Genomic DNA, 72,089 nt, shown 5'->3' on the forward strand with positions numbered 1-72,089 from the left:
AATGCTACAGTGCAGGTTAGGCACTAGGAACGCAAGTCTGCACTCAACATTCAGGATTTAAACACCTATAGATGACACTGAATATACAGCTTCCAAGAATAACGACACACACAACTCACAGCAGGCTGGACTGAAGTTGAACACTGAACCGAACTGCAGCTTTTAAACCTGCCCTGACATGCAGCCATGGAAAGAAATGAGTTTCCCGCCTGGCATTTTCCCACACTCTGGCCGTATTATTACACTCAACATGCAATATTGCAGTCAATTGGACTGCTAATGAGCTCAAATACCCATTAATTGGCTACTTGAATATGGTGGGTGAGCTCCCGATTCCTAGGGCCAGCCACCAACTGCATTATTGCTTTCCGGTGTGATGATGTCAGGATCGTGATCCAACATCATTGCACCAGATATTACCTTGCTCCGGGCACAGAGCTGTCCTGTTTTCAGAGTATACTATTCAGCTCCTGAAGTGGGGAAAAGTGCTACCATTAAAGTTTTGGTAATTACCATCTGACCAACACCTCCCAATAGCATGACTGGTACAGTGAATTTGCTATGTACAAAATTACTGCCATGCACTTCCAAATAACTGTATCAATGGCATGGATGAGTTGGATCATCAGTCCATTTAAATGAGACAGTAATCACATTTGACAAGTTAAAAATGTTACAAATGTGGGGTTTTAAGATAATTATGTTTTGGGATTGTCCCTTTAATTAAAAAGTAGAATCAAGTGTTATGATCCCAGCTGAGGGTACCTCTGGACAAGCCTGATTCCAAAGTGGAAACCAGCTTGATAGGTGCTAACTTTTAATTTGTTTTTTTTAAAGATACGTGGAGTGGCTACTGAACAGAGTCACCAGAGTCAGATAATGAACTTTTAACAAAAGAATAAAATATTTATTAAACAACGAAGGATGAGCTAGATTACAAAACTCCTTCACCCACAACTGTACATTTACAGATGTATACAGATTTGTAAGGATAATATAAGTTACAAACACTATCTTATACTTTAATGTTCAAAGTAAGTACACAGTCTATGTGCACCTATGGCACCCTGTGGTCAGACACACCGCACTCCGAAACCAAGTAACAGATGTCACCTCAACTATCTGTTTGATAATATAAAGGGTTAATAGTGCATTTAGCACTGTACAGACCAGGTGGAAGTCCACATTTATTCACAGTCAAAAAAGATTTTTGAACCTCTCCATTTATACAATCGATTGCTTTAGAGTAAAATTGCCAATTCTTCCCTGGTGTAAGTTTTGTTTTGCACATTCTATTGGTTTTGGAGGGAAGTTATGATAAATAATTTCCTAGATTACAACAGTAGACTAAAATTTAAAATTACTTCATTGTCTGTAAAGTGCCTTCAGACAACCAAAGGCTTTGAAAGATGTTACGTAAATGCAAGTCTTTCTCTCTAGTGTTTGTAGGGAGTTCTAGGATTTTGACCCAGCAAGAGTGAAAGATTGGCAATATATTTCCAGGTGGTGGTGTTCCCATGTATCTGCTGCCCTTGCCCTTCTAGATGGTAGTGTTCATGGGTTTGGAAGGTGTCTTGTAGATGGTACACACTGCTGCCACTGTGCGTCGGTGGTGGGAGGGAGTGAATATTTGTAGATAGGGTGCAAATCAAGTGGGCTGCTTTGACCTGGATGGTGTCGAGCTTCTTGTGTTGTTGGAGCGGCACTCATCCAGGCAAGTGCAGAATATTCCATCACACTCATGACTTGAGCCTTGTCGATGGTGGACAGGCATTGGGGAGTCAGGAGGTGAGTTACTCGTCACACAATTCCTAGCCTTTGACCTGCTCTTGTAGCTACAATATTTATATGGCTAGACAATTTCAGTTTCATGTTGACAGTGGGGGAATTCATGATTGTAGTATTATTGAATGGCAAGGGGCAATGATTAGATTCTCTGATTGGAGATGCTTATTGCCTTGCACTTCTGTGGCACAAATGTTACTTGCCACTTATCAGCCCAAGCCTGGATATTATCCAGGTCTTGCTGTATTTGGACATGGACTGGTGATGTATGTAAAGGGTTACAAATGGTGCTGCATATTCTGCAATAACCCGTAAACATCTCCACTTCTACCCTTATGATGGAAGGAAGGTAATTGATGAAGCAGCTGAAGATGGTTAGGTCTAGTACACTAACCCAAGGAACTCCTGCAGTGATGTCCTGAGACGATTGACCTCGAACAACCACAACCATCTTCCTTTGTGCTAGGTATGACGCCAGCCAGCAGAGTTTTTCCCCTGATTCCCAATGCCTATAGTTTTGCTAGGACACGATGCTACACATTCAAATGCTACCTTGATGTCAAAGGCATTCACTCTCACCTTGCATCTGGAGTTCAGCTTGTATGTCCATGTTTGAACCAAGGCTATGATGTGGTCAAGAGCTGAGTGACCCTAGCAGAGCTCAAACAGAGTCAGTGAGCATATAAACATACGAAATAGGAGAAGTAGACCATGCGGCTGGCTGAGCCTGCTCCACCATTTAATAAGATCATGGCTGATCTGTTTGTATAACTAATTCCACATTTCCATCTACACCCGATAACCTTTGATTCCCTTGCCTAACAACAATCTAGCTACCTTTGTCTTAAAGATATTCAATGACCTCGCTTCCACCACGTCCTGAGGCAGAATTCCAAAGTTGCATAAAACCCTTCATTGTGTTGTGTGGCACTACCATTGTGCTAAATGGGATAGATTTCAAACATATATAGCAACTCAAGACTGGGCATCCAAGAGGCACTGTGGGCCATCAGCAGCAGCAGAATTGTACTCAAACACAATCTGTGCCCGGCGTACCCCCCAATCTACCATTACCATCAAGCCAGGGATCAACTCTGGTTCAATGAAGAGTGCAGGAGGGCAGGCCAGGATCAGCACTAGGCATGCCCAAAAATGAGGTATCAACCTGGTGAAGCCATAACACAGGACTACTTGTGTGTCAAACAGCATAAATCAGCACAATAGACAGAGCTGAGCGATCCCACAATTAACGGCTCAGATCTAAGCTCTGCAGTCTTGCCACATCCAGTTGTGAATGGTGGTGGACAATTAAACTCACTGAAGATGCTCCACAAATATCCCCATACTCAATGATGGAGGAGCCCAGCACATCAATGCAGAAGATAAGGCTGAAGTATTCACAACAATCTTCAGTCAGAAGTGCCAAGTGGATGATCCATCTCTGCCTCCTCCAAAGGTCCCCAGCATCACAGATGCCAGTCTTCAGCCAATTTGATTCACTCCAAGTGATATCAAGAAATGGCTGAAGGAACTGGATAGTGCAAATGCTATGGGCCCTGACAATATTCCAGCAATTGTACTGAAGACTTGTGCTCCAAAACTTGCCGCACCCCTAGCCAATGTGTTCTAGTACAGGTACAACACTGGCATCTGCTCGGCTATGTGGAAAATTGCCCAGGTATGTCCTGTACACAAAAAAGGTCAAAACCAATTACCGCCCCATCAGTCCACTCTCGATCATCGGTAAAGTAATGGAAGGGGTCATCAACAGTGTTATCAAGCAGCACTTGCTTAGCAATAATCTGCTCATTGACGCCCAGTTTGGGTTCTGCCATGGACACTCAGCTCCTGACCTCATTACAGCCTTGGTTCAAACAAGGACAAAAGTGCTGAACTCCTGTGAGGTGAGAGCGACCGCCTTTGACATCAAAGCAACGTTTGACTCAGTGTAGCATCAAGGAGCCCTAGCAAAACTGGAGTCAATGGGAATCAGGGGGAAAACTCTTCGCTGGTTGGAGTCATAACTAGGAGAAAGGAAGATGGTTGTGGTTGTTGGAGGTCAGTCATCTCAGCTCCAGGACAACACTGTAGGAGTTCCTCAGGGTAGTATCCTCAGCTCATCAATCTTCAGCTGCTTCATCAATGAACTTCCTTCCATTATAAGGTCAGAAGTGTGGATGTTCACTGATGATTGCACAATGCTCAGCACCATTGATGACAACTCAGATACTGAAGCAGTCCATGTCCAAATGCAGCAAGACCTGGATGAAATCCAGGCTTGGGCTGACAAGTAACATTTGCACCACACAAGGGTCAGGCAATGACCATATCCAGCAAGAGAGAATCCAACCATCGCCCCTCGATGTTCGATGGCATTACCATCACTGAATCCTCCACTATCAACATCCTGGAGTTACCATTGACCAGAAACTAAACTGGACAAGCCATATAAATACTGTGGCTACAATAGCAGGTCAGTGGCTAGGAATCATGCTCACCTCCTGACTCCCCAAAGCCTGTCCATAATCTACAAGGCAAAAGTCAGGAGTGTGATGGAATACCCCCACTTGCCTGGATGAGTGCAGCTCCCATAACACTCAAGAAGCCTTACATCATCCAGGACAAAGCAGCCTGCTTGATTGGCACCGTATCCACAAACATTCACGCCCTCCATCACCAACTCACAGTAGCAACATGTGTACCACCTACAAGATGCACTACAGGAATTCACCAAGGCCCCTTCGACAGCACCTTCCAAGCCCACAACCACTCCAATCTAGAGGGACAAGGGCAGCAGATAGATGGGAACACCACTACCTGGAAGTTCCCCTCCAAGTCACCCAGCATCCTTGACTTGGAAATATGTTGCAGTTCCTTCACTGTCGCTGGGTCAAAATTCTGGAACTCCCTTCCTAACAGTGGTTGTACCTACACCACATGGACTGTAGCGGCTCAAGAAGGCAGCTCATCACCACATTCTCAATGGCAACTAGGGATGGGCAATAAATGCTGGTCTAGCCAGCAAAGCCCACATCCAGTGGATCAATTAAGAAAAAAAACTGTCCTAATAGGGCAACCCCTAACTTTAAAACAGCGCCTCCTGGTTCTGGATTCACGCACAAAGGGAAACGTCCTTTCCACGACCATCTTGTCAAAGCCATTTAAGATCTTATATACTTCAATCAAGTCACCTCTCTCTTCTAAACTCCAGTGGAAATGAGCCCAGTCTGACTAACCTTTCCTCATAAGACAACCCACTCATTCCAGGTATCAATCTAGTAAACCTCCTCTAATGCATCAACATCCTTCTATTAAATAAACATTCAATTCCTCTTGTAATGAAGGATAGAATTCCATTAGCCTTCTTGGTTACTTGTTGTACCTGCATACTAACTTTTTATAACTCATGCATGAGAACACCTAGATTCTTCTGCACCTCAGAGTTCTGCAGCTGTTCTCCATTTAAGTAATACTCTTTTTAAATTCTGCCAAAGTGAACAATTTCACATTTTTCCACATTGTACTCTATCTGCCAGATTTTTGCCCACTCACTCAACCTATCTATATCCGTCTGCAACCTCATGTGCTCTTCACAACATATTTTCCTACCCATCTTTGTGTCACCTGCAAATTTAGCAACCTTGTCATTGCTCCCCTCATCTAAGTCATTGATATTAATTGTAAAAATTTGTGGCCCCAGCACAGACCCCTCTGGGGTTCCTCGTTACACCCTGCCAATCAGAAAATGACCCATTTATGCATACATTTATACAGGTTATTGTTAAGCAAGTGCAGGTTGATAGCACTGTTGATGACCCCTTCCTACACTTTACTGATGATCAAGAGTAGGTCAATGGGACAGTAATTGGCTGGTTTTGTCCTACTTTTTTGTATACAGGACATCTCTAGGCAATTTCCCACATTGCTGGGTAGACGCCAATGTTGTAGCTGTACTGGAACAGCTTGAATACGTACGCAGCGAGTTCTGAAGCACAAGTCTTCAGTACTATTGCCAAAATTTGTCAGGGCCCATAGCCTTTGCAGTATCCGGTGCCTTTAGCTGTTTCTTGAAGACTGGCATCTGTGATGCTGGGGTCTCTGGCAGAGGACGTGTGCCTGGACAAGCTCCTTCTGCTTGCAGATGACAAGGACCTGCATAAAAACATTTTATAGAAGCTACATATACAGATGAGCTACATTGTGAGGCTAACGGATAATCTCAAATTATTTGTTACATATCCTGGTAATGGTATAAGTAGAAACAGGATAGATAAGTGAACTCTCTTAAAAGATAAACACTGAAGACCACTTACCAGAATGACCAATCAGACTAAAACCCAAGAAAGTAGTTACAGCTGAACCAAATTTATACTAGTGGTGCAGGAGATCTGTTCCACATGTTAGCTCTGGTGTGAGATCCAAAAGACTTCATTCACTGCTAAAGGAGCAGAATGTGTCCAAAGGGCTGGACTTGACTAGCTGGTCAGTGTGCTTGTTACTGTTTTTAGAAATTAATCTAGTAATTAATTTGGAACATGCAATGAACTCTCATCGTGTGACAAGATTCTGGACTGCTGAGGATCAAGTCTAATCATGGAAAGTACAGAAAGACTGCTACTAAAGGAGAGAATGCTTCATCATAATACTCCAAACATTATCACATCAGTCCATTATCTGCTATTTTCACATTGCGAAGCAATTGCAGGTGTGTTTCCAGGTAAAGATTCTAAATGCAATAATGGGGATTCATGAGATCACTACTCTTTCAATAGGTAGTGTCACAGTGTTTAGGCTTCTCACAAGCAGTATATCTCCAGACCAAATAAAAACAAGCTGTAATGCTACACTGTACCAATTGGAAACTTCATTTTCAATGCAATTTGCCTCCACACTTCAGTTAACTCTGCCATTGAAGTTTGAACAGGGAGTGTCCAGAGTTTTACAGGTACATATTCTGATGTTGCCAGGCAAAACGTCATGTGCTATCAACACAATAACTCACCTATGCTAGCCGAACATTGCATTTATACAAGTTGAGAGCAGAACATACCCATACTTTAAAAAAAACCTGGCTAGTCTAAAACAGTAGAGTATGAAGCACATTGTAACAAGAGCAACGTGGGAAGTGAAATAGATGGAAGAGAGAATTCGCAATAGAATACAATAGGTTCTTACTTCAATTTTTTTTTAAACAATTAAATTGTTTAAGGTGTCATTTCAGGTTAAAAGAAAAATACACGCATTTATATAGCACTTTTCACACAATGAAGTACTTTTTGAAGTGCGATCATTGTGGTCAGATCAGAAACTTGGCAGCTAATTTGCACTCAGCAAACTTGCACAACCAGATGTGAGATAATGACCAGATCTTGTTTTTTGTAATATTGTTTGGGGGATAATTATCAAATAGGACACTGGGGATAACTTCCCTGCTCTTCTTCAAAATAGTGTAATGGGATGTTTTACATCCACCCAAGTAGATGGGATCTCAGTTTAGTGTGTCATCTGAAGGACACCTCTGACAGTGCAATGCCCCCTCAGTACTGCACTGGAGTGTCAGCCATGATTTTTCTGCTCAAGCCCCGGATAACTTGTATTTATATAGTGCTTTAAATGTGGAAAAACCAGTGTGTTTCAAAGTGCAATTAAGAAATACAAATCTGTTGAAGATATTGGGATGGGTAATGAGGAGTTTGGTTAAAAGAGATGACCTGTAAGGAGGGTTTGAAAAAGGTAAAAGATGGAGAGGCAGAGAGTTTTAGCTTAGAGGCATTGCTATCAATGTTGGAGTTGAAGGGGGCACTCAAAAGAGATGGATTCAGAGGAACAGAGAAAGGTGAGGCTAGTGGATATTACAGAAATAAGAAACCAAGACCGAGAGAGGGTTTATACTTATGAAAATTTAAATAAAGAGGCATTAGAGGTTGGGGCTGAGGTAGGCCAGTTTTTTTTGTTTTGGGGGGACCGGGCAGCTAATAAGCAAGTAGAATTTAATCCACATAAGATAGAGGCAGCAAAGTTTTGGAGAGGTTGACCAGGAGAGAGCATTGCAGTAGTCATGTCTGGAGGTAAAGAAGATATACTTTCAGTAGAAAGCGGAGCTATGCACTGTTATATGTTGATGTTGGCAATTTTTGCAAGAGTTGAAAGCTCACAGGCTGAATGAGATTCATGCAAACAATATGGTTCAATCTGGGACAGGAGCCAGGGATGGACAGTACAGAGGTAATTACAAGGGTAAAAAATTACTATTGTCTTGTCACTGTTTAGCTGCAAGAAACCAGTGTTTATCCAAAACTGGATGTTATACTAGCAGTCTGACTATAGAGGTAGTGGTGAGGTCAAATTTTAAAAAAGCTGAGATAGAGCTGGGTGTTATCAGCATATGTGGAAGTCGATGTGGATTGTGTTGCCAAAAAGTAGCACATAGGTGAAGAACAGAAGGGAACCATTGATGGAGATGAAGTTCTGATGAAGGGTCATCGCCCTGAAACGTTTACTGTTTCTATCACTGCAGATGCTGCCAGACCTGTTAAGTATTTCCAGCATTTTCTGTTTTTATTTCAGATTTCCAGTATCTGCAATATTTTGCTTTTCCACTGATGGAGATGCTCTGGCTACCATTAGGTAGGCAAGAGTAGAGCTAAGCAATAGCAGTAGCACTAACGCAAACTATAGAGAAAACAGCTATTATAGTTTGGTATGAAAAACATGTTTACAGTAGGAAAATATATTTATGCATATTATAGCTTTTCTCTCCTTTCCTTGTACTCTTTGGTGTAAAAGCATTCAGGGAAATTGCTCCAAAAACTTCACACCTCTTTAAAGGAAACAATGGATCCAACATCAAAATGCAAAAATTATTCAAGAGAATTATAAGAATAGTAAAACTTAAAAGAACCATTGCAGCTTTGAGAAAAGCAAATGTGAAATTTTCAGACCCCAGAAGAGGGCAGTATCAGGAGAGCATAGTTTTAGGTATGCAATGACAAAAAGTGATGGTGAATCCCTGGAATATAAAATGAAATTGGCAACTGGCACCCACACAAGTGTATAATATAAAAGCAAAATACTGCAGATGCTGGAAATCAGACAAAAAACAGAAAATGGAGAAACTCAGCAGGTCTAACAGCATCTGTGGGAAGAAAGACAGAAACGTTAACTGTCTTTCTCTCCATAGATACTGTTAGACCCGCTGAGTTTCTCCAGAATTTTGTTTGATTTCCATCATCCGCAGTATTTTGCTTTTATCTTATTGATTAATTCACTGCCACTTCTCTTCCAAGAATGCCTACATTGTAGAAGCACTGCTCTTCTTCCCCCCACACAAGTGTTGGTTTTTTAAACAATGCATGCAAATCCTGAACAATTGAAACCCTCTAACAATTTGTATGCACTTTATACTCATTCTAGACCCATCTTTAAAGTCAATCTGATTTGTACCTGAAATTACCTGATCAACACATACTGGTAGCATTGCCTCACAGTCAGGGGATCCATGTGCTGGGTGGGGAGTTTAGGGAAACTGATATGAAGTATGCTTTTGTTCTGTTGGGTACAACTGGCAATGCCTAATCTGGAACCTGGTCTTTTAACGGGTGAAGGTTTTGTGAAAAAAAGATGTGTGTGAAAACTGAAGCAGAGGAATAAGAATTTTTTTTCTTATTTATTAACAACCCACTAACTGAAGTGGCTGAGTACTTGATTCTAGTTCAAATTTGATTGGTGTTTGCAACAAATACATTCATGTATTTATTGGGTTCATTTAAGTTTCAAGGGCTGGTCCTTAAACAAGACTGATTTAAAATGTATAGACGACAGTGTTCATTTCCTGTTTAAAAATAAAATCAATATAGTACTGACATATTTAGTAGTGTCTCAGTACATTTACATATCAATAGGGTTTCTGATGTGACCACTTATAACTGCATCCTACCTGTGTTTTTTTTAAAATCACTACAGAATACTCCCCGTACTTTGAGGAATAGCAGGTCTTTATAGAGACACTACAATTGACTTTAGGTTTTTTAGGCTAGGCAATTAAGAGCTGGGATGGGGAAAGAAACAAATAGCTAAAGTGCCTTTTGTCATTATAACTATTGACCCGACTGGAAGGCATACTTACATGCGGCCATCTGATGAAAATCAGGTTCGGTCTAGTCTGTGATTTAATAACTAGTTAACACCATCTGGGCTCTAACAATACTAAGGGGCTATTTTGCACTGGTGGGACCATAGTCCAAATAAGGTCATTGTCTTTTTCAGGGGAAAGAGAAAATTATGCTGAGGCGGGGGGGGGGGGGGGGGGGGGGGGGGTTGCAGTTAGGAGGCGATGTTGGTAAGAAAAACTGAACAAAATTGTACTTGCAACTTCCAAAATAATATACATTTTAGAATGCAAGATTCCCATAACCAGAGTCATAATTGCAAGTTTAATTTCACACAAGTACATTTAAAATGGGTAAATTTTTGAATTTTGAGCTATGTATAAATATAAAAATACATTTCTGAGAAGTGAACAAGCCAAAAATAAACAAAATAATGAGCTCAAATCTTGTGTAAATCCATCATGTACAATTTATGTATATTAATTGCAGAATGTAGTGTTAACATCCAACTATGGAAGCAAACAAAATAGGGGTGGATGAACAAGCAAAGCCAAGTTATTCCATATTGGTTCAGCAGCCAGTCAAAACAAACAAGCAGCATTTGTGTTAAATGTGTTACCATGAAGGTTACAGGAGTGGACTTAAATATCTAAAAATCAAATAAATTATCTAATGACAAAACAAAAGCTTTTAATAAACCTTTTAAAGGACAAGAATTTTTTTCACTTTGGTGGCATCTAATTTATAGAATTTGCTTTTATCCAATTCCTGTGTAGTGTCTCAAAACTTGGGCTGAGTCTGTGCCAGATTTTGGATCTTGCTGATTGTTGGAGAAAAAAAAACAAATTTAATTGATCTAATGTGTCACCTATTAATTGGAGTGGATAAGTTGCTTTTCATTAAAGTGGAATACATAACAGAGAAAAAAAAACATCTGAAAAGAAATGAAATAAGAAAATAAGGCTGACTCACAGGCTCAAGTCAGGTGGGGTCAAAGGTTGCTCAGACCACAGAAAAAAACCAGTGCTCTGAGCTGACAACTAGTCTAGCACGCAATCGTGCCAATGCAGGACCTAGCTGAATTATCCCAGCAAGTTATTGGACTCATTTAAAAATGATGCATGGCAGCTTATAAAAATGACCAGTTTTCAAAAAGCTAGATTTGAGAGACTGTACCTGTAACAGCTAATTTTTAAATACTCATCTCATTGCAACTCTCTTCTAAATTGGTTATAGTCCATTGCTTGTATAATACCCAAACCTTTTGAAACTTCAAAAAGGCATCTACAGTTCAAAGCCAAGGCCAAATTGACATATTGATGTAACTACTGTAACAAGACTTTACAGACAACACTTTTAAATATTAAAATGCCAACACACAAGAAAATTCAGAGGATGAAAAATAAATTAATTCAGAATTATACAAAAATGTTGACCCAAAATCATTTCATCTTCAAACTCTTAGCCACTATTACTCAGTTGAAATAGATTACTTTTAAAAACACTGAAAATTTCAATAAAACCTATAAACTTGTCACAGATAACAGTACATTTAAACTTCAGAGACAAATCAACAATTTGTTTATTCAAATATTTTTTAAAAGAGTTTGCATAAAATTAAGAAGCTCTCAAGGCAACTTCAGACACCCCCAACTTTTTGGCCAGTAAAATCTTAAGACATCATGGGGAAAACTAACTAATTTGCACATATCAACATTTGCAGAAAATGAGTGTGATGGAGATTCTATCAAGTGCAGGAACACTTGTAAAGTGCCTCAAGAAACAGGTCAATCTTCAGGTCTAAAATACCTCACTGATTTTGTGATCTGTCTTTCAACCAAAAACCTTAAATTTTGTTCACTGGTTGAACTCTTCATTAGTAAAATATGGAGCACAAAAATTACCTAGAATATTTGGTCACTTTTTAAAATAATTGATGTTGGTATGGATTAAGTTGCCAATAGATGGATGATCACATTGTGGAAAACAACATCAATTTCACCCAACCCCATTGTGAAACACAAGCATATTCTCTCTCTCAATTTGTAGCAATCGGTGTTTGAATCTTCTCTGACATTGTATGATTCAAGTTCTCTGGTTGAGTTTTAACTTTGTCCTTTAAATCTTTCTCACCTGTATCATTAGCAGCAGAGGTCTCTTTTTTTTCAACCTGTTTAACTGTGTGACTCAGATCGTCCCCCTTTTGAACAGCTTGCTGTCCTGATTCATCACCTGCTTTAGTCTGATCAGTCCCCTTGAATATTTCCTGCTGCTGCAATACATTGTCCACTTCAATCTCTAGTTCCAGCCTCTCCTCATCTGTCTCCATTTCCAACTGATGCATCAGCTCTTCCAGTTTATTAGCTTTGCGTAACTCATTCTGCTGGATTATGGTGCACAGATGCTCAGTTAGCTGCTCCTTCAATTCAGTCTTCTTGTACAGGTCCAGTTTTGCTGCAATGTACTCCACTTCTGCCTTATCATACCTTTTTCTGAGGGCAAGGAAAGGATGCACAATGAGCAAGATGAATTTTGTTCACTGTTCAGGCTGTGTGTGCAAATATTACTCCAAGCCATTAAAATAGTTGCAAAATGATATACATAAATAGCACACAGTTCAAAACAACTTTTCTTTGTAAGGAACTTATTCTGTTCTTGCTCCTCAGGTCACCATGTGTGTCATTATCAGCTGCTAGGAGATGTACAACAGCGGTACGATAAATTATAAGTTATCTTTTTCTGCCCCACTCCTTCAGCTGGTATATCAATGTCTAGCTTTCACTTTGCTACATCAAGTAGGGGAAAATGCTTGGTTTTCAATGGACTCTTCTGCATTCTCCAGTGATAAGGTGAGGACAAGAACTGAAGAGTATCAAGAGCTGCATGTACAATAACTAGTGCATACTTTGCATTCTTAAGTCCTTCCAAATAAACAACTTAGAAATTTAAAAATAGCTTAGCACAATCAACTATTATGGGCAACATAAACTGACGGCAGGATCCTGTTTTCCAAGCACAATATGTACTACAAACTGCTGTAATCTACTTTCAGTGCAATGACTGTGGTAATTAAAACAAGAAAAAATTGAATTGTACTTAAAAAGTTTCAAGCCTAAGCTCGGTTGCAGAAACTGTTCCCTTCACATCAAAATGTCTTGAAATAAACATAGGTTGTGAATCTTAAGTTTGAAATGCTGTCAATATAAATTCAGTAGAACTGAATTGATGGCTCTGCTGCCAATAGGACTAGTCTGAAAGCAAAGCTTGGCTAGTAACCACCTTGATCATCTGCTTTAGAAGTGTGAGATATGCCATTTAAAAAAAAACTAGATGCCATTTCGTGTAGTGTAGATTATGAACAAGCACAGTGACAATCATCTCCAACCTCAACCAAGCATTACAGCCCCATCAGTGCCACCACAATATTATTTTATTACAATGCTCTGAAGATCCCAGCTTATTTGTTGAATGATTTACAGCTTGGATTAGGTCACAAGATTGTATCAGTGCTCTAGCTGACAGTACTGTAAAACCTTTTAAATTTTTTGCATGCTCCAAATATGAACTGAGTGGAACAGCACAGCTGGGAAATGCAAGAATTTCAGTAAGGATAAACAGGAGCAGGAATATTTCACTTAAGTCCTGTAAATAAATGGTTAATGAGCAGACTTACATTGAAACTAGAGAGTACAGGAATGCCCCTCTGGACCCTCCTCCTCGTCCGTTTACTTCAGATATCATCCCTTCTTCCCCATGCTGTGTATTATATATCCTTGCTAATCTTGAACAGTCCTCAGCAAAGGCTGCAAACTTCATCCACACGCTCCTGAATGAATTTTGAGCTCAGCAGGACGCTGTGCTCTTCTTCAAGCTCCTTTGCCTCCACACCAATTACTTTGATCAGGAGTCTAACACTTCCTCCCTCACACAGTATGGACCCTTTCTCTTGTCTTCAGAATTCTTGCCTAACCTAGCCTCCTCCCCCTTCTGGCCTCTTGCCCTCTTGAGTTCTTTCCATCAAGAACTGCCAGCATCACATTGGCCGTTTCAATTTCTCAATCAAACTCATCCCCCTCTGAATTTGCAACACGGTTTTCTCACATTCAACCAAGACATTGTTATTTGACCTGCCGACGGAGTGATGTTGTTACCAAACAGCCTGAACAAATGACAACTCCTAGGTTTCCCTGAAGCATATCCTTACCGTCAACATTAAGCCATCGTTTCCAAGACTGTCACTGATCTCCTCCAAACCTGTGGTTTCACCAACCCAGCACTGGCCACTTCTATCCCCTAACCAAGATTCGCAACCAGGACTGTCCTGGGAGATCCACAGATTCTGTTCTTGCCCCACATAATTTACTTATTCCTATCCTGACTTTTTCCATCTCTTGTCCAGTCTCTTCCCACATCCTCAGCCACTTTAAGAATATCCTGTTTCTTGGCCCTAACCAGCTCCATTTCACCATGGGCACCCAACCTCCCCCTATAACTCCATTGCCAAAAAGGATGCCCTGAGGGCTGTTTCTTCCTTGGCCTTCTTAAAATTTCAATTTTGCTTCCAATTTCCACCCTACACTTGTCTTCATATGGTCCATTTCAATCCTCCCTTTCTCAACTTCTGTCTGCATTTCTGGGAAAAGACCATTGATCATTATCCATTATTTCTCACAGCTACCTTGACTACAATTCCTTCTATCTCACATCCTATAAGGTCTCTCTGCCATACTTTTAGTTATGACAGATGGGGAGATGGTTCTGACAATGCCCTTTTCCACACCAATGAGTCTTCCTTTTTCTTAAGTGAGGGTTCCCCCAGCAACAAAGTCCCATCCCACACAATACTAGTCATTTCACAGGGCCCCTTGATTACATCTGTTCCATTTTCCAGACTTTTGCTGTCATCCCTAATTCTTCATTCCAGAATCATAAGGTTTCAGCATTTCAAAGTGACTGTTCCTTCCACAATGACCTGGGTCACTACATTAAAAGGTAGTTTACTGTATTTGCTGCTAACGATGCTGTATCTCTAATATCGTGGAGGCCAAATACAGCTTGGGAGATCTGATTTGTGAAACATATCTGGTCTGATCATAAGGGTGACCCCAAGCTTCCAGCTGCCTGCCATTTTAATTCACTGTCCCATTATCACTCTGTCCTCAGCCTCCTACACCGTTTCAATGAAGTTCAATGCAAGCTTAAGGAACAGCATTTCGTCTTTCAATCAGGTGCTTTACAGACTTCAGCCCTGCAAGCGCACCCCCCACCCCCCGCTTTTTTTGGGATGGCAGCTATTGGTGATCATTCAGCTTTTTCTATGTTTCTTTACCTGTCCCATTATGGTCTCCTTCTGCCTTGCACCATCACCACCTGCCTTTCACCTGCCTTCCTTCTTATTCTTTTCCCCACATCTTCCTTTCTTATCTCTATTTGCTTAAAACTTAATATATCTCTTACTTTTTCTAGATCTGATCAAAGGTCATTGACCTGAAATGTTAACTCTGTTTTGCTGTCCACAGATACTGCCTGACCTGAGTTATTCCAGTATTTCCTGTTTTTAATTTCAGAATTTCAGCATCAGTATTTTGCTTTTGTTTTGAAACATGCCATTCGTTCAAACTGGTCTATGCTGCTGTTTATTCCTAAATGAACTTCACTCCTACTCCTCTTCATCTAACCCCATCAGCATAATCTTCCATTCCTTTCTCTTTTATGCATTTATCTGTTTCCCCCTTAAATGTATCTATTCTTCAACTACTTCTTATGGCAGCACCTTACAATATTTCAGGTAAAAAAATTTCTCCTGAATTCCCTACTCAATTTATTAGTGACCATATTAACATTTATGACCTATGGTTCTGGTCTAACACAAATGAAAATCTCTTCTCCACAACTACCCTATCAATCCATTAAGACTTCCATTAGGAGCTCCCTCAGTCCTCTCTTTCTTGGCAAATTTCATTCTTACATAAGTGAATAGCAGGACTTGGTTTGATTTCTTTTTAAATGGCTTTAACCTGCTTTACAGCTTTTAGTGATGTGTGTATCTGTATCCCTAGATTCTTTGGCTCCCCTATCCCATTTAAACTATTACCCAGGCAGTACGTGACCTCTGTATTCTTAGTGCCAAAGAGTCATTTCACACTATATAGCTAAAATTAATTTTCCAATTAAACTAATTCTGAAAGTTTATTAATATCTTGTATTTTATTGCATTCTTCCTTTGTGTTGACTACACTACACACAAAGATGAAGTAGATGCAAGTATGATGAAAATGAGGGGGCAAAGGAGACACAATCTGCACCAATTCACTGATTATTTCTTACTTTTAATGAGATTCACAACAAATACTAGCAATGACTTATTTTAGTCTCATCAGTTAGTGAAGTCTGTAAAGTGATTATGGCAATTATTCCCGCCGCTGAACTAATACACTTTTTTTCAAACTTCAAAATCTTTAAAAACATGTTTGTTAGTGACATGGTTAAATCTAAGCCTCATTTGTTACAAAACGAGTGGGATCATTTTGCTTGCTAAAGTTATTATTATTCAGTTCTAGTCCAAGCCCGTGTCTTGATCACAACCTCTTTTAACAGGCACAGTATTTCTTATTTTGAGATTATGTGCATGGTACACATGACAAATATTCACTAAATGCTCCTTTTACCCTAGGGCCTAAACAGTAATCTTAATAAATTCATAGTTAATCCAAGCATAAAATTCCAAAATAGAATTATCCAGTTCTACAGAACTTCTGATCTAAGCATAAAATTCTTCCCTGTTATGTTTTATTAAAAAAGCTGTAGCACACATGATATTCAAATGTCAACTTAAGAAAGTAAGCCATTTTAATAGTCAATAATCACAGCAGGGTAAAATGGTTAGCTTTTTCTGTTGATTGTTTAAGCTGAATTACTGACAGTTACACTTCGAGAATTGGGAAATATTTTATTTCTTAGCAAATCACAAATTAATCAGGATTCAAAAGTAGTTGTAAACTACCTCCAATTTAAAAAGTGTATTACAAAACAAAGTTCTGAGAGTTCAGTGGGTAAATGCATATTGTGGTCCATGTAGTTAGTTGGTGTTAATCAATGACAGAATTATGTTCAGGATCTCAGCTAGTGAGATTGGGACATTTGGCTGGAATTACAATTCGATCACCATCCAATTAGTCTTTCTATAAATACTTGAAGAGTGATCAGCAAACAGCTCATGAAGTTTACATGAAATTTTATACTAACTCAATGAGATTGAATATCCCCAATTCTGCACAATGTTTATAAACTTCTTGTGCAACTTTAACCTCCAATAACTTTATGTACACATAACAGAAGCAAATCTGTAAACAGCATATGAAAGTCTAATTTATTAATGTTGCTAATGATTGATTTTAATTCAGATGTTGCAACTGGTTGAAAATGGCTAGAGGTGGTCATAACTAATGTTAAAAAACTTAGTGAATTATGCTTTCATTGCTGTTTACAATTTGCTGTCATCCAAAGTTAGTTTGAAGTTGCACGAGGGTTTTATAAACATCCTATATTTGTAATTCTTGAACGGTTGTAACTTTCTACTACTTGGTTCTGAATGGTTAAAACAGAAGCAGACTTTGTGCCTTAGAGGGCAAACACATTCTTACTTAGCCTGATAATATTCCCAGCTGGACTGTTCAATCCGATTCCGTAAGATGTTAACATCACTCGATAACAAGACATCCAAGGTCTGAAGTTCCTTTTGGATCTGCTTTAGTTTCACAGTTTCTGCCATGGTTCGTTTAGACCTGGAATGATCAGAATAACTGGTCAGAACTGCACTAGACATATAGACACTGACAACTTAGCACAAAATACTATCAAAATAACCATTTAAATTTTAAACTCTAACAAACTTTAGATGAAGCTGAAGAAAAATTAATGACTGATATTTGTATACACTTAATGTTGTCATTTATTAATAAATAAAGGTATGCCCTCTTTATTTCCAATATCCCCCCATCTCTTGGGTAGGCAATGGCTCCTCTGGTTACGTATTTGCAGTTATTGATCATCCTTCCATGCCTCACCCAAGTGGCCATTATCCACTGGAGTCTTAACTATGAGAGCTGGGACAAAGGCAACGGATGCATGGGAACACCAAGACCTGCAAGTTCCCCTGCAAGCCAGACACCATCCAGACTTGGAATTATATCACCGTTTCTTTACTGTCCCTAGGTCAAAATCCTGGAACTCCCTCCCTAATGGCACTGTGGGTATACCTATAGCACATGGACTGCAGTGATCCAAGAAGGGGGCTCATTACCACCTTCTCTTGGGCCATAAATGCTTGCCCAGCCAGCAAAGCCCACATCCCATTAAAGAGTAAATAAAAAAAATCTGGTAGGCTACATGACAGTACAAAATTGCAGCTAACCCAAATTTGGCAAATATGGGGATTGCTGGTAGTGACCAAAATATTTTCTTTTGTTAACCTGGAATCTTTGGCAAAGTGCAGGGCTCCAGTGTCATCCAAATTGTTGGGACAAATTTGACAATGTAGGAAAAAAAAAATTAACCTTTCCAATGGCTCAAAGTTTGGTGTGAAGTAACTTCTTTGCTCTGTAGGCATACAATAGTACATAAAACAAGTGAGTGTTGATGGGCTGATTTAATTAATCACCTTAACCTTCCGTTAAGAAAATTCCATACCTTTCTGCAATGGTCTTCGAGAGAAGTGCTTTCTTGCGTTTATTCTTCTCTTCTATTAATCGTTGTTCCAGTTGCAGCTGTTCCAGACGTGATCTCTCACGCCTGTGGAAAAATAAAATTGACTTGGTAATGTTTCTTTACAAGTTTTCTTTTATTTTCTATCAGCTGACTTAGTCAACAGCTCACTGATGACATTACTTTGTGAACTAGCCGAATAGAAAAGTAAAAATACAATTACAAGTATGACTTTGCTTTAATACCAGGGGATGATTTGACACCTTCATGCATATTAACTCACTTGAGTGTTTCCAATATTTTGTTTTTACTGAAAACTAGTCAGTTACTACTTTAAAAATAAGTTTGTGCCAAATTTGAGAAAGACCAATGCTCTAATTAAGTAATGGTTGTTTCTGAAATATATTATTTTTATGCAGCTATAAGAATAAGCAACTGATTGCTCAGGAACATCTACCCATGATTAACAGAAGAAGTAAAACATGCAAAACAAGTGAAGATAGCACTCAGTAGAATGCATATTTCTGCCACACTGTGGTAACTTAACATTACAATTTCACAGCACTCCAAGTTACTATAGAGGTTTCAGGCCAATCCACATTCAATGAACTGCTCTGAAAACTCTGCTCACAATTTGGCAGCTGTGGCAAATTCCACCACAATAGCTGAGACAATCCAGAATATGGTAACACAACATTCTAAATAAAACAATTCAACATTCTAAAAAAAAGTCAATTCATTCTAACTCCCAATGTTTAAGGATCCTTCAAAAAATTCCAGGATCTGGAGCCTCATTTTCCCAAAAGTAATCAATTTTTCCTTGGGATATAGCCTGTGTACAAAGTTTCTTTGAAATCTGTCCATTAATTTTTGAATTATATTCCTTACAAACATTAACGAACAGGGGTGAAACATTACCTCCGATGAAGATAAAAAAAAACTCGTACGTTTACAGATAGCTGCAGAACACCGTTGGCCCCCCACAGATTCTTAATCAGAATTTGGGTGTGGGGGGTGAAGTGGAATGATGGTGAGAGAAAGAAGAGAGTGTGATCAATGTTCTATATGGGCAAATTGTAGAGTACAAGTAAATTACATTTGCTCAAGAGAAAATACTGTACAATTATATTTTGCATATGGAACAAATTTGCTGTACATTAAAAAGATAGACTTAAATTGCTAGTCCAAAATGAGAGATCCTGATTGGCTCAGAACAGTATTCTATCGTACTTCTCCATTTATTTCAGAAACCACATCTTCATAGTACAAGGGCAAAATTACTTTGCTACAACTTAGCAGATAGGAAATTCCATTAGCAGAAATTCTCACTTTGAAATTCCTCCATTTGCTCCCTTGGGTATACACCTGTGGCAATGACCCTGTTCCTTGTCACTGCCATTGATGTACTTGGCTCAGCCACAAAGAGGTATGCACACCAATAACACCCCCTCGCCAATTTTCCCTTCTCACATCAGCACAGGCCACTACATAGATGTATCAGTTGGCCTTGGAGAGGGCGCAGCAGATTCACAAGAATGATACAAGGGCTAAAAAAATTGCCCCTCAGCCTTCTGTACTTGGGAATACAATCTAAAGGAGCTGTTTATGATTAGGAATATATGTTAAATAGAAACAATTTCTTCTGGAAGGAGAATCCAGAACAAAAGGGCATAAACTTAGAGCTAGGTTGTTCAAGGATGAAGCCAAGAATCACCTTATCGCAAATGGTGGTAGAAGTTTGGTATATTTGCCTCCAAAAAGCCATTCTGGCTAGATCAATTCAAAATTTCAAAACTGAGATAGAGGGGATTTTTAGGTAAAGGTATGAGGCATTTGGAACTTCAGCAGGTAAATTGAATGAAGATAGAGATAAGCTATGATCTAATTGAATCGCATAACAGGCTTAAGGGGTTGAATTGCTTATTCCTGTTCCTATGTTGGAAAATTAAGCTTGCACCTCGTTTTACTCTGATGCAGCTGACCACTCTTCCAAGGACCATGCTGCATAGAATAAGTTATATAAGATGACAGCTTGAATAATTGACCAGTGTTTCCAAGGGTTCTTTTATAATTATTTCTAGACTTACTAACAATTCCACCCCTTTGATCTGTTGTGTTGATAACTCTTGGACTGAGGAATCCTGGAATGTAAATGATGCTTTGGGTTCAGGTTTGTTTGTTTCTTTCTGGTGGCTTACTCCAGTTTCTGTTGGTTGTTTTTCAGTTACTTGCAGAGCCTGCTTTGGCTCTAGCTTGGGTGATGGTGGCTCTGTTGCTTGTGGAGGTCTCATCTTTGGTTTGGACAGTTGTTGATCTTGAAGGTTAGGAGCAGCTTGATTGTGCTCATTTGTGATGCGACTCTGCAGCTGCTGTAATGCTCGTTCCCTCTGAAGTTGCTGACGGCTTTTGTTTGTTGATGTTGCTCGTTTAAATTTTTCTGGCTTTTCTGAGATCAACGGATCTGAAAATAAGGTTTAAAAATATTATAGTTTCATTGCTTCCAACACTATGGCCAAAAGTGGGTGTCTACTCTCAAGCCTAGGATGTCATATGACTAACCACAAAAACAACTCTCACTATTCAGGATGCTCAATCTCTCCTTAATACCATAGTAAGTTAATGCATTGCCACACTTCATGGCCCCAATACGTTTTATTGTACAAGCTTGAAGTACGAAGTATTGTGATTTTTCCTTATTTCTAAAAATTTAAACTCATGGTTTTTTTTTTTTTAGAAACATTGGAACAGTCCCTGGAAGATGTGTACCTCTTGCATCTGGTCACAAACATATCAAAGAAAGCAAAACCCATTCCTAGCCCCACATGGACTATATTAATGTATATGAGCTGAATCCAAACTCAAACTCTTTCCCCTATATCATGAAAAGAAACATATGCCATACTCGTAACACTTGCTTTAAAAATATGCCATTCATTTGAATATGTTTATTGGCATACAATTAAAGGTTAAAACCAGCAGGTGACCACACATTTCTTAACACTTATCAAACCTAGTCTATTTTATACAGAATGTGCATCCAGTAACAACAATTGATGGTTGCACAGTAATAGAAAAGAACACCATTTTCTCAGGTACCTATAACCCAGCTCCCAATGGGTGCCCAGGATAGAATCAGAAACTCCGAAAACAAGAGCTGATTTTTATTTGCTCTGTAAAGGAGGCTGGAGCATACAATTGTGGCAAGCAGGATATCAGAAACTATAGGTCTCTTCCACTGCCGAAACACCATGGATGTTAATATGGTGAGTTTCATAGGTTTCATTATTAATCATCGAATGACAAAGCACAGAAGGAAGCAGTTGCCCCATTGTGCCGTGCTAGCTCTTTGGTAGAATGATTCAACTAATCTCACTCTTTCTCCATCACCTTGCAAAATTCTCCCCTTCAATTCCCTTTAGAAAATTGCTACTGAATTTGTTTCCACCAATCTTTCAGATAGTGCATTCCAGAACACAACTCATGTAGAAAAATGCTTCCTCTGTCAATTTTGCCAATCGCATTAAATCTGGATCCATTGTTTACTGGTCCCTCTGCCACAGAAACAGTTTCTGCTTATTTACTCTTATCAAAACCCTTTCTGATTTTGAACACCAAATCTATTATCTTCCTCTAAGGAGCACAACCTGAAAAGTTAACACTGTTTCTCCTTCCACCATTTTCTGTTTTTATTATTGTAATATTTTCAATACAGCTCTGGCATCACCCACATATTTGAGGAGGATTGGGGATAGACACTCCACAATTTCAACCCTTCCATCCCTCAGTAACTTAGATATCTTTTTCTACTTTGGGGACTTCCAACCTTTTAAGTATCTCGTTTTATCCTATCCAATATTTCTGCTACCTCCTTCTGCATTCTGTTCTCCAATGAAGAGGTGCAAAGTACTCATTTTGTATCTCAGCCACGCCGTCTTCACAAGATCATCTCCTCTTCAGTCCCTAGTTAGCCACACTCTTCCTTTAACTATCCTTTCACTTTTTTATGTTTATAGAAGACTTTTGGGTTCCCTATTGTGTTACTCACTAATCTATTCTCATATTCTCTTCTTCAGATCTCCTCTGTACTTTCTATTTTCAGCTTGATTCTCTCCTGCATTCTCTATCCATATGACTAATCAACACTTTTATGTTTCTTTTCCTGTTTATTGCATCACTGTAGTTTGACAAGCTCTGATATTAACCTTAAATTGGCAGTCAGGTATTGGGAATTTGGAGGAAATACAGTTCCCAGCGGGCCTGAATATTAGAATACAAGATAGATATAGTGAATTGTTTCATCTTTCCAAATTTGTATGCGTCTTTAAAGATATAGCTGGGGTGAAGGAATAGTGAATATTTGAATCAATTTCTTGCATTTGTATTAAAATATTTCCAACCATTTTCTCTGGTGTATTATTTCTAATTTTTCTTGTTTAATAAATGTTTCATTCTTTTTGTTAAAAGTTCATCAACAGACTCCTGTGAATATGTTCAGTAACTTACCTCCACGGTTTTTGAAAAAAATGTGAGGATCTATCAAGCTAGGTTTCACTCTGTGATCTGACTTGTCCAGTATTATCAGCTGGGATTGGAGAAGTAGCAACAGGTACTGTACAAGAACACTCAGGACAAAATGTGCATTGCATAAAATGGGTTCACCACTTAGCGCAAAGCAAAGACCTTCAAAGTATTCTGCCATATGACACCATATGACATCTGGTGTCTAGGTTTTAAAAAAAAAATGTTTAAGGTTGATGATTTTTTTGGTTTGATTGTACCGTCATTGGAATTTAAAGTATGAATCAGTCTGGGTTTGGAAATGTTTACTGGTGTTCTTTGCATACATTATAAAACAGAAAATTAATTCCAAGATGATGTCATCTTTATGAAATGGAAAATAATGTCATCTTTATGAAATGGAAAATAATGTGGTGGAAATATATTTCTCATACATATTGCATTTACATTTTTGTAAACTATATACATCATTGTGGTTCTTAAATGGTTATGATTGTAATTTAATGTATTAAAAATAGCATGAAGAATCTGCCTAGGATGTCATGCAAGTCACCACCTACGTCCTATCTGTATTTAACCTGCAGATCAACTGGCACCAAAGACCAATAGAAATCACTGAAATGTATTGCCACAAGATAGTCAGTGCCTGTGGGGGAAGGAGAACAACAATTTGGTGTAGTATCCACCAGTCTGGTCTTCTAGTAGCTTCAACTTTCCCTACAAATCCTACCGTAGGTGTTAGAGATGCAGTTGGTTCATGATATACATAACTCTCCAATTATTACATTACTGCTGCAATAGTATATATGTTTAAAATAGACCTTACACATGTGAAAATAAATTTTTGCAGTAGCCATCACATCGGATGTATTATAAAATATAATGGGTGTTAAAACTGTCTAGCACCTGCAACAGTATTAAGTATCTTGGCCTTCAGTAGAAACATGTTAAATTTTGAATGAATCATTCTTTTAAAAAAGTTAATTCTGCAATAAATTAAATACTTACTTTGATATCTAAAGACACTTCCAAGTCATGGTGCAAGCCATCACAGCCCAATTAAACTGGTTAATAGATGGTCCAATTACTGTTAAACTCAGCAAATGGACAAGGGTAGTTTGAAATTCCGTGCCCTTTATCTCACACATCATATTGCAGTGTACAAGACTGAAGACTACCAACACTTGGATACAGTTGCCTCCAGCTGGTGCGTAAAACTAAGTTAAATGGCTATTTAACTACATTGCTATTCACAGAAACATAGATGCTCCTAGTTTCAGAAAATCTTTTATTATATTATTAACTAAGAAAACTGGTGATATCTGGTGGCTGAAACAAGATCGCCTGTCAATATCATCTTATCTACTAGATCTATCATGCCACATGAGCAATGACGTATAGCTTACAGAACTACTTAATTAGAATCTGGGAAAGAGCAAAGATACAACAATGAGTTAGAACAGGAGAGCATTCACAGGAGTTTGATGTGCCATTTCTCTTTAATTTGAATCATAGTAATTCTATTAATGTAATTAGGTAGGCTTTTTAGGAACAAGAGTGCAATTATTCAACATGGACCAAGCAAAAGTCTTAGTTTATTATTACAAGTCACGAAAGCTTATCCAAGTCCAAAACATCATTAATAATCTAGATCTAACTCAAACTACAGCACTATGTAAAGGAATAAGGCTATTTTTATAAAGATATCTAAGTAGATCTCTATTAGACAGGTAGGTAACTTTGGAGCAAGGGAGAGAGAGGGAGAGAAAAAAAGAGAGTGGAAAGAACTGGTTAAATTCTTGTTGGATATGTATTCCCTGCAATATCTGAAGCACTGCAAATAAAATAATGACTGTTCATCAAATAAGGAACAAATGAAACTGGTGAAGTGGGTGCTCTCTTTTCCGTGAGAATACAAACAATTCAAACCCAACTTTCATATTCCTCATTGCTGATGTAAAATTCTTGAAGAAATCATTCCAACAGAAACTTCATGGAAGTCTCCCAAATTATTTTTTATAATTTACAGGCATTAGGTAAATATGTTAGTTAAAAAAAAAATCACGGGAGGGTGTCCTGGTAATTAAGGCAACAGTGGTCAGCCCATTCTTCACTAGTCTTCAAAGTACTATTAATCAAAGCAGAGTGAGAGTTCCAAAATTCACTAGCAATATTCCAAACTTTCTGCTCTCCTGATAATTAGATTGGCCATCAAATCACAATTATTGTCAATTTTAGTAACCAGGATACCGATAACCCAAGATAAGCCTTACAAGTACCATACAATTTCCTTCAATGAAGATTTATTTTAGTTGGAGAAATATTTAGACAGATTACCAATCATTACTGCTCAGAGAATTGACTCTTCTCATGGAGTATTCAATTTGCATCACAAATTCCCTAAATTAGACTCCAAATGCATCGAGCCATTCAAGTTGCACCTTGCATGCAATAATTATTATTTCTTACATAAGCCTTCAATGTCATAGGAAATTTTAATTTTCTAGTTTATAATTATTTTTTCCTCTGACTGCAACCAAACTTGGCATAATAATTGTATTTTCTGAAAAAGGGACTCAATAGAACAAAAGCTTGTGAATGGAGAGGATTTGAGACTTCAACATTCTCTCCTTCTCCTAATTTAGGCACAAAACCCACTCAAAGTGAATGAGCTAGGAGATTTTGACATTAAGGACATTAATGAAACTTTTTTGTATACGTTTTAACTTGGTATCAGATCCTTTAGCTCTGTTATTGGGCTTAATGAATTAAAAACAACCTAACTTATAGAAGTTACATGCGGGTTAACTTGACAATCTTACAACTATTAGATAAGCTGATGTCCCGGAAGTCTGTCTGACGTAAAAGCCAAACACTCAATTCAAGTACAAGGGTGCATATGACTTGTTCAGATGCATGCCTAATTGGCAATCTTTTCAACTTAACCGTTATTTACCTAACAAGTCAACTTTGGTTACTCCTCTGGGGAATATTTATCATGCACTTTTGAGATCAACAAGTTTGAACTAGGATCTTTAAAGTGGGGATAACTAGGCATTTAACTTCCATAGTTGGTCAGAAAATGATTAAAAAGCTACTTACGTTTTCATATAGAAGTTGCAAACTATCTTTACCATTAGAAGAGTTAATAAAGTTTAATTGTAGTGAAACGGTACATTACCCCCGTGTTAGTCAATCACTCACGGCATTGCACATAGGGAACAAAGGCCAAGAGCAGTCTTCAGCTGATGCAGGGGTTAGAGGGGACACTGAACCAGGGTGTGCAGATTTTATTCAATCTGCATTGTAAAGTCTTGCATTTGACCCTTATTGTTGAATGATATGATTTAAAAAAAAGACTTGCATTTATATACAGTGCACACATACATTTAGTGCTTTTCACAACTGTCAGCCATCTCAAAGCACTTTACAGCCAATGAAGTACTTTTGAAATGTAGTCACTATGGTAATGCAACTTATAGTTAAATAGCAAAAAAATGGTAGTTTGGAAAGAAGAAGGGTACAGCTGATGGAAGCATAAGAGCCTCTCTGCGATACAAATCAAAGAGCTGACAGATGCAAAACTGAGACACTCCTGCTTGCAGCGGTGGTAGGTGTAATTACAGTGAAAAGTTTTATAGAAATTTACAATGGAAACTGCTTATGCTCACAAAGTTGACAAAAATGAGAACAGGAGGCAAGGCTTTGTATTATTTTTCCTTATCCTTCTATGGGATCTGGGTATTGCTGACAAGGCCAGCATTTGTTGCCCAAACCTAACTGGGCATGAACTGAGTAACTGAATAGGCCATTTCAGAGGGCAGTTAAGAATCAACCACATTGCTCTAAGTTTGCAGTGACATGTAGGTCAGACCAGGCAAGCATGGCAGATTTCCTCCCCTAAAAGGGCATTAGGGAACCAGATAGGTTTTTACAACACTACTGAGACTAGCTTTATGTACCAGATTTATTAATTGAATTTAAATTCCACCAGCTGCCATAGTGGGATTTGAACCAGTGTCCCCAGAGTATTAGCCTGTGCTAGTCCAGTGGCATTACCACTGTGCTACCACCTCTCCAGAAAGGTATATAAAAGGTAATATTTTGTAGACAGGAAGTGCTGCATGCAGATGTAAGGATTTTTAACATATCACTGGATAATTACCAATGGCATTGCACATAGGTAGTCAAGACCAAATGTATTCAACAGGTAAAATGAGGTTAGAGAACAGGATCCAAGTAGACCTGGATGCAGAGACACAATTTAGAATCCATTTTAAAAGGTGATATATTTTGTCCTTCTTTTATACTTCCATTGTAAGTTTCTCTGTCCACATTTATAAAGTAGCCATGTAAACATATTTGTCTTGCTAGTGGAGATGCCGTCTCAATTGTGTGGGCATAGTAATTTGCAATGGCATAAATTGACAGGAAGGGTATACACAAAATTAATCTATTAGTTAATCTCCCAGGGTATTGCACATAGCAAGTTGAAGAAAAAAGTTTTTGCTGTTTGTCTTTGTTACAGCAGTGCCTACACTTTGAAAGTGCCGTGCTTCATTAGCTGAGGCATTTTCTAACAACTATAAGGATGTCAGAGCCTATATATAGATTCAAGCTTATTTGCTTGTCTCTCTCCATAATTTTGCTTTTTTTTTTACTCCCCCAACTTTTTCAGATGAGAATGGCATTGAATGAAGCCACTAATGGCTGCAGACAGCATTGTTCAAACGTGGGGAAGCGTGGGAAGAAAACTGGCCCTCAGCAGCTCCTTTCTCCTCCTCTCCTTCAATTATTCATGTTTCCTCCACTTGCTTCAGCTACCACATCCCATCTAGTGAAAGGTAAAGTAGGAGGCAGCTGAAGTAGAGCATAAACACCAAAGAACTGTTAAACTGAATTTGTGCTGTAATTACTATGCAACTTCACTCCCATTCCTACCCTTACGACTTCCCTTTTTAAACCACCTGCTCAATCCTCCTACCCATCACACCCTCTTCCTCCTGCAATTCACTTCATGCTTTATTTCCATTCCCTTCATCTCCCCAATAGGCAGGATGTTCCTTTACCAAACATTTTCCCAACTACCTATCTTGCTACCTAATTAAAGCAAAGATGCTTTCTTTACTTTCAGAATTCAACTTGTACAAAAATTGAGGAATGAAATTGCTGACCCTCTTTCCCACTATCAGGAAGTTCATCCCTTCCCCTCCACCGGTTTTTTCATAAATGCTAGAACTGACACTGTCTCAGAGTTGGAAGCAACTAGAATTGATTTTTCTTAGGGTCACCAAAACACAGGTGATGTAATTAGGTGGCTTGAAAATTCAGCTGTGGAAGTAAAAGGATTAAAAAAAAACTTGAAACGTTCCAATCCCCCTAAAAGCCTTTCACATCTCCAACATGAGTATGTTCCCCCATGTCTATTTAATACAACTTGCACAGGGAATTTTCACTAAAGTGAAAAATTAAAATTGAGGAGCCAGAGTGCAGAAGATTGAAAAGCATAAAAGGAGCAGAGTAAGATCTAGTAAATACTACTTATGGATTTTAAATGCTCTTACAATTTTTGGGCTCAGACAGAAGTAAGGAGTTCAACCATTTTCAAAACCTGTGAATGAGTATTAGTTGAAAGGTCACAGACCTGAAATGTTAACTCTAATACTCTCTTTACGCCTAACCTGCTGTATTTTTGCATTTCAGATTTCCAGCATCCAGAGTTTTCTGCTTTTGTATTAGTTGAATGAGTCTTTCTTTTTGTTTGTAATAATGTCAGAAAAAGTGTGCAAGCTAGTGTTGTAGAACTCAAAAGAGCTAAGGAGATTGACTACTGTACAACTGAACTAAGGCAGCAAAAATTGCATGAAGAATAAAAGCTAGCTAGAATTCAATGTTTTTTTTCCCTGATTCCAGCACAGCTGTTTGGACTGATGTAATTGGTTTTAACTTATGACCAGGGCTTAAAAGAGATAATAATGGTGAAATAAATTTGACACACAAACACATAGGCACTTTCTACATGGTCTGCAATTACTAAGAAATGTATCTTCCAACCAATTTACAGTAGAAAAAAATTGACCTGCAATGATTCAATTTGCATTACAGAAAAGGAGACCAGAAACTGCAAACATTGGAAACCTGAATTAAAAACAGAAAATACACAAGTCTAAGAGATTTATGCCCAAAACATTAACCTTTCTCAAGAAGTTGGAAAATATCCAAGTCGCTTTTATGGGATTGAAAAGGGTAATGTGCTGCATACTTTCAGCGTTTCCTCTTTTTAGTTCATTCAATTTGCAAAGATGTTATAAATATTATGACTTCCCTTAAGCTGATTTTAACTCTATCCAACCTTGTGGGTTTTCAGAAAAAGATCAGTAGTAACAGCAACCTTTGTTTTTCTGTCACTTCCAACAGTGTGAATGCAAAAATAGCATCAACTAAGCTACATGGGTACCTCATTCATGATTTACAATTGAAGCAGGTTTGAAGTATTTGCCAACACAGTGGCTCCTTTGAGCATTAATATTCATTTGGACAGGTTTTTTTAAAATGTTAAAATGCAGCATTTAACAAAAACTGTTTGCACCAATACATCATAGATGCACAGTGGTTGGTACCATTTAAGTTTCTAGATTTTGCTGAACCAACTAATTTTGTAATATTTATTATATAGTGGAGCCATGATGTCGCTAAGAACTCAAAACTATTTAAATTATGGTGTAGTACAGGTAGGATCATCAGAGACAGACAGGCTGGCATCCATTTTTTTCCACAATCTGATCCAATCTTTCAACATGCACACAGTAAATCTACAAATACAGGTTTGTACTATGAACTATTAACCCATTCTACAACATGAGCGTGTTATTGCTTCCATGGGCAACAGTTCCTTGGGCAATGACGTTCTCACGCAAAAGTACTTCAGGCCAAACAAGCACGAACTTGTAATGCTGTTTTGAGTTGGTTGGAAAGAATGCTTTCATACTATTTTTCACCTAGCCTGAGGCCAGTCTTCTGTATGTTTGCTCTGTTTCAAAAATGAATTAACCATTATGGAACTCCAGTAAATCTCCTTCAATTGCAAATAAGGCAGGTGGCACTTATGCATTTTAGTTGATATTGACCACAGTGACTGAGTACGTCTACAAGTTCGAAACTGATCACAAAAGCTAACATTTGAATGCACTGAGGGAGTGCTGCACAGGCAGCGATAATGTGCCTCAGAAGAGATCAAACTGACTGCACCTCTCTGTTCCAATAGTTCAGATAGGCATTAAAGGCCTCTCAGCGCTATTCAAAACGAACAACTTCTCCTGGTGCCTCCCTCAATGACCAATAGCAAAAATAGATTAACTGGCCATTTTGCTAACACGTTTACCTATATAGGTTACAATATTTTAAGCCAATTAACTATGTGGTGTGGTGTGCTTTGATGTGATAAAAGTATTGCATAAATGCAAGTACTGCATAAATCTATGCACTTTTATTATTGCAATAGTCTTATCATTTTGAAGGAGCTGGAAAATTAATTTTTCTTAAGAATAGTCAACCTGGGGAGACAATGGCATAGTGGTATGGTCACTGGACTGATAATCCAGAGACCCAGGATTAGGCTCTGGGGACCTAGGTTCAAATCCCACGACGGCAGGTGGTAGAATTTGAATTCAATGAAAATCTGGAATTAAAAATCTAATGATGACCATGAAACCATCATCATAAAAACCCATCTGGTTCACTAATGTCCTTTAGGGAAAGAAATCTGCTGTCCTTATCTTGTCTAGCCTACATGTGACTCCAGATCCACAATAATGTGGTTAACAAGGGCACTTAGGGTTGGGCAATAAATGCTGGCTGTGAATAAAAAAACCCAGACTGGTTGGCCCTGCTGAATTGAGACATATTGTATTAATTAATTAATTCTATTAGCTTTACAAAATACCTGGTATTTTGAAGTACGGTATTAAAAAAATGCTACCAAAATGAAAATTATTCAAAGTTCAAATGTAATTCAAACTTTCACATCACAAGAACAGAATTTCAGGAGACCATTCAGCTCCTCAAGCCAACTCAATTTGACTGTAGCTGATCTGCACCCCAACTTCATTCTCCTGCTTTTGATCCATATTCCTTACTTAACAAAAATCTATCCAAGTCTTGAAAATTCTAATTGTCCCAGAGTCCATGATCTTTTGAGGGAGGGAGTTTCAAATTTCTGTCCCCTTTTGTGTGAAAAGTTGTTTCTGGATTTTGTTCCCAAAAGGTCTGGAATTAAGATACCCCTGTTCTTGATACATATAAACCCTCAACCATGCCTGTTACCTCCAGACTTGACTATTCCGATGCATGCTTGACCTCTATCTCCTGCAAACTTGAGGTAATTCAGAACTCTGCTGTCAAGTGTCTTAGCTCTCATCTAGTCCCACTCAACTTTCTTTCCTGCGTTCACTGACCTACACTGACACCGAGTTAATCAATGCTTCAATTTAAAAATTCTCATCCTTGCTTTCAAATTCCCATGGCCTTGATCCATCCTATCTCCTCCCATACAGCACCCTCCAGCGATCTCTGCATTCCACCAATTCTTGCCCTCTTGGGCATCCCTGATTTTAGTCACGCCACCATTCGAGGCTATGCCTTCAGCAGGCAAGGTCCTAAGTTCTGGAATTCCCATCCTAAATCTGTTTCTCCACCTCTCTTTTCTCCTTTAAGGCACTCCTTAAAGCTTACCTCTTCGGCCGCCTTGCCCAATATCTCCTAATGTAGCTGGATGTCAACTGTGTTTGAGAACCCTTGCAAAGTGCCTTGGGACATCTTATTATGTTGAAATGTACTATATAAATGCAAGTTGTTGGGTTTCAAATAAATAGATTTAACGTAATGCCATATATAACAGAAGCAAGATAGGCTGAATTGGTCACCTGTGCTGAAATGTCGATGTTTCTTTGGATAAGCGTTACTGTGCAAGTGAAAGATAGATAAACTATGCAAATTGTCTCTTTATATTGAAAACCTACTAAGTCAATTAGCTTAGTGATAACTCTTACTTTGCAATCTGAAGGTTGTGGGTTAAAGCATCACTACAGCAGCACACTGTCTAGATCATCGCTTCCCAAACTTTTTCCTATTGTCACCCCATCTTTATCACCCAAACTTTGTGTAACCTCAGAGAGAAAACTGTGAGGATACAAGAGGCCTTCAACTGGAGTGAGTGGGGGCGAGGTTGAGCAGGGTGGGAAGTGCTTAAACTGCTCAGGTTTAAAAAAAAACACCTACCTGTTCACAGCCTTTATTTGCAGCAGGAATCAAGACTCATAGGTCTGTCCATTGGGTCAAAAAACGAGAGGATTAAAAAAGGATCTTGCTGTCCAAGCTCCCTGGCAGCCATTGCTGCCTTCAAGCCAATGACCTCAAAATCTTGACTTGTGATCCCAATGGAGGTCACGACCCCCAGTTTGGGAAGCCCCGGTCTAGACTGATAATTCAGTAAGGTTCTGTGGGATTGCTGGATAGGTATTCAGATGAATTATTAAAGTGCCTGCTTAAGTAATCACAAAAATCAAGTGTTAGATTTGAAGTTCTGGCTAACACACCTTCCTCAAACATCATGAGAAATAGATTATCTGTTCATTCAATTGTGTTTTTTGGACCTTATGTACAAATTGGCTGCTTTGTTTGCTCCAAAGGAAAACAATTTGAGGTATACCAAGAACACAAAAGGACTATATAAATACAAGACAAAAACAGAATTACCTGGAAAAACTCAGCAGGTCTGGCAGCATCGGCGGAGAAGAAAAGAGTTGACGTTTCGAGTCCTCATGACCCTTCGACAGAACTTGCGTTCGTGTCCAAGAGTTGAAATATAAGCTGGTTTAAGGTGTGTGTGTGGGGGGCGGAGAGATAGAGAGACGAAGAGGTGGAGGGTGGGGGGGGGGGGGGGGGGGGGGGGGGTGTGGTAGTAGGGACAAACAAGCAGTGATAGAAGCAGATCATCAAAAGATGTCAATGACAATAGTACAGTAGAACACATAGGTGTTAAAATTAAAGTTGGTGATATTATCTAAACGAATGTGCTAATTAAGAATGGATGGTAGGGCACTCAAGGTATAGCTCTAGTGGGGTTTTTTTTTTATATAATGGAAATAGGTGGGAAAAGGAAAATCTTTATAATTTATTGGAAAAAAAAAGGGAAGGGGGAAACAGAAAGGGGGTGGGGATGGGGGAGGGAGCTTACGACCTAAAGTTGTTGAATTCAATATTCAGTCCGGAAGGCTGTAAAGTCCCTAGTCGGAAGATGAGGTACTGTTCCTCCAGTTTGCGTTGGGCTTCACTGGAACAATGCAGCAAGCCAAGGACAGACATGTGGGCAAGACAGCAGGGTGCAGTGTTGAAATGGCAAGCGACAGGGAGGTTTGGGTCATTCATGCGGACAGACCGCAGGTGTTCTGCAAAGCGGTCGCCCAGTTTACGTTTGGTCTCTCCAACGTAGAGGAGACCACATTGGGAGCAACGAATGCAGTAGACTAAGTTGGTGGGTGGAAAACCTCGTTGACAGGGCCCTCAACCGTGTCCGGCCCATCTCCCGCGCATCCGCCCTCACGCCTTCTCCTCCCTCCCAGAAACATGATAGGGTCCCCCTTGTCCTCACTTATCACCCCACCAGCCTCCGCATTCAAAGGATCATCCTCCGCCATTTCCGCCAACTCCAGCATGATGCCACCACCAAACACATCTTCCCTTCACCCCCCCTTATCGGCATTCCGTCGGGATCGCTCCCTCCGGGACACCCTGGTCCACTCCTCCATCACCCCCTACTCCTCAACCCCCTCCTATGGCACCACCCCATGCCCACGCAAAAGATGCAACACCTGCCCCTTCACTTCCTCTCTCCTCACCGTCCAAGGACCCAAACACTCCTTTCAAGTGAAGCAGCATTTCACTTGCATTTCCCCCAACTTAGTCTACTGCATTCGTTGCTCCCAATGTGGTCTCCTCTACATTGGAGAGACCAAACGTAAACTGGGCGACCGCTTTCAGAACACCTGCGGTCTGTTCGCAAGAATGACCCAAACCTCCCTGTCGCTTGCCATTTCAACACTCCACCCTGCTCTCTTGCCCACATGTCTTTCCTTGGCTTGCTGCATTGTTCCAGTGAAGCCCAACGCAAACTGGAGGAACAGCACCTCATCTTCCGACTAGGGACTTTACAGCCTTCCGGACTGAATATTGAATTCAACAACTTTAGGTCGTAAGCTCCCTCCCCCATCCCCATCCCCTTTCTGTTTCCCCCTTCCCTTTTTTTTTTCCAATAAATTATAAAGATTTTCCTTTTCCCACCTATTTCCATTATATAAAAAAAACCCCCCACTAGAGCTATACCTTGAGTGCCCTACCATCCATTCTTAATTAGCACATTCGTTTAGATAATATCACCAACTTTAATTTTAACACCTATGTGTTCTATTGTACTATTGTCGTTGACATCTTTTGATGATCTGCTTCTATCACTGCTTGTTTGTCCCTACAACCACCCCCCCCCCCACCTCTTCGTCTCTCTATCTCTCCGCCCCCCCCCCCCACACACACCTTAAACCAGCTTATATTTCAACTCTTTCTTGGACTCGAACGCAAGTTCTGTCGAAGGGTCATGAGGACTCGAAAGGTCAACTCTTTTCTTCTCCGCCGATGCTGCCAGACCTGCTGAGTTTTTCCAGGTAATTCTGTTTTTGTTTTGGATTTCCAGCATCCGCAGTTTTTTTGTTTTTATATATAAATACAAGCTTGTTTGCCCTTTACACTGCAGATTTTGTAGCTTGCTTTAGTGGGATGGAAAAACAGCATCCAGAGTCTGTAATTGCATCTTTTTAATCTGAGTTCAAAGCTTTGAAAATCAGAGGTGGTGCAAAATCAGTTGCAAATGATTGAAAGTCAGTTATCAAAACTCAGGCAGGATCACTCTTCACGTTTCAGTCTCTCAGACAAAATATTACACATAAACACCTTTTTGTTACGTTCAATTTGATTTTAAAAGAACCCACAGCACTGGGAGAATGCCCTGCTGCTGAATAGCATCCAATATTCCTCCCTCGACTTACATCAGCAAAAAAAAAACCCAGGTCACTCTTGTAGGACTTTGTCACTTGCAAAAGAGGTGTTTTGCCTGTTTTTAAAAGTCACCACAGTTCAAAAGTAATCAATTGGTCATAAAGCATTTTGTAATACCTCAAGTACTAGGACTTGCACCAGAGTTAGATGATAATGGGTTCAAACCCTGCTTCAGGATTTAAATACATTATCTAGGCTGACATTTCAGTTCTGAGGAAGAGCTGTATAATCAGAGACTTAATCTTTTAGAAGCAATGTTAAACCATATCTGCCCTCTTCTTTAAGATTTGTTCTTGACGTATGGGTGACTGACAAGGCAGTATTTCTGCATTATTAACAATGACTACACTTCAAAAGTACTTCAATAGCTGTGAAGTGCTTTGGGAAATCCTGCAGGCATGAAGGGCACTAAAAAATGGGAAGTCAAGATTTTCTTTATTACCTAGCCTCCTGGCATCAGGCGTCAACCTTAGTTCCAAGTAGGTCACCAATGACAGGTACCTCCTTGAAGGACATTAGTGAGTCAGTTCAGTTTTTACAACATTAAAATTTAATATTTCATCTGGTGCCACCGCAAACTATCAGATTTATTGAATTCAATTTCCACAGGGCCACCATACTCATGCATGCAAAATGTCTCATGATGCTATTCAAAGATGACCAAGAAAACTCTAGCCATTACTTTTACCATGGTGAATCTACACCAAAACATTTAACTTGCTATTCATTGTGTTGCTGTTTATGAAAATTTGCTGTGCATAAATTACCATGCCGTGTTTAAGTGCATTATAAGGGACCTCAAAACTAGCTGTAAAGCACTTTGAGGGAAGCCTTGTATGAAAGGTGTATACAAATTTAAGCTCCTACTTTCTAATATTACACAATCAGGCCCATCCAACTTTGAGAAAATTCACAGAGAAAGGCTGGACCAGAGCTTTACACACCAGTCCATGTGTATAGTTTTGTTCAGCTGGCTAGCGCTGTAGAAAGCCAGCTGAGCCTAGCCATACCACCCCAAAAGTACCAGCAGCAAACCCACATCAGGACAGGGAGCCAGACAGAGGAAAACTCAACAGTAAAACATTACAGACTCCAACTTGGATGATAATATTAGTCATAAAAAAAATCATAGTATGGTTACAGTACAGGAGGCCATTTATTCCATGTCTGTGCTGGTCCTCTGAAAGAGCAATTCATGTCGTGCCACTCTACTGCCTTTTCCCCCATATGTTTCCCTTTCGAAAACCTCAATTGACCCTGCCTTCATCACACGCTCAGGCATTGTATTCCAGATCCTAACCACTCACTGCGTGAAAAAGTTTTTTCCTCATGTCGCCATTGCTTCTTTTGCCAATTACCTTAAATCTGTGCCCTCTGGTCCTTGATCCTTCCACCAATGAGAAAGTTTCTCTCTTTTTACTTTGGCCAGACTTAAATTTGAATACCTCTATCAGATCTCCTTTCAATCTTCTTTTCTCCAAGGAAAACAATCCAACTTGTGCAATCTTTCTACATAACTTAAGTTTCTCATCCCTAGAACCATTCTCATGAATCTTATCTGCTCCCTAACTAATGCCTTCACTTTCTAAAGTGTGGTACCCAGAACTGGATGCAATACTCTAGCTGAAGCCACATCAGTTTTATACAAGTTTAACATAATTTTCCAAAGAGTCACATTGGACTTGAAATGTTTCTCTCTCCACAGATGCTGCCAGGCTTGCTGAGTTTTTACAGCACTGTTTTTATTTCAGATTGCCAGCATCTGCAGTATATTGCTTTTATTTAATGTAACTTGCTTGCTTTTGCACTCTTAATCCCCCACTGATAAAGCCCAGCATGCCATATGCTTTGTTAACTTCTCTCTCAACCTGCCCTGCCACCTTCACATATACACCCAGGTCCCTCTGCTCCCACAGCCCCTTTAGAATTGTATCCTTTATTTTACATTGTCGCTCTGCGTTTTTTACTACCAAAGTCAATCACTTCATGCTTCTCTGAATGAAACTTCAAATGCCACATGTCCATCCATTATACCAGCCCGTCTATGTCCATTTGAAGTTCTATACTACCCTCTAGGTCATTAATATGTATCAGGAAAAGCAGGGGTCCCAACAATGCTCTCTGGGGAACTCCACTATAAACCTTCCATCAGTCCAAAAAGAACTATGCGCCATTACTGTTTCCTGTTATTCAGCCAGATGCTGCTGTCCCTATTATTCCATCAACTTGCTCACAGTTTAAAAACAAAAAAACTGCGGATGCTGGAAATCCAAAACAAAAACAGAATTACCTGGAAAAACTCAGCAGGTCTGGCAGCATCGGCAGAGAAGAAAAGAGTTGACGTTTCGAGTCCTCCTGACCCTTCGACAGAACTTGAGTTCGAGTCCAAGAAAGAGCTGAAATATAAGCTGGTTTAAGGTGTGTGTGGGGGGGGCGGAGAGATAGAGAGACAGAGAGGTGGAGGGGGGGGTGTGGTTGTAGGGACGAACAAGCAGTGATAGAAGAAGATCATCAAAAGATGTCAACGACAATAGTACAATAGAACACATAGGTGTTAAAGTTAAAGTTGGTGATATTATCTAAACGAATGTGCTAATTAAGAATGGATGGTAGGGCACTCAAGGTATAGCTCTAGTGGGGGTTTTTGTTTTATATAATGGAAATAGGTGGGAAAAGGAAAATCTTTATAATTTATTGGAAAAAAAAGGAAGGGGAAAACAGAAAGTGGGTGGGGATGGGGGAGGGAGCTCACGACCTAAAGTTGTTGAATTCAATATTCAGTCCGGAAGGCTGTAAAGTCCCTAGTTGGAAGATGAGGTGTTGTTCCTCCAGTTTACGTTGGGCTTCACTGGAACAATGCAGCAAGCCAAGGAAAGACATGTGGGCAAGAGAGCAGGGTGGAGTGTTAAAATGGCAAGCGACAGGGAGGTTTGGGTCATTCTTGCGGACAGACCGCAGGTGTTCTGCAAAGTGGTCGCCCAGTTTACGTTTGGTCTCTCCAATGTAGAGGAGACCACACTGGGAGCAACGAATGCAATAGACTAAGTTGGGGGAAATGCAAGTGAAATGCTGCTTCACTTGAAAGGAGTGTTTCGGTCCTTGGACGGTGAGGAGAGAGGAAGTGAAGGGGCAGGTGTTGCATCTTTTGCGTGGGCATGGGGTGGTGCCATAGGAGGGGGTTGAGGAGTAGGGGGTGATGGAGGAGTGGACCAGGGTGTCCCGGAGGGAGCGATCCCTACGGAATGCCGATAAGGGGGGTGAAGGGAAAATGTGTTTGGTGGTGGCATCATGCTGGAGTTGGCGGAAAGGGTGGAGGATGATCCTTTGAATGCGGAGGCTGGTGGGTTGATAAGTGAGGACAAGGGGGACCCTATCATGTTTCTGGGAGGGAGGAGAAGGCGTGAGGGCGGATGCGCGGGAGATGGGCCGGACACGGTTGAGGGCCCTGTCAACGACCGTGGGTGGAAAACCTCGGTTAAGGAAGAAGGAGGACATGTCAGAGGAACTGTTTTTGAATGTAGCATCATCGGAACAGATGCGACGGAGGCGAAGGAACTGAGAGAATGGGATGGAGTCCTTACAGGAAGCGGGGTGTGAGGAGCTGTAGTCGAGATAGCTGTGGGAGTCGGTGGGTTTGTAATGGATATTGGTGGACAGTCTATCACCAGAGATTGAGACAGAGAGGTCAAGGAAGCGAAGGGAAATGTCAGAGATGGACCACGTGAAAATGATGGAGGGGTGGAGATTGGAAGCAAAATTAATAAATTTTTCCGAGTCCCGACGAGAGCATGAAGCGGCACCGAAGTAATCATCGATGTACTGGAGAAAGAGTTGTGGAAGGGGGCCGGAGTAGGACTGCAACAAGGAATGTTCCACATACCCCATAAAGAGACAGGCATAGCTGGGGCCCATGCGGGTACCCATAGCCACACCTTTTATTTGGAGGAAGTGAGAGGAGTTGAAGGAGAAATTGTTCAGCGTGAGAACAAGTTCAGCCAGATGGAGGAGAGTAGTGGTGGATGGGGATTGTTCAGGCCTCTGTTCGAGGAAGAAGCTAAGGGCCCTCAGACCATCCTGGTGGGGGATGGTGTAGAGGGATCGGACGTCCATGGTGAAGAGGAAGCGGTTGGGGCCAGGGAACTGGAAATTGTTGATGTGACGTAAGGTGTCAGAGGAATCACGGATGTAGGTGGGAAGGGACTGGACAAGGGGAGAGAGAAGGGAGTCAAGATAACGAGAAATGAGTTCTGTGGGGCAGGAGCAAGCTGAGACGATCGGTCTACCGGGGCAGTTCTGTTTGTGGATTTTGGGTAGGAGATAGAAGCGGGCCGTCCGAGGTTGGGCGACTATCAGGTTGGAAGCTGTGGGAGGGAGATCCCCAGAGGAGATGAGGTCAGTGACAGTCCTAGAAACAATGGCTTGATGTTCAGTGGTGGGGTCATGGTCCAGGGAGAGGTAGGAGGAAGTGTCTGCGAGTTGACGCTCAGCCTCCGCGAGGTAGAGGTCAGTGCGCCAGACACCTCAATGAATTTCGGGCTCGGCATGATACTGAACTCTTCTTCCGCCGTCTTCGTCTCCGGGCTCACTTCTTTGGGCAGGAGTCCTCTCCCAGTTCAACGGATCCTTTTACCCATCTCCAATATTCTCCCTCCACCTGGACCCCTCCCTCTGGATTCTTACCTTCTCTCGATCTTTTCATTGAGAACTGTCGGCGCGACATTAGTCGTCTCAATTTCTCTGCTCCTCTCACCCATTCTAACCTGTCTCTCTCTGAACTTACTGCACTCCATTCACTCAGGTCCAACCCTGACATTGTCATCAAACCCGCTGACAAGGGTGGTGCTGTTGTTGTCTGGCGCACTGACCTCTACCTCGCGGAGGCTGAGCGTCAACTCGCAGACACTTCCTCCTACCTCTCCCTGGACCATGACCCCACCACTGAACATCAAGCCATTGTTTCCAGGACTGTCACTGACCTCATCTCCTCTGGGGATCTCCCTCCCACAGCTTCCAACCTGATAGTCGCCCAACCTCGGACGGCCCGCTTCTATCTCCTACCCAAAATCCACAAACAGAACTGCCCCGGTAGACCGATCGTCTCAGCTTGCTCCTGCCCCACAGAACTCATTTCTCATTATCTTGACTCCCTTCTCTCTCCCCTTGTCCAGTCCCTTCCCACCTACATCCGTGATTCCTCTGACACCTTACGTCACATCAACAATTTCCAGTTCCCTGGCCCCAACCGCTTCCTCTTCACCATGGACGTCCAATCCCTCTACACCTCCATCCCTCACCAGGATGATCTGAGGGCCCTTAGCTTCTTCCTCAAACAGAGGCCCGAACAATTCCCATCCACCACTACTCTCCTCCATCTGGCTGAACTTGTTCTCACGCTGAACAATTTCTCCTTCAACTCCTCTCACTTCCTCCAAATAAAAGGTGTGGCTATGGGTACCCGCATGGGCCCCAGCTATGCCTGTCTCTTTATGGGGTATGTGGAACATTCCTTGTTGCAGTCCTACTCCGGCCCCCTTCCACAACTCTTTCTCCGGTACATCGATGATTACTTCGGTGCCGCTTCATGCTCTCGTCGGGACTTGGAAAAATTTATTAATTTTGCTTCCAATCTCCACCCCTCCATCATTTTCACGTGGTCCATCTCTGACATTTCCCTTCGCTTCCTTGACCTCTCTGTCTCAATCTCTGGTGATAGACTGTCCACCAATATCCATTACAAACCCACCGACTCCCACAGCTATCTCGACTACAGCTCCTCACACCCCGCTTCCTGTAAGGACTCCATCCCATCCTCTCAGTTCCTTCGCCTCCGTCGCATCTGTTCCGATGATGCTACATTCAAAAACAGTTCCTCTGACATGTCCTCCTTCTTCCTTAACCGAGGTTTTCCACCCACGGTCGTTGACAGGGCCCTCAACCGTGACCGGCCCATCTCCCGCGCATCCGCCCTCACGCCTTCTCCTCCCTCCCAGAAACATGATAGGGTCCCCCTTGTCCTCACTTATCACCCCACCAGCCTCCGCATTCAAAGGATCATCCTCCGCCATTTCCGCCAACTCCAGCATGATGCCACCACCAAACACATCTTCCCTTCACCCCCCTTATCGGCATTCCGTAGGGATCGCTCCCTCCGGGACACCCTGGTCCACTCCTCCATCACCCCCTACTCCTCAAACCCCTCCTATGGCACCACCCCATGCCCACGCAAAAGATGCAACACCTGCCCCTTCACTTCCTCTCTCCTCACCGTCCAAGGACCGAAACACTCCTTTCAAGTGAAGCAGCATTTCACTTGCATTTCCCCCAACTTAGTCTATTGCATTCGTTGCTCCCAATGTGGTCTCCTCTACATTTGGAGAGACCAAATGTAAACTGGGCGCCCGCTTTGCAGAACACCTGCGGTCTGTCCGCAAGAATGACCCAAACCTCCCTGTCGCTTGCCATTTTAACACTCCACCCTGCTCTATTGCCCACATGTCTGTCCTTGGCTTGCTGCATCTTCCGACTAGGGACTTTACAGCCTTCCGGACTGAATATTGAATTCAACAACTTTAGGTCGTGAGCTCCCTCCCCCATCCCCACCCACTTTCTGTTTCCCCCTTCCTTTTTTTTCCCCATAAATTATAAAGATTTTCCTTTTCCCACCTATTTCCATTATATAAAAAAAACCCCCACTAGAGCTATACCTTGAGTGCCCTACCATCCATTCTTAATTAGCACATTCGTTTAGATAATGTCACCAACTTTAACTTTAACACCTACGTGTTCTATTGTACTATTGTCGTTGACATCTTTTGATGATCTGCTTCTATCACTGCTTGTTTGTCCCTACAACCACCCCCCCCTCCACCTCTCTCTCTCTCTCTATCTCTCCGCCCACCACACACACACCTTAAACCAGCTTATATTTCAACTCTTTCTTGGACTCGAATTCAAGTTCTGTCGAAGGGTCATGAGGACTCGAAACGTCAACTCTTTTCTTCTCCGCCGATGCTGCCAGACCTGCTGAGTTTTTCCAGGTAATTCTGTTTTTGTTTTGCTCACAGTTTGTTGTGCAGCACTTTATCAAATGCCTTTTGAAAGTCCATGTATGCAAGAATTAGGAGCATGAATAAGCCATCAGCCTCTTGAGCCTGCTCCGCCATTCGATAAGGTCATGGCTGATCTGATTACAGCTTCAATTCCACTTTCCTGTCTGCCATCCCCATAGCCCTGACTCCCTTGCCAATCAAAAGTCTAAAATACGAACTAGGAGCAGGCATAGGCCACTCAGCCCCTCAAGCCTGCTCCGAAATTCAATAAGACAATGGCTGATCTGATTTTATCTTCAAATTCCTGTCTACCCCTAATAACCTTTTACCCCCTTCCTTATCAAGAATCTATCTACCTTTGTCTTAAAGGTATTAAAAGACTCTGCCTCAATCATCTTTTGAGGAAGAGAATTCCAAAGTCTCTCAACCCTCAGAAAAAAAGTTTCTCCTCATTTCAGTCTTAAATGAAATACCTCTAATTTTTAAACTGTCTCCCTAGTTCTAGAATCCCCAAGGGATCCATATGCTGTGAAGTCTCTGAAAGATCCAACCTCTCATTCTTCTAAACTCTAATAAGTATCAGCCCAACCTCCCCAACCTGCTCAACCTTTCCTCATAAGGTAGCTTCCTTCAACCCAGCAATCAGTCAAGTGAACCTTCTCTGAACAACTTTATATCCTTTAAGTACGGGGACCAAATCAGTATACAACACTCCAGATGCGAGCTATGGCCCTGTACAATTTTAGCAACATTTCCTTATTTCTCTATTCCATTCCCCTTGCAATGAACACTAACATTCCATTTGCCTTCTTAATCACTTGTTGAGCCTGCACATAAACTTTTTGCGATTCATGTAGCGTCATAGACAGAGGTCTACAGCACAGAAAAAGTCCCTTCGGCCCATCGAGACTGCGCTGGTCAAACAAGTACCTAACTATTCTAATCCCATTTTCCAGCACTAGGCCCATAGACTTGTATGCCATGGCATCGCAAGTGCACATCCAAATACTTCTAAAATGTTATGAGGGTTTCTGCCTCTACCACCCTTTCAGACAGTGAGTTCCAGATTCCCACCACCCTCGGTGAAAAAATTCTTCCTCACATCCCCTCTAAACCTCCTGCCCCTTACCTTAAATCTATGCCCCCTGGCTATTGATCCCTCCACCAAGGGGAAAAGTTCCTTCCTGTCTACCCTATCTATACCCCTCAATTTTGTACACCTTAATTATGTCTCCCCTCAATCTCCTCTGCTCCAGGGAAAATACCAGTCTATCCAATCTCTCCTCGTAACTAAAACTCTCCAGCCCAGGCAACATCCTGGTAAATTTCCTCTGCACTCTAGTGCAAACACATCCTTTCTATAATGCAGATTCCAGAACTGCACACAATACTCTAGCTATGGCCTAACCAGTATTTTATACAGTTCCAGCATAACCTCCCTGCTCATATATTCTATGCCTCAGCTAATAAAGGCAAGCATCCCATATGCCTTTTTAACCACCTTATCTATCTGTCCTGCTACCTTAATGGACTGGTGGACACGCACACCAAGGTCCCTCTGATCCTCAATACTTCCCAGGGTCCTACCATTCATCATATATTCCTGTGCCTTGTTTGTCCTGCCCAAGTGCATCACCTCACATTTATCTGGATTAAATTCCATTTGCCACTGATCAGCCCATCTATATTCCCCTGTAATCTAAAGCTATCCTCCTCACTATTCACCACCCCACTAATTTTTGTGTCATCCACAAACTTACTTATCAACCCTCCTACATTCAAGTCTAAATCATTTATATATATCATAAACAGCAAGGGACCCAATACCAATCACCATGGAACCCCAATGGACACAGGCATCCAGTCACAAAAACACCCCTTGACCATCACCCACTGCTTCCTGCCGCTTAGCCAATTCTGGATCCAATTTGCCAAATTGCTTTGGATCCCATGGGCTCTTACCTTCCTTGTCAGTCTCCCATGCGGGACCTTATCAAAAGCCTTGCTGAAGTCCAAGTAGACTACATCAAATGCATTGCCCTCATCTGCACACCTGACCACCTCTTTGAAAAATTCAATCAAATTAGTCAGACATGACCTCCCCTTAACAAAACCATGCTGACTGTCCTTGATTAATCCCTGCCTCTCCTAGTGTAGATTTATTCTGTCTCTCAGAATTGCTTCCAATAGTTTCCCCTCCACTGAGGTTAGACTAACTGGCCTGTAGTTCCCTCGTTTATCCCTTCCTCCTTGAATAATGGTACCACATTGACTGTCCTCCAGTCCTCTGTCACCTCTCCTGTGGCCAGAAAGGTATTAAGAATTGCCAGCGCCATTGCTCTCTCCTCCCTTGCCTCACTCAACAGCCTGGGATACATTTCATCGGGGCCTGGAGATTTATCTACTTTTAAGCCTGCCAGACCACTTAGAACCTCCTCCCTTTCTATGCTAATTTCTTTAATAATATCACAGTCCTTCTGCCTGATTTCCATACCCACATCGTCCCTCTCACTTGTGAACACCGACACAAAGTATTAATTTAGAACCCTACCTACGTCTTCCGACTCAATGCACAAATTACCATTATGGTCCTTAATGGGCTCTACTCTTTTCCTAGTTATCCTCTTACTCTTAATGTACTTGTAAACTAACTTTGGATTTTCCTTTATTTTACCTGCCAATGTTTTTTCATGCCCCCTCTTCGCTCTCCTAATTTCCTTTTTAAGTTCCCCCAACACACTCTACTCCTCTAAGGCTTCTGTTGCTTTGAGCCGTCTGTATCTGCCATCAGCCTCCCTTTTTCTCTTTATCCAATGTACAAGGACGCCCAGAATACTCTGTACCATAGAGACCGTGCAGTCTCACCATTTAAATAATATGCTGCATTCCAATTCTTCCTGCCAAAGTTATACATCACATCAACAGCACTGCCTTCATCAATTCGGTTACTTCATCAAAAAAACTCCAGCAAGTTAGTTAAATACGATTAGTCCTTAACAAACCTATACATTCCTTAACTAATCGACATTTGCCGAGGCGACTAATAATTTTGCCCTGAATTATCTTTTTCAAAAGATCTCCCATCTCCGAGGTCAAATTTAGGAATGCCCAAAAGCACAATTGCCATCGAAACCTCACAATTCTTACGGTTACCTTTCAGCAACTTAATTCGCGTCAACTCCTCGTCCGAAAATCCTGCCCAGCCAGCCATATCTCCCACACAATAAATAGACCATCAAGAGGAGGCCGGCTACTACAATAAACCGGGCCTACTTCTTCTGAGCCCAGGGCAATATCGAACCAACGCGCATGACCGCAAGCGACACGTAGCACACACTGCTACGCTTGCATTATGGGAATCGTCCCCTTTCTCCAACCGGTGACGTAAATGTGGGCGGAGCTCCTTGTCGGATAGATCGTCACGTGACACCTGGCAACCGACAGGCACGTGACACAATATTGCGGCATTTGGGCCGGTCGCGGTGCTTCAGGTACTGCCCAACCTCAGTGGATTGTGCCGTGAAGCGGATTGGGTGCGGGGCGGTCGAAGGGGCTCGGTGGGCGTGACGGTGAAAATTGATAAATGTACCGGAGTGCCAGGGTCAATCAAATTAGTTAATCATTTGAAAAATGCGCAGAAGACTGGAGTAAGTTGATCAAGTCAGCTAAAAGGGCACAAGTACAAACTAGTAACAGGTAAATTTAAGACTGAAGTTTTTTTTGAGTGATGCAGCTCAATAATTAAACGCATTAAAGTGCGTAGAACTTTGATAGCTGTGTGAAATAGGGTGATGCAGTTAGAATAGAATTAGAGATGCAGTTATGTTTCCGCTTTTGGGTTAATGCGAAGCGGTTTGGGGTCCAATTGATGCAAAACGTTTTTTATTTGGTCACGAGATGTGACTAGTGTTGTCATTGCCCATCCTTAATTGCTTGTGAAGGTGGCAGGCATTGAGCTGTCTTCCTGAACTGCTGCAGTCCATGTGGTGTAAGTGCATCCACAGGTACTGTTAGGGAGGGAGTTCCAGGATTTGGACCCAGTGAAAGTGAAGGAATGGTGATCTGTTTCCAAGTCAGGGTGGCGTGTGACTTGGAGAGGAACATGCAGGTGTTCTCATGTGTTTGCTGTCCTTGTTCTTTAAGTGATAGAGGTTTTAGGTTTGTAAGATGCCGTTGAAGGAAGCTTTGTGAGTTGCTGCAGTTCACCTATCTTGTTGATGGTGCACACTGCTGCCACCGTGCTGGTGGTGAATAGGGTGATGATCAAGTTGGCTGCTTGTCTTGGATGTTGTTAAGCTTCTTGTGTTGTCAGAACTGCACTCATTCAGGCAAGTGAAATGTATTCCATCACACTCCTGACTTATGCCTTGTAGCTGTTGGACAGGCTTTGAGTGATGAATTATTTGTTGCAGAATTCCCAGCCTCTGGTTTGCTGTTGTAGTCACAGTGTGTCTACTTGGTTATTATTATGCAGTTACTCCTCAAGTTTACTCTTGACAATCAATTCAATTATTTTGCAATTAAAGCAAGATTAATCAGTCTGGAGTATGTCTGTAATGTAGCCTTTTTAAATATGGGCACCACTGGTTTGTTTCAACACTTTACCTAACTGCCCCCAGTTCAAACCTTAACAAACCTCCTTCCCCATCTCTCTGTACTCCGAGATAGCTGCCATCTAACCCTGGGGATTTTTAGGTTGCCTTTTAACTGTTTAGGACTTCAGTCTCATTCACGCTAAAGCCACTAATTTTACCTAAGTATCTGGGCTGTGAATAATGCACATATCTTTGTGCATACATGTTATGTCATGCTGATGCTTGATTTCCAATCCATTTAAATCTTTTATGATTCTCTTTTTCCATTGTTCTTCTTTTCTTTTGCATTTTTGTAAAGTTCAAGACTGATGGCAGGAAGCATTTCTTCATGCAGTGATTAATCCTTGAAGGGCCTTCCAGATAGATTGAGGCAAAAACTGGAGCTATTTGGATGTTGTGATTTGGGGATGGGGGAGGGTATTGCACATTTGTATGGAAAGATGAATTATATGAGCCAAATGGCTTCCCTTACTTGTGCATATCTTTGCAACTGGCTGCCTCGTAGGTCTAGCACTGTATAAAGCCACACTTCAACTTGTCCAAGTGGTTTGTTGGACATGAGCAGTTTAAAACTTTGAATTAAATCTCTTCAATAGGGAAAATCTGATCCTTCCAGGGGTCCTTTCTGATGTTAAAAATTAACTAAAGAGGTATTATAAATTAGAATATATGTCAAAGTATAACAACAATTTGATAACCAGGTGAAAGGGCAATGAAGCTGAGGCAGTTATTAAGAATGATTTAAGGAGGAACAGTTTCCTTTTTTGGAAAGTTGAAATTTGAAGCTAAAGGGTGGCTGTTACTTTAGCCATTGTATTTACAGACTTTTAAAAAAAAATTACAATATGCATCAGTGCTTTATCATTGCTAATTGGGTGAACATAGGAACACTGGACTTGGGAGTAGAAGTAGGCCTTTCGGCCCATCAAGCCTGCTCTGCCATTCAATAAGAACGTGGCTGATCTTAATAAGTGATCTCTACTTGTGTCATCTTTTGAGCTATCAACTGGCAATTCAAAGTTATTTTTGGAAGTTAACAGTCTCTGCGGAGATCATAACAGCTGATATATTTTTCCTGAGATATGGCCCCATTGTACCTAATAAAAAAAAATAAGAGGAGGAACTTAGTGGATACACTACTATATTTCATCCTCTTCCTTCACTGAAAATGGGTACAAAGTATTAATTCAACAAGTCTGCTGCTACCTTATTGTCCATTATAACTCAATTGTCTGTGTTTAATGGGCCTACAATTCCCCTTTACTGCTCGTTCTGTTACTATATTTAGAAATTCACCCCTGTATGAAGTTGTTTAGTGTCATTATATTCCTTTCAAAGAAAATGTCAAGGTTCCTAATTAGCTGTTTTCAGATTGGTACAATTTCATATTAACAACCACATGAAGTTTCTATTTTGGGAAAAATTATTTAATTGCTACTTTTCAGTTATTTTATTACTCTTACATTAGGTGGCTCATACCTATTGGTGGTGAACTGATTCTAACAGGAAATATGTAGGCAGGTGAAGGAGTGCGTGGCAGTTGGGGATAGTTTTACCTGAACTGATCCTCCAGGATGCCCCCATGCTATTCCGTTCTCCATGGAAGACATCCTTTTTTTTCAGGTACTGTATGTGCTCCACTTCCTCTCTCTAGGAGACAACAGCACCTCCTTAGGCAGGAGGTGCTGCTGTCTTCTGAAGGCAAACAATCCTAGTTCCAAGGTCCTGTCTTCAAACCTTTTATAAGAAATGCTATGTGTTTGCATTGGAAGACCCTATGCAGCAATAGCTTGGAGTGGGCTGCTGGGCTGTTTCATGTACTGCTCCTTTGTGGTGACAACATCTCTGTTTTGCAGGTACATGAAGTGTACTTTTTATTGTTTGAGGAGGTGCTTTTTACATTTTGGCTGAATTTCTTCCTTTTTAGGGCACCCACTGCATGGGATGAGCAAATTGAAGATGCTTCTGGTTGGTTTGTTGCAGGACCCAGCCAAGTGCAAGATTACAGGACAGGCTTCCTCCGACTGCTTGCCCACATAATTTGGAGCCAAGTGACCCTTATCAACATGCAGAGAATGGTCAGGGGGTGGGATGGGTGCAAAAAAAACCATACTTCGGAACGGTTAATAGAAAGGAGCTGCACATCAGAACTTGTTAGGGGTTAATGCTGATATGTGCACATCATTCCAAGCTGGCCAGAAATGTGACTTAAGTAATAAAGGACTTGGATGTAGCAAAAGACTTGTCACCTTCACTATGGAGTCAGTGCAAAAAAATGATTGAAAGAATAAATTGAAAGTTAGGATGCAAAACCAACATAACCACACTTGTGGAGTATAAATCTGGAATATTTTTAGAATGATCTAGTTAGATTTTAATTGGAGCATTTTATAGTTTGTTGTCATACTTCAGAAGGTACATGCATGCACTGGTGATGGTTTTAAAGAGGAGCAACAGAATAGTCACAAGCATAAATGGGATGAAGCATGATAAAGGTTAGAGAAGTTCGCATTCTTGAGGGAGCGAGGTTAGGGAGGACATTTTAGAGGTACACTAAGAATTAATTTGTATACATAAGGTAAATCCAAAGTATTATTAGAAACTATGTGAAATCAGAACAGTGTATGTTTAGGTAAGTGAAAAGTGAATTTGAAGGATTGTTAGAAATAAGGGTGATAAAATTTCAGAACATATTCTAGTTAAGGTAGAGGAGACGGACCTGTATGTTCAGAATGTAGTTGGGTGCATGAAATGAAAGAAGGGTAAACCAAATTACTTTTTCTCATTCATAACCTTTTCTTAACGATGAGGGTGATGTCAGTGATGAGCCACAAACCATTATTCACACTGCAATCAGGGCCAGAGAGAGAAATCATGGGTTTTGGCACTTTTCCTATTTCTGGGCCCCTTTTCCCTCCTCAGCTTCAAATATGCATGCCAGTTTCCCCCCTTTCACAATTCACTAATCAATTCAACAAACAATCGCAGAAAGATTCCAGTAAAATGATAACTCCCATTGTTGGCATCTGGTTAGAAATATTGTTTGATATATATGCAGCATGGGTCATTAATATTAAGAGCAGCAACGTATAATGCAGTGTTAGTTTGTGTCTGCCCTCCAGATGATCTCACTCTGACTATTAAACAAACCAGAGAATACAAATTTTAGTTCAACAGCATCGTACAATATTATTCATTTGACAGGAAAATATCCCATTAGTTATTTATAACACTATGTATACAATAACACTGATTTTGGTGACTGCCTCATTAGCATGTTCTGCACATGGTGACAGTAAATTCATATTTGGAGGAAAGATTCAAAATTTACAACTCTGACTATAAAAGAACCGTTCTGATTTTGTTTTATATATTTCCACTACCTATTCTGTGTAGAAAAGAAAGACCATCTCCATGCTATAGCTCGCATTGTTTCATTGTTGGAGGGTTGTAGAAGGGAAAGAAAGAGGGGATGGTCCCATTCACTTGCTGCTGCCTCAACTCCCTCCCCCCTCCATGCACACACTGACACAGCCCTCACTCAAGGTAACTCTATCAGCGAAGTTCCAGTTCCCTGGGAGTGGCTTGTGCTGTGGACATGTATGCCAACTGGGTCCAACCTAACACAAGGTTGAGTGACAGCTCCCGGGCCTGCTCCGGCCTCCTTACAGGCGGAGGCTCTCTCCTGTTCTTTCATTTCCTGCTTCTTCTCCTTGGCCTCTGGGAGATGTTCTAACAAGTTGTTCAGTGCAGCTGAAGGACTCCTGCATGGTGGCCAGTGGGAATGGCCAAAATAACTGCTCCAGCTCCTCCTATCACAGGTTCCCTCTCTGCTGCCCTTTCTGATGCTTCAATCATAGATTCTGTCTCTGGAGGAATGGCAAGATTGGGAGAGAGGGAACCTGTGAGTGGAAGAACTGGAACAATGAATGCAATCTTGTCTTGTCACATTGGGTCCCCCAGTAGATTGCATTCAACAGATCTTAGCAATTTCAAGGGAAGATAAATGTGAGAGCTTTGAAAGAAAGTCCTTAGCAGTACACTCTCACCTGTAGATCTGCTCATACATTATAATTTGTTCATTTCTTATTCATACATAAAATGAAGTGCATTGTTGGATGACCTTTACAGACCATTCAGCATGAGGGAAAGAGGAACAGACAGCACCATGCAGAACCACTGGAAAACCAGCTTGGCAAGCAAATCACCAGAAATGAAAGAACAAAAGGAAGAACTTGCACATATTCAGCGGATCATGTCAGCTATCAGCAGCCCCAACCTCCACTGGATGAAAGCAGTGGGGATTTCATCAGTGGATCAGATTACCTATTTTTGTACAGTGAAAACTATATCCATGATTTGAACTACTTCTAGTTACAAGGAGACTGGATATCATTACACTTCCTTATAGAGACACTATTAAAACATTATTTATATGATGAGAGTTTGCATGTTCAATGTAAGCACACAGCATCTGAGCTGACGGTGTGGTGGAGTCCCTGAACTTCATTTCCTTCCACCTACAACTACAGTTTCTCTCAGTCTTCAGATGAAACAAATAATCACAATAATAATCCCAGGAGAAATTTTTTGGAAACCTACCTTTTTGCCTATTTAGCTTTGTAACTGCAATATTTTACAGCATTGTCCTTTTCTAACAGGTGGTCCCCACAGCTCCCTGGGGTACGGACTGCCCTTGGTATAAGGGGTGAGAGAAGAGTTGTAGAGAGTTGGGTTGGGTCACCCATTATATACTCTGCTTAACAAAAACAGAATTACCTGGAAAAACTCAGCAGGTCTGGCAGCATCGGCGGAGAAGAAAAGAGTTGACGTTTCGAGTCCTCATGACCCTTCGACAGAAGTGTAGAATTACTGGAATCTTACACACACAGAAGAAAGAGGTTTTAGGTCTTCTCTCTTTTCAGTCTCGCTTTTCTCTGCTGCACTGCTCTCACATAAACCCTGGTCACCTCGGTAGGAGCCAATTGAAATGTTGTTGCCAGGCAGTTCCCCATTAGACCGGACTCCTCCTCGGCACCACCCTGTCTTTCATGGCACACTGTTCCAGTGCAGCAACATTGTATATATATCTCACACTGTTCCAGTAGACATGTCTTTCAAACTGCAGTCATTGTAATTTTAATCCACAGTCCAACAGAAATAAAAAGATATGTTCTTTACAGTATGTTTGTTTATTCAGTGCACACAACCCTAGTTTACATACAATCGCTCCCCATAATCTAAGACTCAGAGCCCTGATAGCATTCTGGTGAATCTGCACTGCACTCCTCCAAGGCGATCAGATCATTTCTGATGTGCAGGTTCTTGGTACTGTACATAATACTCCAGCTGCAGTGTAAGCTGGGCTTAGTTCATGCTCTCGTCAGGACTTGGAAAAATTTATTAATTTTGCTTCCAATCTCCACCCCTCCATCATTTTCACGTGGTCCATCTCTGACACTTCCCTTCCCTTCCTTGACCTCTCTGTCTCAATCTCTGGTGATAGACTGTCCACCAATATCCATTACAAACCCACCGACACCCACAGCTATCTCGACTACAGCTCCTCACACCCCACTTCCTGTAAGGACTCCATCCCATTCTCTCAGTTCCTTCGCCTCCGTCGCATCTGTTCCGATGATGCTACATTCAAAAACAGTTCCTCTGACATGTCCTCCTTCTTCCTTAACCGAGGTTTTCCACCCACGGTCGTTGACAGGGCCCTCAACCGTGTCCGGCCCATCTCCCGCGCATCCGCCCTCACTCCTTCTCCTCCCTCCCAGAAACATGATAGGGTCCCCCTTGTCCTCACTTATCACCCCACCAGCCTCCGCATTCAAAGGATCATCCTCCGCCATTTCCGCCAACTCCAGCATGATGCCACTACCAAACACATCTTCCCTTCACCCCCCTTATCGGCATTCCGTAGGGATCGCTCCCTCCGGGACACCCTGGTCCACTCCTCCATCACCCCCTACTCCTCAACCCCCTCCTATGGCACAACCCCTTGCCCACGCAAAAGATGCAACACCTGCCCCTTCACTTCCTCTCTCCTCACCGTCCAAGGACCCAAACACTCCTTTCAAGTGAAGCAGCATTTCACTTGCATTTCCCCCAACTTAGTCTACTGCATTCGTTGCTCCCAATGTGGTCTCCTCTACATTGGAGAGACCAAACGTAAACTGGGCGACCGCTTTGCAGAACACCTGCGGTCTGTCCGCAAGAATGACCCAAACCTCCCTGTTGCTTGCCATTTTAACACTCCACCCTGCTCTCTTGCCCACATGTCTGTCCTTGGCTTGCTGCATTGTTCCAGTGAAGCCCGAAGGGTCATGAGGACTCGAAACGTCAACTCTTTTCTTCTCCGCCGATGCTGCCAGACCTGCTGAGTTTTTCCAGGTAATTCTGTTTTTGTTTTGGATTTCCAGCATCCGCAGTTTTTTTGTTGTTTATATACTCTGCTTCCTATTCAGTCCCACTTCCTTCAGTAGAAGTTAATATCGAGCGTGTGGTATAATGGGAAGCTAAAATAATTCCTCTTGTTTTACCACCTTGACCAAGTGCACTCTTACCCCCATGTGTTCCAAAGTGAGCTTTTCAAGGCTAGGGATACAGTTTTACTTTGATAAAGGTGAATAAGCCTGCTCCTCAACTTAAGTGGGATCCCAGTGACCAGTTTTCTGTAAGATCTCCTGAATGTGCTGTGGTGCCTACTTTACCGACATGTTTGCCTCCCCAGAAAGAAAGCACTCTGTCCACCAGTGAGAACTCAATCTTTACCGTGGGATGGCGATTGGATTAGGAATGCAAATAGCAGTCAGTATGTTTGGGTTTTCTCTGGACTGAAAAGCTTGTCCAATAAGTTAGAAATGGCTTGTCAGAAAAGCCAAAAGGATTTAAAAATACAACAATTAAAAGTATTGATGCTTTCTAATAAATACCATTAATAATACAGCAACATTCTTTTTGCTGTTGCTGGGTGCATTATTTTAACTATCCCAAAGAAATTAATATTCTAACATTGTAGAGCAGAAGCTTTTGTGAATGTTTGTAAACTAGGTGGTGTGGTGGTAATGTCACTGGACGAGTAATCTAGAGGCCAGCTGGAGACATGGGTCCAGATCTCACCATGGCAGCTGGTGGAATTTAAATTCATTTAATAAATCTGGAAAGCACATCTCAATAATAGTGACTACTATGATCGATTGTCATAAAAACCTATCTGATTCAGTAATGCCATTTAGGGAAGGAAATCTGCTGCCACTACCTGGTCTGGCCTACATATGACTCCAGAACCACAAGAATGCGGTTGACTGTAATACATCACACCATTACAAAGTCTAAAAGGAAGGAAACCAAACAGACCACCTGGTATCAATCTAGGCACTGGAAATGACATTGGCAAACCCAGCCTTTTTGACCCTGGAAAGTCCTCCTTACTAACATCTGGGGGCTTGTGCCAAAATTGGGAGACCTGTCTCACACACTAGCCTAGCAACAGCCTCACATAGTCATATTCACTGAACTATACCTTACAATGTCCCAGACACCACCATCACCATCCTTGGGTATGTCTTGTCCCACTGCCAGGACAGACCCACCAGAGGTGGTGGAGTGGTCGTATACAGTTAAGAAGGAGTTTCCCTGGGAGTTCACAGCATTGACTATGGACCCCATGAAGTCTCATGGCATCAGGTCAAACATAGGCAAGGAAATCTGCTGATTACCATGTACTGCCCACCCACAGCTGATTAATCAGGACTTCTCCATGTCAGGCACGAATTGAAAGAGGTATTGAGGGTGGCAAGGGTACAGAATCTACTCTGGGTGTGGGACTTCAGTGTCCATCACCAGTGTGATTTGGTAGTACCATGACTGAACAAGCAGACCAACCCGTAAAGGACATAGCTGCTAGACTGACTCTGTGGTAGGTGATGAGGGAACCAGCAAAAAGGGTAAAACCTACTTGACCCCATCTTTGTCAATCTACCTGTCGTAGAGGCACCTATCCATGACAGTATTGGTAGGAGTGACCACCGCACATTCCTCGTAGAGATAAAGTCCCACCTTTGCATTGAGAACACCCTCCATTATGTTGTATGGTACTACCACTGTGCTAAATGGGATAGATTTCAAACAGATCTAGCAGCTCAAAACTGGACATCTATGAGGTGCACTGGGCCATGAGCAGCAACAGAATTGTATTCAACCACAATCTGTAACCTCATAGCCCAGCATATTCTCCACTCTGCCATTACCATCAAGCTAGGTTTAATGAAGACTGCAGGCGGGCATGCCAGGAGCAGCACCAAGCATACCTAAAAATGAGATGTCAACCTGGTGAAGTTACACCACAGGATGACTTGCATGCTAAGTAACATGTGATAGAGTTAAACGATCTCACAACCAACGGATCAGATCTATGCTGTACAGCCCTGCCACATTCAATCGTGAATGGTGGTGGACAATTAAACAACAGGAGCAGGAGGCTCCACAAATATACTTAGTGATAGGGGAGGCCAGCACATAAGTATAAAAGTCAAGGCTGAAACATTTACAACCACCTTCAGCCAGAAGTGCTTGGTGGATGATCCATCTCAGCCTCCTTCTGACATCCCCAGTATCACAGATACCAGTCTTCAGCCAATTCAATGCCTTCCATGTGATAGCAAGAAATGGCTCAAGGCACTGGATACTGCAAAGGCTGTGAGCCCTGACAACATTCCTTCAATGGTACTGGGGACTTGTGCTCCTGAACTAGCTGTGCCCCTGGCCAAACTGTTCCAGTACAGCTACCACACTGGCATCCACCTGGCAATGTAGCAATCCTCAAAAGGCAGGACACATCCAACCCAGCTAATTACTGTTTCATCAGCCTACCCTTGATCATCAGTAAAGTGATGGAATGTGTCGTCAACAGCGCTATCAAACCGCACTTACACAGCAATAACCTGCTTACTGATACTCAGTTTGGGTTCCGCCAGGGCCATTCGCCTCTTGACCTCATTGGACAAAAGAGCCAAACTCAAGAGGTGAGGTGAGACTGACTGGCATTGACATCAAAGTCATATTTGACCAAGTGTGGCATCAAGGAACCTTCGCAAAACTGAAGCCAATGGAAATCGGAGGAAAAATTCTCTTCCAGGTGGAGTTATACTTCGCCCCACAGAAGATAGTTGTGAATGTTGGAGGCCAATTATCTCAGTCCCAGGACATCACTGCAGGAGTTTCTCAGGATAGTGTCCTAGGCCCAACCATCTTCAGCTGCTTCATTTATGACCCATCATAAGGTCAGAAGTGGGGATGTGCAATCATCAGTGGACAATGTTCAGCAGTCCGTGGCCATATGCAGCAAGGCCTGGACCAAGACCTTTCAGGCTTGGGCTGATGTATGGCAAAAATGTTGTTTGCCACACAAGTGCCAGGCAAAAACCATCTCCAACAAGAGAGAATTTAACCATCTCCCCATGACATTCAATGGCATTACCTTCGCTGAATTCTCCACTATCAACATTCTGAGGGTTACCATTTACCAGAAACTGAACTGGACTAGCCATGTAGCCATGGCTGCATGAATAGACCAGAGGCTGGGAATTCTGCGGAGAGTAACTCCCCGGCTGACCCCCCAAAGTCTGTCCATCTACAAAGCACAGGTCAGGAGTGTAATGGAATATTCTCCAATTTCCTGGATGTGTGAACCTCCAACAGCACAAGAAGCTTGACACCATCCAAAATAAAGCAGGCCATGTGATTGGTATGCAGTCTGCCACCTAAATATTCACTCCTTCCACCACTACAGTGGCTGTAGTGTGTACCATCTATAAGATGCATTGCAGCAAGTCAAGGCTCCTTTGAAAGCACTTTGCAAAGTCATTGCCTGACACTTATGTGGTGTGGATGTTACTTGCTGCTTATCAGCCCAAGTCTGAATGTTGTCCAGGTCTTGTTGTATCTGAGGAGTTATGAATGGTACTGAACACTCTAATCATCAGAAAATGTAACACTTCTGACCTATGTTGGAGGCAAGGTCATTGATGAAGCAACTGAAGATGATTGGGCTTAGGATACTGCCCTGAGGAACTCCTGCAGCATTGTTCTAGGTCTGAGATGATTGGCCTCCAACAAACAACCACTTTCCTTTTGCTAGGTATGACTCCAGCCCATGGACAGTTTTCCCTTTGACTTCAATTTTGCTAGGGATCTTTGGTGCAACGCTTTGTCAAATACTGCCTTGATGTCGAGGGCAGTTGCGCTCACCTCTGGAATTTAGCTCTTTTGTCCATGTTTGCGCTATAATGAGATCTGGAGCTAAGTGGTCCTGGCAAAACCCCAACTGAGCATAATGAGCAGGTTACTGCTGAGTAAGTGCCACTTGATTGCATTGTTGACAACACCTTCCATCACTTTGCTGATTGAGAGTAGACAGGAGAGGCATTCATTGACAGGATTGGATTGTCCTGCTTTTTGTGGACAGGACACAACCTTGACAATTTTCCACATTGTTGGGTGGATGCCAGTGTTGTAACTCTTTTGAGTACAAACACGTTTCCATCTGTTTCAGTTGAAGTTACATTGTTTCATAGTTTGCCATTGTGAGATTTGAACTCTTGATACTCTTTTGAGTAAACCTGTTTCCATCTGTTTCAGGTGAAGTTACATTGTTTCATAGTTTGCCATTGTGAGATTTGAACTCTTGATCTTGGGGTTACAAGCCCAGTACCATAACCACTTGGCTATTTAGGCCAAGCTCAAATCCCTACCATTCCTGTAACTCTTTTGAGTACAAACACGTTTCCATTTGTTCCTATTCAGATGAAATTACATTGTTTCATAGTTTGCCATGGTGAGATTTGACCTCTTGATCTTGGGGTTACAAGCCCAGTACCATAACCACTTGGCTATTTAGGCCAAGCCATTGCCAGTGTTGTAGTTGTACTGATACCACTTGGCTAGGATCACAACTAGTTCTGGAGCACAAGTCTTCAGGACTACAGCAGGAATGTGGTTAGGGTCCATAGACTTTACTGTATCCAGTATGTTCAGCTGTTTTTATATGATGTGAATGGAATTGGTTGAAGACTGGAATCTGTGATGCTGGGGACATTATAGTTTTGCTGATACTGTGTAGTAATTATGAACAGCACAAAACAGCTAACTATATCTGCACCAGGTGTGCTGCTTAGGGAATGTTATTTCTGGTGTTTTGGCCGTGAGATGCTGTAGTAGAGCCATAGATAGTCTAGACCTGCAGGAGAGCTACATCATGGACTGAAGGTGCATGGGCCTGTTTCGGTAATTACCCAATGAAGTTCCTGACATCAATTTTGCCAGAGTATGTTATTCCTGAGTAGAGTTCAGGTGTACTTTGTATGAAAGGGGAGAAAACTGAAGAATCAACAATTCTTTTCAACAATATTTTAATAATATCCGCCCCCTTGTACAGAAACTGGATAATCCTGTCTTTCCATAGCATATCTTTGCTTTATGTTATAGAGCAAGAAAAAGGAATCTATTGAATTCCACTGGCATTAACATCAACAATTAATCAGCCAGTGAATGGAGAAGTAAGACTGCCAAAACTTCAGTTGAAGTGGAGACAGGCTGCAAAATGACCCTGGGTTGTTTTATGAATACAGTTGCACCAAGGCAGAAAATGTGCAAATACTACAGAAACAATTACTATTCCATAAAATTGTACATTTTGTATAATTGGACTCTTTGTTTCTGTGGTTGTGTGATTGGTGTGACATGTACCAGATAGGCACCACGTTTTCATAATGTGTATATGTTGGCTTTCATATTGGAGTTTTTATTTATGTATCTGGCCAGTGTTCATTTTTTGGGGGGGGGGGGGGGGGGGGTTGGGGTGTGGGGGGGGTGCGGGAGAGGGGTGGGGGGGGGGTGGTGGTTGGGGTGTGTTTGGGGGGGGGGTTTGGGGTGTGGGGGTCGGTGGGGGGGGGTGGGTGGGGGTGGCGGGGTGTGGGGGGCAGGGTTGGTTGCTTTCTAGCTGCCAAAACTGGGGAGAGGACACGCTTGAGAGAGAAGAGAATAAACAGACCCACCCAGAACACCATATGGTATTATCAGCTTCTGTTGTATTTTCAATTCATTCTGAGCCATTGTGCCAGCTGGAGAAGCTGAAACTTTATAAGACTCTGGTCAGGCTGTACTATGTTCAATTCTGATCACTAAGGTGCAAAGGAAACTTCCAAGTCTTGGAAATGGCATAGAAAAGAACCACCTAGTTGATCCTAATGTCAGAGAACTGATCTTGAGGAAAAGTTAGAAGAACTTACTCTTCAACCTTTAAAAGACAAGTGAGAGGGCACTGTGACAAAAAGGGAACCAAAGGTCATTAGGATACAGCCTGTTTGAAATGTTTTGGCTCAATGGATGGACAGAATAGAGAAGTCCAATCTCAAATAGCTAAACCCTTTAAGATGAATGTTTGGGAGAAAAATGATGTCCTGACATTAATACTTCATTTTACAAAATGTGATTCCCTGTTCAGTTCTCTAATTACTGTTTGATCTTCGAAGAATGGTTTATGACACGAAAGACTTCCCATGGCAGCTCTTATTTACTCAGTTCCGTCTAGGAACCTAAACTCCATGATTGATCATTATACACGAACATCTTCGTATTATGAACAGCTATTAAAGCCTGTTTCTTCTAGGCGTCTTAATGCTGATGATCCTCTGCAAGAAATACATTCTAAAGAGGGTGTTTCAGTGTTGCAGTTGAAGTAACACGCTGCATCTTTCTAGGTATTCTGTTTGCAAAATAAAATAATTTTAGCTAAATACCTGTATTCTGGTGGTGTGAATTTTAATAATTTTGAAATGAATCAGAAGAATATGAGCTACAAAAGCAATGTATTAATCCAGGCACATTTCGTCAGATACATCAGAAGTAAGGGTGCAGTTTTGGCTTAAGAGAAATTTGTTCCGATGATGTAACCTTCCAGCTCTTCTGATATGTCGTCTTTTGTCGTCAACCAAGAATTTCACCCCCAACCCCACCCCCCCTCAAACTGGATGACAGGAACCTCGACTGTGTCTGACCCATTTCCTGCACTTCTGGTCTTGCATCTTCCCCACAAAGGGGTTCCCCTGGTCCTCACCTTCCACCCACCAGCCTCTTTTTTCAATAGATCATTTTTCCCTCCCCTTTCAGCATTACAAAGGAATCGTTCCTGGTCCACTCCTCAATCATCCCCAACACCTGAACCCTTCCCATGGCACCATTCCATGCAATTGCAGGAAATTAAACACCAGCCCTTTTACCTTCTCTCTCCTCACCATGCATGGCCCTTCCTGGTAAAGGGTTTTTATTGGAACATTGGACTTAGGAGCTTGAGTAGGCCATTCAGTTTTTCTCTTTTTTCTACTTTCAATTTAGTCTACTGTATTTGCTGCTCACAATGCAGTCTACCCGGCAGTGGGGAGACCAAACACACACTGGGAGATCACTTTGCGGAACACCTCCATTCATTCTGCAAATATCGCCTGAGCTTCCAATTGCCTGTCATTTTAATTCTCCACTTTGCTCTCATGCTGACCTGTCTCTACTTAGCCTCTTGCAGTGTTCCAGCGAAGCTCACCATAAGCTCAAACAACAGCACCTCATCTTTGATTAGGTGCCTTACAACTTCCGGACTCCAGATTGAGTTCAACAGTTTCATACCTTAATTTCTGCTCCCATTTTGTTTCTTGTTCTTTGCATGTTTTGGTCTCGCTCTTGTTTTTCTCTTGCTTTTGTTTTCGGCAGTAGCTGTTCAGCATTCTGTCATTCACATTTCCTCTAGATGCATCTTTTGTTTCTTTACTTGTCCCACTACCACTCCCTTTTGCCCAGCATCACCAACCCTTTTGTCATTTCATTTCTCCTGTCTTCCCCGCTCCCATCACAGAATTGCCCCTTGCTCTTTTCCATCCTCTATTCTTTCACTTGCTTAAAACCAAAGACACTTGTAACTTTCCCCAACTGTAACTTGTAACCGATGCTGCATAACCTGCTGAGTATTTCCAGCACTTCTGTTTTTATTTCAGATTTCCTGCATCGGCAATATTTCGTTTTTATTATTAGAAAAATCTGGTCCTTCACTTCCTAAGATGCTAACCCCTTGCGGAGAAATGCTTTCATGGTCAACCTCCAGTATCATGTTCAGTTGTGAACTTTGACAGAGAACATTGGCAGATTATTCCACTACTAGGTGCGTCACTGCTGAGTTTGATCTAATCTTTGAATATACACTTTCACTATTTAATAACCGCAATAGCATAGAAATCCAGGCAGAGTTTTCCATCTCCAGTCCATGGGCACTGACAATGATTATGAAGCTACGACCAATGCCCTGGCTGAGAACAGATTTGTCAGCACAGAATGGTGATTGAACCTAGAGACTTCCTCGTTTGTATAGCCCAGCAGCTAAATAGCAGCTTATTAATATTTTCCACACAAAAATACTCTTTTACAGCTTAAAGCAAGCCTGCACCCTTCATAATTGGCTGCCACTTGCAAATGTTCCCATTACTAAAGTTTGTTATTTTAACTAACAGAAACATAAGAGCTTAATCAGGTTCAAAATTCACATTGAACTGGAATGCCAAATATTTACTATACTGCAATTACTGTGGAACAAAATATTTTAATGAACAGCTGATCTACATTAATTCATATTCATAATTATCTGTGGAACATACTAACTCTATCAACATGGAACTATTGAATAAATATAATAACACAGCAATCATAAGTCAACTGATGTAAAACCTTGAGCTGTTGTGCACCAGTAATTATAAAATGATCTGCCTTGGCAGGCTGACATAAGAATGTTTATGTTTCAAGCAAACTACTGGTCTAAGAGATCCAATGAAATGAGATCATCTCTTAAAAATTAACTATTGTTTAAAAGAGCAGTATGCCTGGGGCAGAACTTGTTAGGTCAGAACAGCTAATGTTATGATTTGACCACTAGCAAATTGCCAGATGACCTTTAACATTCAACCTTGTTTTAAATTATACTTGTATTTTAAAAAATGAGTATTAGCTACTTGCAAGATCTTTGTCTGAGAATACTAAAAGCAGACTTAAATGATATGTGTTCCAGTTTCACAAGAGTGCTTTTGTGTGCCATTCTCCTCTTTTAAAAACATTTCCACTGGCTACTGGGTTCTGGTGTGAACTATGGAGTCCATATTGTTAAAAAGGGTAACTATTGCAAGAGCAGATCCCCACTTTTTTAGTTTACTGCAACAAGATCTGACATCAGATCTGTTGACTCACATTGGCCCATGATTTAGGTAACTACCTGCAGGTCCTGCTGATTATACTTATCCTTAGGATTACTGTGAAGCTGCAGCTGGTTGCAATTCTGTAATGTAAAAGGACCTTCTAATGGTACTGTCCTCTACCTCCACCAGCCTGGTCCATTTCTATATCAGTGAAGCATTTAAAGAAAATTGTGCGTTGCGTTATCTAATGAGAGAATGTTGAGGGCAGCTAGATTGAAGGTCTTGTGCTAACTTCATCAGTAGTTTATTTTAAAATAATACCCTTAAGGATTTCTTTAAAGGAAGCAAAATATACAATCTCTAACATACCATTGCTGCTTTAATTAGTGTTTCGATGAGATTGTAGTTGGTTAGTATTTTTGTTTTGAATAAATGTTCAGAATGTTATTCCAGTTGATCTTGCTAAGGGACTATAAATAATTCACAGTTCACAGATGTACGTAGAGTGTTGCTGTTGTTGGGAGCAATAGTTGCCTGTACTCATTTTAAGAGTCTTTATTTTCCCCACTGTCAAAATCAAGCTTGATACTTTACTGTGTGTCCCTCAGTTACTCCTTGAAGTATAACTTTTTTCCTTCCTAGTCTTTCTAGATCATTAAAGCCATGGATATTTGAGATTCAGCTGTTTGGGTTGAATTGGAGTTTTATTATGGAGTATTGATGAGGAGACAGTGGCAAAGTGGCAATGTCACTGGATTAATAAGTAATCCAGAGGCCCGAGCCAATGCTCTGGGGACACTGGCTCAAACCCCACCATTTGGATTGGAATGGTAGCTGATGGAATTTGAATTCCATGAAACTATAAAATCTGTCTGGTTCTTTAAAGCCTTTTAGGGAAGGAAATCTGTTGTCCTTACCTTGTCTGGCCTACATGTGAATCCAGACCCACTGCTATGTGGTTGACTCTTAACTGTCCTCTGAAATGGCCTAGCAAGCTACTCAGTTCAAGGGCAATTAGGGATGGACAGCAAATGCTGACCTTGACAGTGAAGCCCACATCCCATGAAAGAATAAATCTCATAAGTATAAATTGTTGATTTCCCCTTGTATTGGTATTATTATGAAGTGTCCTGATGAGTGCAAGACAAAAAGCTTTGAAATGTCTCTCTTTTTCAGTGATACTCAAGTTCTATACTTCCAAACAACTATTTAAAAAATAAATTGAGAAAAAATGATGTTAAAGCAAGAGCAATAAAGGAAGTTTGTTTTGATATAGGCAGTAATGATGGTGTGAAATCGGCAAGAAAGATTAATTTAGAGTAACTATTTGAAGAAGGATTGGTAAGGATACTGATGAACTTTATTGGGGCTGGTTACGTACCTCCATTGTAAGAGTTGGCAGGAGCTCATTTTGCCACCTTTCTGTCAAATATTGGCTTTCAATATGGAGGCACTTAAAGAGAAACACAAAGCGGTAGGGCAAAACTAATTGTAGTTTGGTACTTAAAAATGTTATCCATCATTGAAGATACAAACCGCTAACATTTTATGTGAGTAACCATGATAAGCATGAATAACGCTTGAAAAGAGTGGCTGCACTAAATCCTTTCAGATTCTGACAGCAAAATGGCAAAAGTTCAAAGCCTCAAATGAGGGAATATTACAGAAATAATTTCAAGTTGGTTTGGCCATGATTGGTACAAGGGATAAATGGGTACCCAAAAATATATATTGCTACCTGTTGACAATATACTGGTGATTATTTTCCATAAAATAATGGTAGAAGCCAACCTAGCAAGAGGGGGACAGATGAGAAAAAAATAATGCTCTCATTGAAAGCAGTGAACATGCTCCAAAAGAATCCTATTGGCTTAATACATTTGAGCACATCCATAAAAGGGATGAATACAGGGTTATGTGAGTATTATAAAATTTTCAGGTTATTTCTCTGCTTACACTCCCGTGTTTGGTTGAGGCATTCCTCACGCAGCATGAATAAGATTTACAGCAAAGGTCCCCCCTGCTCAAGTGCACCAAAATAGCCAAATTGTAACTACAGAAGAGCACTCCTCTGAAAGAGGTTGCTAGCCGAGTGCCAGTTTGTGCCAAAGTTTTGTCTTGTAGACTTGCACACATTTGGTGGCTTAGGTTTTCCAATCGTATTGCAAATTTAAAATGGATAGGATTATTATTGACATTATGTTTGGAAAAGCTAGGCCAAAGTGTTTGTTTTAAAACAGCCAGTTATCGTGGAACTTGCCTGATGCAGTGTTTCCATCTCATAGATTAGATCCTCAAAACAAATGTGTGGTTGGGAATTAATGTTTGAAGTAAATGTTTTACAGTTTTACGAATGCTACTGCTTTATAAAATTAATAAAATGGCAGTAGCAACTGCTGTAGGTCAGAGATAATGGTGACATTACTGCATTGAACATATGCTGCATGTTTAGTAAAACTAGGTGCTTGTCATTTCTGGATTTGATAGTCTTTCTTGGCCCTCTTTCCTATCATTGGTTCTGATTTCCTATTACATAGTAATTGCTCAGTTGGACACAGTCTGAGAATAGTTTAAAAGCTGCCAATGAACCTTGGTGCACTTTTAAGGAGGGAGGAAATTTTTTGTAAATACACTGAGGACCCATAGAAAAAGAGGATTTCAGCGAGAGTGGCACTTCAGTTATTTAGAAACTGGTTGCATTTAATTTGACCTAAATGAGACTTGGCACATTTTCTGGTTTATAAACAAAAAAAAAAATCAAGAGCAAGGGAGAAAATGAGGAAGACAAAGAAGTTTGATGCCAAACTTGAAACAAAAACAGGCCAAAGCCTGCAAAGAACAGGAATGATTGCTAGTATGAAAATATATGATGAATTCAGTGTTGTTTAAAAAATTAAGAAAAACATTAATCTGAATTGAAAGTTATCACTTCTAGCCACAAATTAATATATTTGCTCATCATTATAAATATGACAAATTTAAAACCAGCCACAATATTTCTAAAAAGTTTTGTAACATATTATTTTTTAAAGATGATTATCTGCATGCTAACTTAGATGTGTTTAGATACTCTTTATTTTTCCAGTCATTGCTGAGACCCATTTTTCCTAAAATCAGGGGAGGAGGAGGCACCCTAGGCCATTCATAAATACTTCTTCCTGTTGAGAAAGCCAAGGTTTAGTGTGTTTCAGCCTGAGCATGTTAACTTCCCGAATCATGAATGGATGAGGATACAAGGAAGAGGAAAAAATTATTCCCTGCTTTACAAAAAATAGTACTTTGCTCCCTTGACAGCTGTGTAAACACATGGATCAGGGTAATGCCAGGCTCGACTTCCTCATTAATGCTTAATTAGCTGATTTCAGCAGTATGAGCCTTGCATTTGGCCTCAGTGCTCCTGGGTTGGACGGGGGAAAGAATAGCCAAGTTTTCCACATCTCATTGTTTTATTCAGCAACTTCTGTTGCAAGTTCAAGTGTTTGGACTTGGGGAAGATGTAAACAGGCCTCAGAGTGACACACCTCAATGAGTTGAATAGTCTGTCAACATTCATTATCAAGAAATTCAAATCGCTGATGTCCAATCGGATATAGCACCCTAAATCCGTACCCCAAAAAGGAGTCAATGCCTTTCGAAGCAAAGGGAGGGAGAAATATAAAAAAACACTTTTTTTCATTTTGCATGAGAATACCCTGAGATGCCACCCTGTCCTTTCACTGTGATAACCAGACTGCCAGAATCTCTGCTTTCTGCTTCCAAAGTTGGGCGTAACTGAGATTGATAATAAGAGCCATCTCCAAAAACTTACCATTGCAACATGTTGGTGTACACATGGAGTATTGATAACAATTCAGAACTAATTGGCTGTTAAAATCAGTATATATACTGCTTCACATTGAGAGATTCCCTCCATCTTACCTTCAGATTTAAGCATAACTGAAAGCTAAAGCAGTCATCCCAATCAATGTTGTACCTTCCACGCTCCGCCCCGCCCCCACCCCTCCCCACCCCTGGCCTCCTAAATCTCCTATTCTCTGAAAAGCTCTAATTTTTAGTGAGTTTATCTAAATATACTTGGGGTCTACCTTAGATGGCTGACCAAATGGTCTGCACACTTTTAACCAGACTTTGACGCATGTTGGGTAATCATTTCAGAATTATCACCTGACCAAATTTCTCCATTGCTTGATAGTATAATCTTAATAAAGCAGTGTAGGATGATAGCTAATCATACTCGCTGCATCATCCCTACTCATTGGAACTGTGACATTCACTGTTTTGTTAGACTTGCACTAGGCCAAAGACTTTCCATGCAGTTTTGCAGAACAAGTTGCTGTCGGTAGGACATGGAAATGGCATGACATTTTCTGTAGAAATTCTGAGATGTGTGTGAACAGGACTTGTAACTCTGTGTCTGCTTAACCAATCAAATTGAAGAATAGTTGATGAACAGTGCAGAAACTGGATCAGGAAGGATATGTTCAAATAGTGAATACAATGTCAAATCAGGTACAGAAAGCAAAATAAAGTGTGGAACAGAAAGTTTGAGTTAAGTGAGAGAGAGAAAAAGTACAAAAAAGATTTCCTTTAAATAATTAAAATCTGAAGGAATGAAATACTGCAGTTAAAAGTTAATTTTCAGTGCCAGAGAGATTATTTGGCAGCAAGACTTAGCACACCATTGAAAAGGTATATAAACTGGGTTGAACAAACTTTAACTTTTTGCAGTGATTTTAGTCCGTAGTCATGACATCAATATAAAGCCTCATGCCTTTCAAAACATTTGAAAGGGGAGCCGATGACAAGTTACCATTTTCACACAGCTTGGAGAGCAGTGATATATTTCGGGCAGCAACTTTTTGATTTTCAAGTTTAACTTTGCATCCTCACTTGCTGGCTGTTGCTCTCTGCTTTGTAAATAACTATGAACGATGTTAACCTTTTGTTACTTTCAAAACAAAATCTTGGCCATTGCTATGATCTTTCATGAACCTGGATGTCTCTAGGTATGCCTTTAGCAGGACAGGCATCTGTTCAAAAACTATGTACAGTCAATCCACACATCTGGATTAACAAGTCGAGCAAGGTATAGCTCAATTTTGAACATCAGTTTTAATTATTCTGTACCAAGTAAATAGTTTTGGATCTAATCTAAAAGTTAATTCTTCTTGACATTCTATATTGGAAAGGGGACTTTAATCAACTAAAGTTTCAACCTCCTAGAGTGATTATCTGGACGATGATTATCTTCTACGATCTGACCGTGGGAGATCTGACATGGCTATGCTTCACTTTTTTTTTGCAGACATTAACCTGAATTCTCCTGAGTCATTTAAACAGAATGGTCTAAAAGGTTTCTGCCTCAAAAATGGCCAGAAAAAATGGTGCCTGAATTTGCCCTGCCAATAATTGTGAGCTTGTTTTAAAGCCAGACATCAGGTCATTCTGCCGCATTTTACAAGGATGAAAGGAAGGTGGCTAATATTTCCATCTTATATCTGCCCCAAATAATTACTGCTGCTATATCGAGAGCTGCTTCAAGGTATCCCTGAGGTGGTTACCATGCAAAGGGGGCTGTTTTTGAATGCTGCTACTGAAGGTTTCTATTTCTTTGGCTGCATGGTTTTAGTATTTTGGGAGTTGAGTCAGGACATTTATTATTACTTTTATTTTGCTCAGCTCAGACTCCAAATGTGAAATTCTTACCTGAATATTTTTATTTTGTATTTATGAAGAGAAGTCTGAACACATGGAAGAGGCTAGGTTGGAGCACCTTAAAGGCAGGCATCAGAGATATCCCTTTCCTCATATAGTGAGACCCAGAAGGCATGTTTAGGCATTCCTAGTGTACAACAAGAAGAAGAAATGGAACAGGAGAGCCAGCAGCAAGCTGTTAGAGCAAAGCACACAAATGAGATCTGAGAACTTTCAAAAAATAAATGTTGACCCACCAATAAAATGTACTTCTCAACACAAAAACAGAATTACCTGGAAAAACTCAGCAGGTCTGGCAGCATCAGCGGAGAAGAAAAGAGTTGACGTTTCGAGTCCTCATGACCCTTCGACAGAACTTCAATGTACTTCTCACCTACCTGCCCATTCTCCTCGAGCATCATCTTATAAAGTCTCATACTTTCCAGGATTTCTGCCAAGTCCTTTATAAAACGGGAGTGTACATTTTCCAAGTCATCATTCGATTCCCAAAAATGGAAAGCATAACGCAAAAATAAACCCAAAAGTCTTGGATCAAGTCATGTTTTAAAGAGCAACAAAATCCAAGAACATTTATCCCTCTACCTCCAACAAATTCTCATCATTGTGAATTTGTTTCATGTGAGCTTTTTCTTTTTAAAAATTATTTTGTGGGATTTGAGTGTTGCTAACAAGGCCATTTGTTGCTCTTCCCTAATTGCCCTTGAGAAGATGGTGGTGAGCTGCCTTCTTGAACCATTGCAGCCAATATGGTGTAGGTGCTGTTAGGAAGGGAGTTCTAAGATTTTGGCCCAGCAGCTGAAGGAACGGCAATATAATTGCAAGTCAGGATAGTGTGTGGCTTGGAGGGGAACTTGCAGGTGGTGGTGTTTCCATGTGTCTCTTGCCCTTGTCCTTCTAGGTGATAGAGGGTGCAGGTTTGGAAAGTGTTGTTGAAGGATCCTTAGCGAGTTGCTGTAGTGCATCTTGTATATGGCACATTCTGCTGTCAATGTGCTGTGGTGGCAGAATGGGTGCTGATCAAGTGGGCTGCTTTGTCCTGGATGGTGTCAAACTTCTTGAGTATTGTTGGAGCTGCTCCTTTCTAGGCATGTGGAGAGCATTCCATTATACTCCTGACATGTGCCTTTTCAATAGTGGACAGGCTTTGGGGAGTCAGGAGGTGTGTTACTTGACTTACCAGCCTCTGACCTGCTCTTGTAGCAATGGTATTTATATGGCTGGTCCAGTTAAGTTTCTAGTCAACGGTAACCCCTAGGGTTTTGAAGGGGATTTAGCAATGGTAATGCCTTTGAATGCCAAGGGGTAATGGTTAGGTTCTCTCTTGTTGGAGATAGTCATTGCTCAGCACTTGTGTGGCATGAATGTTGCTTGCCACCCATCAGACCAAGCCTGAATGTTGTACAGGTCTTGCTGCATTTGGACATGAACTGCTTCAGTGTCTGTGGAGTCGTGAATGGTGTTGAACATTGCGCAATCATCAGTGAACATCCCCACTTCTGACCTTATGATGGAAGGAAGGTCATTGATGAAGCAGCTGAATATGGTTAGGCCTAGTACACTACCCTGAGGAACTCCTGCAGTGACGTTAGGACTGAGATGATTGGCCTCCAACAAGCACAACCATCTTCTTTTGTGCTAGGTACGATTTCAATCAGTGGAGAGGTTTTCACCCGATTTCCACTGACTTTAATTTTGCCTGGGATCTTTGATGTTGCACTCAGTCAAGTGCTGCCTTGATGTCAAGGGCAGTCACTCTCACCTCACCTCTGAAGTTTGGTTCATTTGTCCACGCTTGGGCCAAGTTTAACTTACTCCAGCTCCTAATTTACATCTCTAAATGGAACTGATTGATTGGTATGAGGATGGCTGTCAGGTTCCTCTAGAGCCTTAGAGATGTGAGGTGAAACTTGTCTCAAGGTAGCAGCTGTCATAAGTTTCTGGCATCTTTTGCTATCGGTAGGAAGGAGTGTCAGGCCCATATTTGAAGTTCTCTCAACTGAAGGAATTGGACAGGGCTTTTAGGAACCAGGTTCACTGCCATGAGTTCTGAGAAACCTCTTGCATTGTATTATAAATGTGAATGATTGGCTGAGATGAATATGTGAGGGATGTCAATGTATAAAACGTTTCACCACTTCTTCCATACGAGTATAATGCTACCCAAATCATTGCTTTTGGAAGACTGAACTCCTGAGATTAGGCTCCCTAGGCCAAGGGAACTCACTTCTTGCCCCTGCATGGAGGAATAACAATATCTATTTCCTCCATTCCTAGCTCCTCATTCTCACTGCTGCTCAGGGAAACGTCTCCATCAGTCTAAATAGTTCTTCATGACTGCATGTCTCTGCTGATGCATGTGCAGTTAAGATGCCAGGATGTAGGAGCATAAGAAATGGGAACAGGAGTAGGCCATTCAGCCCTTTAAGCATGCTTCCCCATTCAATAAGGTCTTCTACTTCAGCTGCACCTCCCTGAACCATCTCCATATCCCTTGATTCCCATGGTATTCAAAAATTTATTGATCTCTGATTTGAGTATGCTCAATGACTGTGCATCCACAGCTCTGAGGTACACAATTCTGGGGTAGTTGATGATGAAGATTATTTCCTACATTGCAACAATGACTACACTTCAAAAGTACTTAACTGGTTGTAAAACTCCATGGGAAATCCTGAGGTCATGAGAAGTACTATATACATTCGAGTCTTTGGTTTTTTTTGTCTTCCTTTCCTGTGTTTGGCACTGTAGTAAAAGTGAATTTCCCTGCCAAGTTGCCAAATGCAAGTCTCTTATCTTGTTTGCTTTCAGACAGAGTTGTCCTTTATTCTGCCATTAACACACATACTACAATAATTACCACTCCTTTTTGTTGTTTGTTCCGTGGCATCTTTGTTTTGAATCTCTCCTGCTCTCTAACCCATCCCTGGCCTTCCCTTTTGTTCTACCTGACCTTGCCCCTTTCTCAATGCTATACAAACTATCACATTTCATCTCTATTCAGTTCTGAAGATGAATCATATTGGATTTGAAACATTAACTCTGTTTCTCTCTAGAAATGCTACCAGACCTGCTGAGCTTTTCCTTTACTTTCTGTTTTTATTTCAGATCTCCAGCGTCTGCAGTATTTAGCTTGAACTTCCCTTCCAGCTGGTGCTGAGAGAAAGAGAGTTTTGAGTAAAGGATTGAATGAATTGAACTGAGCCATATTAAATGCATAATGCACCCAGTGTCTTTACTTACCTTTATTGAACCTTTTGAGCATAGTATAGCAACTCTTGAGATGGCGTACTGAGCACCTTTGTCAGCCTCCTTCCAGACAATCTGCACCATTCTCCTACAATGGTTTCAGCCCCCAGTGGTCATCAGACAGTCCTTTCTGGTCCCCCACTGACTCCTTGGAAAATCTGGGGTCCCTTATCACTGCTTTGAGGCTGATGTTCCTTTTGTTACTCTGCTAATCAACAATGATGCACTTTAAGCAGTTCCAGCCTTTTGAAAGCTGTACCAGAACTCTACTGGCCCCTCTCCCAGTGGTGATAAGCCAATAATTGAAGATTTCCTGGGCCTCAAAAGTACCCTGCCTGGCTAATGAGAGTTTAGATAGGAAAGTACAGCAGGTTAATGGCAGTTTCACATTGGTGGGTATTAGGACCTCCACACCACAAGCCCACTAATGGAAAGAGAATTCAAGTCTTGATAGCGATAATGCCCCGATATTCATGGTGAGCTGAGAGGGAGTAGAGGAGTGCTGTTCTGGGATGGAAACCCAGAAATCTCAGGAATGTAGAGGTCCTACCGAATTTAACGTTTCTTGACCGGCACCCTTTTTGGCAGGCTGGCCATCTGCCGGGTGGGTACATAGTGGTCAAATGCTGCAGCTGGTGACCATTGGGAATGTTCCCTGGCAATTGGGAACAAATGGGGTTGTGGTGGGTTGGTGGTGGATTGAACCAGCAATTGGGAGAAATGTGGGACTGAAGAGGTCATGGGGAGAAATAAGGGGCATAGCCAGGCTGGTTACAGGGAGGAATGGAACAAGTGTCTGATCGCTGCTTTAGGGGGGTGGAGTCAGCCAATCCTGGCAGAAGAATTGCTTGAGTGAATCAACCCAGTTCCAATGGCCTACAAGCAGTGCTATAACAAGTTCTTAGCTGCTGGATATGACTGTTCCTGCCTCCCTTTGGTTGTTGGGTTTATTGAGGCCTGGGAAATGTGGCTGGTCAATGTTAAATTTAAATTAGGCTTTCCACTGCACTTTGGGAGATTGATTTTGAT

General features: G+C 41.2%; 1 protein-coding gene across 3 annotated transcripts; it reads right to left on the reverse strand.

The window, feature by feature from the left end:
* Nucleotides 1–10,198: 10,198 nt before the first annotated feature.
* On the reverse strand, nucleotides 10,199–45,624 carry gorab (golgin, rab6-interacting). Of its 3 annotated transcripts, none has more exons than XM_041208675.1 (6): nucleotides 45,422–45,624; nucleotides 20,684–21,057; nucleotides 19,515–19,585; nucleotides 18,582–18,683; nucleotides 17,537–17,677; nucleotides 10,199–12,385 (listed from the first exon to the last, which is right to left on the reverse strand). In XM_041208675.1, exons 1-6 carry the CDS (start codon nucleotides 45,477–45,479, stop codon nucleotides 11,932–11,934), a joined length of 1,200 nt encoding a protein of 399 aa, XP_041064609.1. In that variant the 5' UTR covers nucleotides 45,480–45,624; the 3' UTR covers nucleotides 10,199–11,931. The 3 variants fall into 3 exon arrangements, with proteins under 3 accessions (XP_041064609.1, XP_041064608.1, XP_041064610.1); XM_041208674.1 differs by having other exon boundaries at nucleotides 19,515–19,657; XM_041208676.1 differs by lacking the exon at nucleotides 19,515–19,585 and having other exon boundaries at nucleotides 20,688–21,057; nucleotides 45,422–45,623.
* Between the last annotated feature and the right edge of the window lie 26,465 nt (nucleotides 45,625–72,089).

This window comes from Carcharodon carcharias, chromosome 16 (assembly GCF_017639515.1).
Source record: "Carcharodon carcharias isolate sCarCar2 chromosome 16, sCarCar2.pri, whole genome shotgun sequence".
Classification (NCBI taxonomy): Eukaryota; Metazoa; Chordata; class Chondrichthyes; order Lamniformes; family Lamnidae; genus Carcharodon; species Carcharodon carcharias.

Coding starts and splice junctions, on each gene's coding strand:
- gorab (XM_041208674.1), bottom strand. CDS start 45,479: ATGGCTGGCTGGGCAGGATTTTCGGACGAGGAGTTGACGCGAATTAAG. Junction 17,678..18,581: donor TCGAAGACCATTGCAGAAAG/GTATGGAATTTT, acceptor TGATCATTCCAG/GTCTAAACGAACCATGGCAG. Junction 12,386..17,536: donor TGGGAATATTATCAGGCTAA/GTAAGAATGTGT, acceptor CCTTGCCCTCAG/AAAAAGGTATGATAAGGCAG.